The sequence below is a fragment of the Gastrolobium bilobum genome, unplaced genomic scaffold (genome assembly GCF_033153095.1).
Source record: "Gastrolobium bilobum isolate Gb01-03AN ecotype WA unplaced genomic scaffold, APGP_CSIRO_Gbil_v1 utg14949, whole genome shotgun sequence".
NCBI classification, from domain to species: domain Eukaryota; kingdom Viridiplantae; phylum Streptophyta; class Magnoliopsida; order Fabales; family Fabaceae; genus Gastrolobium; species Gastrolobium bilobum.
In genome coordinates, this window is record NW_026899793.1 from 12,568 (window position 1) to 84,656 (window position 72,089).

The window sequence follows — 72,089 nt, forward strand, 5'->3', positions numbered from 1 at the left end:
TGTTCTATGTATGTTATGATGATGATGAGCCAATGGTAAGAATATGAAAGGATGATATGATATATGCATGCATTTTACATCATAATACATTTTTCTGTTGGGTGCGATTGCATAACATGGCATGTATACTTGATTCATGACATCTTGAATATATATATATTTGTATTGAGGACATGTGACTGAGCATGCATCATATAGGCATGCCTGGTACCAGGAGAGGGGACACTTGGCTTCAGTCCGCATAGGTTCCACAGTGGGATTCACCTTCATGGGAGCCATTAGGAATACCCACTGTGATGCTACGCGCACGACGGTGCTATGAGCGTAAAGGAAAAATGGCGTTATATACGCGTTATGATATATGATGAAAAGGATTAAATGTTTAAAGTGACTATTTATGATTTTGTGCCTAGTTAATATTGTTGCATTATGGTTTTGTTGCCACACTACTGGGATTTTCTCTCACCCCTTTGGGGCTGCTATTTTTACAATATGGCAGGAGGACGTAAAAGCTTTTGAGGTCTTGGATATTTGTTGTTGGCTTCTACTGTTTGGGCATGCTACTATTGATGTGATATTTTATGGATGACTGTATGAAATTGAGAAGCTTGTATTACTGTGAACTATGATTTTATTATTGCATTACGATTTTATGACCAGCAAGTATTTTGGAAACAGATGTTGAAACATTTGCGAAAAGGATTGACATGTTATCTAAATGCTGAGTTTTGAAAAGTCTTTGCGAGCACTTTGTAAGTTGTCGTACTGGGGCTACAGACCTCCGATTTTCTTATAATTTATATGCACGCGTAGCCCCAGGTGTCTAGTTTCATTATATATAAACCTTGCAAAGAAATTCTGAAAGATCGATTTATTATGAATTTTACCAGCCAGAACATTTGGGATATTTCCACTATTTTCTCTCTTATTTTGCGAGTTATGTTTCGAGGGGAAAACGAACTCCAAAGCACTATTATTTTATATGAACATGAAGCCCCAGATGTATAGTTTCCATATTACAAAGAATATATTTTTGAATCATTGAAATGGATTTTATACGAATTTTTAAAGACAGCAAGGTCTATCAGGAAATTTATATTTTTAATAAGTTTAAGAAATTTTGTGTACTCTGATTTTTTGTAATTAACCAGATCCCCTCTTTAGTTTTAATTGGCAATGTAAAAGCGAAATTTTTTTCAGCCTCTAAAATACTATTAAAGAACTCTAATTCCGCTTAGCAAACAACTCTCTTGGAGGCCTACAAGAGAGGGTGTTACATCTAGTGTACCACTAACATACATAATAAATGCATGATCATGTTATTCTACACTACTCATATACATTTCCTACCATCACCTCAACGGGTATGGTGGAACACACAAGGGGAACAAGCCCCAGCACCAAGAGGTTACCTTTATAAGTTCCTCCACTTAGCTCCACAACAGTATACTCTTCGAGCTCGTTACTCAACAGAATACCTACACAGAGGACATTCCCAATTACTCAAAACTCATACGAATACATGCAATTACCAATTATACAGCATGATTCCAATCACTTACCTCAATCCCACTTGGTCGAGGACCAAGGGCAATCCACCGACTCACGGTTCGGGGTTCAAATCGACGTACAGCAACCTACAACAACCATGTACGACTCATCAGTACACGGCAATTCTATCAAAACGCGAAAAACGTCAAAAACCTCCCCTACACCCTTGTAGGTTCAACCAAACATGTGTAATTTTGAGATTTATTTTTCTAAATTTTCTTCTCATTTTCCTAGGCATCCTTAGGTTGCTACAAGGCTATACCAAGTGTCGTTTTTCCATTTTACGTCTTTTAAACGTCGTTTTGCTTAATATTTCACTCTAGGATCCTTTATGACTCTCAACACCATTTATTATTTTTCATTGATTCTTCCACTTTCCAACCACCACACAACCCATCTAAATACCATTTAATACATGATACATCATCCAAGCCATGCCAACAACATCAAATCCCTAAAATTCCCTACATGGCCAAATTGTCATCTTGGTAATTCCAAAGGATTTTCACTCAATTTTAATCACTCCACACCTCATACAATCTCATTTTGTCAACATCCAATCATGCTACAACTCACCAATCCAATCCTAACACATTTCCAAAATCCAAAGTCATGACAACCTAAAATTTCTCTAAGTTAAAAATCTATATTTTTCCTCAATAATTTTTATTGCATTTATAGCTAATACACATTCATGTACAAACATTTTCCTATTGAGATCTCTAAACACATCAATCACAAAATCCCCATTTAGGGTTCATGAAATCAATCGCAACATTAAACCATTGGAATACAAGGAAACTTACTCAAAAGCTTGGTACAAGACTCCTCCAAGCTATCCTAAACCATTGGAGCTCCAAACAACTCCATGAACATCAAAATCCCCACCAAATTCGTGACTGAAAATGGCCTATAACTCACCAATGAGAGGGTTTCAAGGTTAATGGATACCACCAATGTGTTTGGAAGATTGTTTCCAACAAATTTCAACACAAAAATCACTTGATTTGGTTAAGAAATGATGGATTTAGCAAGGAAGAAAATTTGAACCTAAGATGTCTAAGAGAGGGGGAAGCTCACGGTTTCTAGGATAGAGAAAGGGAGATGAGAGTGATAATGAATAGTGGAATGCTTAGGTGTTTAAGTGACTTTGAGTGGGGTGGGTCCCACCGCCACCTCACGCGATTTAAAACTTATTCGAATTTCCCTCCGATTCCACTAAACGTCCATCAATTCACAACCTATTTAGAAACTCTAATTTTTAACCTTAACCATTATCCTTTAATTATACTTGATCAGATGAATCCTGAGTTTTCCGATTATTCGGAACTACTGCAATTTTAAGCTGTTGCGGCGTCGTTGGCACGTTTCCCCAAACTAACTTACTTCCATCAAATTTTATCAGAAATCATATTTCCTAGTTCTATAGACCATTTATAACTTATATTCAATACCTAGAGCTTAAAACTCAATCGGCACGCTTTATGGTGCAACTGTACCGCAGTACTTTTACCCGGTAAAAACACTATTCACTGATTTTTCTGAAACTTTCCTATCCACTCAATTTTTCGTTCTGAATCCATTTCCAGGATTATTTTTATCACCTGAGACCTTCTACTCAATTTTTATCTTCCTAGGGTTGCGTGTTGGCTAATTACCGTTTTGCCCTTTCTTTGTATTTTGGACTTACTTTCAGGATTTTCACTATTCCTTCTCTTTAATTCTCATTTAATATTTTAATATTTAAACTTAGAAATGCGAGGTGTTATATTCACCCCACTTTTAGAATTTTGTCCGCAAAATTATATCATACCTGTCTGCTAACTCAGGATACAGCCGGAGAATCTCATCCTCCTGTTAGTATATGGATGTCCTAGAGACAATCTTTTGATTAGATTAGGACATGAGTGGACTTTGTATTGTCGCAAATAAATAAAAGAATTCTTTATCCTGTTTCATTTTTTGTCTCAATATTACTGTTATTATTATATATGAGTAACTGGATAAACCCCTTGGAATAAAATAGGTATCTCTTGAGTATCTGTGATGAGATCACGATCATGAGGATTCAAGGATACTGGATGTTTATTCCTAATTTTATGTTCCTAGTCTAGAGACACTGAGAATGGGGATCAGTGATCTTGGGTAAGACTAGCACGACTTATCTACTTGTATTAGGATGCAAGGTAAAGACCTCATGAGCTACAGATATGGAGATGTCTTAGCTAAAGTCGTGGGTGGACCTATAAGGGTATAGCTCGCACTGAACAGACCCACAAAAGAGACTCTATGAGGAAATCTCACAGAGAGTATCATTAGAGTAGTCTCTTTATATTTGGGTATGTCTTTCCTTAGACCAGAAGTCATTGCCTAGACTGTGTTCTAGAAGGCATGCTTTGACTGTATACCTCGTCTGCCTGAAACATGGAGACTCATAGGTATATTGTTGGGCTTGTCCTGAAAGAGCACAGGGTTAGGGTGATAAGCTGAAGGAATTCGTCAAATCTCTGTGAGAGATTAGGTTATCTGTAAACCGGAGAAATCGGGATGACATTTACAGGGACTCGGGAATCTATGCATAGTAAAAGAGATCATGAGATGATCTGTCTTTAGAGTCAGTAAATTGAAGATTCCCTATTTCGAATAAAGCTTACCCTAAACCGCAAGGGTTGATACGTTTCCTTACCCTAGGTTTTATGGGAAGGTAACCGAGACGAAAGGAAATACATACGGCAACCAAATATGTGTAATAGGATGATCAAGTCATTAATCGAACTAGTTCTGGGGCAACAAAGCATTGCTAGTGCTCTGTGTTGTCATTAGATGGGTTGTGGGCTTATTGAGCCCAAAACCATTTATGTCAGTGGCTATGTTGGACCTAATGGGTCACACGCTAACACCTAATTGTCTAGATGAACTAGCATTAAAGGTATTGGGCCTAATAATGGTCATTAGTCCAAGAAGTAGTTTGGAAGTGCACCTTGAGTGTGGAGGGCGCATGGATCACAGTAATGGGCTTGGATAGTCCAAGACACTACTAATTAATTTAATTAGTTAAATTAATTATCAAACATTTAAATTTTGAATTTTGAATTTTGAATTTTGGAATTTGAATTTTGAATTTTGAAATTTGAATTTGAATTTTGAAATTCGAATTTTGAATTTTGAATTCGAATTTTGAAATTTGAATTTTGAAATTTGAATTTTGAATTTGAATGTTTGAAATTTTGAATTTGAATGTTTGAATATTCGAATTTAAATATTTGAATTCAAATTTGAATTGGCTATGAAAAGTTGTTTCATAACAAAAGGATAAGATAAGATCTTGTTGGAACAAATCACTAGTATCAAGAGGAGATCTTTTGGACATGATCCAAGAAGATTGGGGTGCTGATTTTGGCTGTTGGTGAGTGTCATTTAGTCATCAAAATCAGCTCCAAAAGATACGGTCTGTTGGGAGAATATTTGAGTGAGTTGATTCAAGTTTGAATGCAACTACTCAAACGTATCTGGACTCCTTTTGGGACTGAATGGGGCGCACAGTATGAGTGGTCATGTGATGACCATCAGGTCAGAATCTTGATTAGATAAAGACCTTATCTCATAAGGATTCAATGGAGAGGTTGTTGGGATTTTTGAATTGCAACAACTCATTTATCTCCTCATTTGTTGTGCGCCACTTTCATGGGATTTTGAAGTGAAAAATCTGATTTCACTTATTTATTCCCTCACTCTCTTGTGCAATATATGAGAGTGTTCCTCCTTAGGGTTTTTTTTGGAGAAAAAGACCTAGCCATTCTCTCCTCCTTCCATGCGCCACCTTGTGAGGTTTTCTCTCTGAAAACATCACTCTTCTAAACACATTTGCCTAGCCTCATCTTTCATACATTGAGCGCATAGCAAGCCTCATTGTGGTGATCAATTGGTGGTTCTACAAGAAGGAGTTCTTGCATCTAGACGCGGGTGGTGTGGATCAACGTTAGAGGGTTTGAACCCTTCAAACCTGACCTTGATCATCCTGAAGTTTCACGAACAAAGGTATAATATACGTCTTAAAGCACATATCTTGATGTGCATGTATGTTCCGCTAGCGAAAAAATTTTGTTTTTCCTTATCACATGCCTCGACCTTCAAGGTCATTTTACTTTCACCTCCCTTTCCCAAGTAGCCTCCTCAGGTGTACGTCTTTCCCACTGAACCTTTAGCATTGGAATAACTTTGCTTGTAAGCCTCTTTTCACTGCGGACGACGACCTCAATAGGACCTACAGGTGTCTTTAAATTTTCTCTAATCTCAATATCATCCGGAATCACCACATGTGATTCATCCGGAATATAGCGCCGCAGCTGCGATACATGAAAAACATCATGCAGATTTGACAATTGTGGGGGCAAGGCAAGCTGATAGGCCACTAACCCTACTCTTTTCATTATCTGATACGGCCCAATAAACCGAGGACTCAGCTTCCTCACGCCCAATGCACGTCCAACACCCGTAGCTGGAGATAACCGCACAAATACATGATCGCCTTCTTCAAATTCAAGCGGTCTGTGTCTATTATCATAATAACTTTTCTGCCGATTCTGTGCCTGTTTTAGTTTCTCTCTGATCATTTCAATCTGTGCTGTAGTTTCTTGCACAAAATCCGGCCAAATCTCTCTTTATCACCTACCTCAGTCCAACAAGTAGGAGTACGACATCTCCGTCCACACAATGCCTCATACGGTGCCATGCCCAGACTGGAGTGAAAACTATTATTATACGAGAATTCCACCAGTGATAAATACTTGTCCCAAGCAGTGCCCTGCTCCAATGTGCAAGCTCTCAGCATATCCTCGAGTGTCTGTATGGTCCTCTCAGTCTGACCATCAGTCTGCGGGTGATACGCAGTGCTCAGCCTGAGCTGAGTGCCAAAAGCCTGCTGCAAGGCTCTCCAAAAACGAGAAGCGAATTTTGGGTCCCGATCACTAACAATGTTAATCGGTATCCCGTGGAGCCTTACAATCTCCTTTACATATAACTTTGCTAATTTCTCCGTAGAGAAGTCCACTCGCACTGGCAGAAAATGTGCAGACTTCGTAAGCCTGTCCACTATAACCCAAATCGAATCGTGGCCAGCTTGAGTCTGAGGCAAACCAGCAACAAAATCCATAGAGATGCTCTCCCATTTCCACTCTGGTATATCCAACGGCTGAAGTAAACCAGCAGGTTTCTGATGTTCTATCTTGACTTTCTAACAAATTAAGCACCTCGACACATACTCAGCAACATCCTTCTTCATCCCAGGCCACCAGAACTTAGTTTTCAGATCTTGATACATTTTTGTGGCACCTGGGTGTACAGCATACTGACCCTTATGGGCCTCAGTCATTACCTCCTCTGCTAACTCCTTGGTCACAACAATCCTGCCCTGATACAATAATAACCCCTGTTCATTCAAAGATATTCCACTATGCCCTTTCAAATACTTAACACTGTCATTCCGTACCTGTGTTTCTTTAATTTTCTCATGTAATTCATTTTCCACCCGTAGACACTCAAACTCATCCATCCTGCCTACAAAGACATTCGTCAATTTCAAATCACGGAATTATTCAATCACTTCATTATCCCACAACATCAGTTGGGACACACTAACAGACTTCCTACTCAAGGCATCAGCCACCACATTAGCCTTACCCGGATGGTATTTCAATTAATAATCATAATCCTTCAAGAATTCCACTCATCTCCGTTGTCTCATGTTCAGCTTTTCTGATCAAACAAGTATTTCAAGCTCTTGTGATCACTGAGTACAGCAAATTTCATCCCATACAGAAAATGCCTCCAGATTTTTAAGGCAAATACTATAGCAGCAAGTTCCAAATCGAGCGTCGAATAATTCTCTTTATGAGGCTTCAATTGTCTAGAAGCGTAAGCAACCACTCTCCTCTCTTGCATCAACACACACCCCAAACCTTTCTTGGAAGCATCACAGTATAATTCAAACTCACCTTCCAGATCAGGGAGGGTTAACACAGGAGCAGTAGTCAATTTCTCTTTAAGGTCTAGAAAACACCTCTCGCATTCATGGGTCCACACAAAAGGAGTATCATTTCGTGTCAATCGGGTCAATGGCAGTACCATTGTAGAAAACCCCTCAATAAATCTTCGATAATATCTAGCAAGACCTAGAAAGCTCCGGATCTCAGTAACAGTTTTCGGTCGTTCCCAGTCAGTTACCACATCAATTTTATTCGGATCCACAGCAACACCCCTAGCAGATATAACATGACCCAGAAATTGCACCTCAGATAACCAGAATTCACATTTAGACGGTTTCGCATACAACTTCTTATCCTTTAATATCTGCAACACAGTCCTCAGATGCTCTGTATGCTCCTCATCACTTTTGAATAGATCAAAATGTCATCAATGAACACAATTACAAACTGGTCCAAATACGGTTTAAAGATGCGATTCATATAATCTATGAACACCGCCGGGGCGTTTGTAAGCCCAAAAGGAATCACCTGATACTCGTAGTGTCCGTATCTAGAATGAAATGCCGTTTTAGGCACATCCTTCGACTTAATCTGAATCTGATTGTATCCAGACCGGAGATCAATCTTAGAAAACACACAGGCACCTCAACTGATCCAACAAGTCATCAATACGCGGTAATGGGTACCTATTCTTAACTGCAACTTTATTCAATTGCCGGTAATCCGTACACAATCTCATTCTTCCATCCTTCTTTTTCACGAATATTACTGGTGCTCCCCACAGGGACACACTCGGTCTGATAAAATCCTTTGCAGACAGCTCCTCAATATGTTTCTTCAACTCAGCCAACTCCAGCGGAGACATCTAGTATGGAGCCAAAGAAATAGGCCCTACACCAGGCAACAATTCAATCGAGAACTCAATCTCTCTCTCAGGTGGAAATTCTGGTATCTCATCAGGGAATACATCCACAAACTCATTAACCACCGGAATAGTAGAAATCTCAATCTCCTTACCACCTACCAATCCACCCAAGAAAATATAACCCTGATCCCCAGCCTTCAAGGCTTTAACAGCTTGACACATAGAAAGAAAAAGAGACAGACCCACTGGGGGCCTCTCATGTGCTAGTATCAACCTCTTCCCGCAACAATCAATCATTGTGCAATTTTGAGATAGCCAATCCATACCCAAAATCAAATTGACAGAGGCCATAGGCAAGATAATCAAATCCATAGTGTAACCGCTACCTTCGTAGATAAACCCAATCTCTTTACAAATAAAGGAGGAATCACTAACCTCTCCTATAGCAGTAGTAATACGCATAGGGGGAAACATCTGTGATACTCTTAACCCCAATCCTTTTGCAACATATTCAGCCACGAACGAATGCGTCGCTCCCGAATCAAATAAAACAGACAATTTAATATTTGAGATAAAAATTGTACCTTTAACCAGATTAGGTGCCTTCTCTGTTTGCTGCACATTGGTAGTATAGACACGCCGAACCGTAGGGATAGATTGCAAGGCCTGCAGATTCGCAGCCTGCATAGTATTACTGTAACAATTATTGGCATAATGCCCAACCTTACCACATTTAAAGCAAGCATTTTGAACCGTAGTACAAGGGCCCTGATGAAACCTCTTACACTTATCACATCGAGGATTAGAATTCCTGTCATTAAATCCGCTCCTCTGACCACCACCCTTCTTGAACTGCCCCAGAGGCTGCCTTACCTGCAACCCCTACCTTTATTATTATTCTGATGGTAGCCACCTGTGGTATTATTTCCTGGACGACCAGATGTCCTCGAAGAGCTAGACTTCAGATATCTGCTATAAACACTTTCAACCCTTTTGCACTGGGTGACTAAGTCAGCAAAATTCCTCACAGCAGTATTGGACATCCTCTTAGAAATTTTCTCATTCAAACCTCTCTGAAACTTAGCAGACAGAAACTCAGGAGTCGGCAGCACACCCCCATAATTTGCAAACTTCACTAATTCATTGAATTTAGCCACATAAGCATCAACAGTCATGGTACCATGTACCAATTTCTCAAACTCACCCTGTTTAGCTTCCCGGACATCCCTGGGAAAATACTCTTCATGAAATAGTCTCTCAAATAAAGCCCAAGTAATTTCCTCCCACTGAATAGTAAAAGGGCGAGATGCATTGTACCACCACTCATGGGCATCCCCCTCAAGCATGTAGACAGAATACAATAATCTCTTGAAGATACAAGCCCTCTAATGTTGATCCACACCACCCTTTGTCAAGACAGAAGAACCCTTCTTCAAGGCCACCAACGAACACCAAGGGAGGCAAGCTAGGCGTCCCTTATGGAGAGGAAGGAGGCAAGGTTTCAAGGTGTTTAGATGAGAGAATTTTCAGCTTGTAATCTCTCCAAAAAGTCGTACATGTTGTATGAGAGAATGGCCCTTTTATTTTCCAAAAATCCTAATCAGAAAATAGCACAAAAAGGAAACATATAAGGAGATGAAAGAGGAATTAATTTGAATAAGATTTTTCACTAAAAATCTGATCATGGAGCGCCCCATTTGTGGAAGAAAGAGTGGAGTTGTTGCAAATCAAATCTTGTCAACATAACTCCTATTCTATCCTCTTAAAACTAAATCAAATTGAATCAACTAAATCAAATATTTCCACAATTAACCAAATCTGAATGGAGCTTGATTTGTTGATTAAATGACTATCATCAAGCCACCAAATCAGCGCCCCCTATCATCTTTGATTCTTTCCAAAAATATTGATTAGTTGCAATTCAAATTGAATCAACTAAATCAAATATTTCCACAATCAACCAAATCTGAATGGAGCTTGATTTGTTGATTAAATGACTATCATCAAGCCACCAAATCAGCGCCCCCTATCATCTTTGATGATGTTTAAAGATCTCCTCTTGATACTTTGGATTTGATCTTGACAAGATACTATCAAGATTTTATCCTTTCCTTTTGTTATGAAACTTCCTTTCATAGCCAATTAAAATTTTAAATTCAAAATTCAAATTCATAATTTAAATTTAAATTTAAACATTAGATAATTAATTTAACTAATTAAATTAATTAATAATGTTGACCATCCAAGCCTATTACAACATTACATGCGTCCATTTCCCTCTTAGGTGGGCATCTAAACTTCATCTTGGGCCAACAACCATTATTAGGACCAAAACCTTTTATGCTATTATGTCATGACAATAAGGTGTTAGTGTGTGACTCATTAGGCCCAACATAGCCATTGACATAAAAGGGCTTGGGCCCAAAAAGCCCACAACCCATTTAATGACAACACAGAGTACTAGCAATGCTTTGTTGCCCCAGAGCTAGTTAGGTTAATGACATGATCATCCTATTACATATATTTGCTTGTCGTATGTATTTCCTTTCGTCTCGGTTACCTTCCCAATAAACCTAGGGTAAGGAAACGTATCAACCCTTGCGGTTTAGGGTAAGCTTTATTCGAAATAAGGAATCTTCAATTTACTGACTCTAAAGGCAGATCATCTCATGATCTCTTTTACTATGCATAGATTCCCGAGTCCCTGTAAATGTCATCCTGATTTCTCCGGTTTACAGATAACCTAATCTCTCACAGAGATTTGACGAATTCCTTCAGCTTATCACCCTAGCCTTGTGCTCTTTCAGGGCAAGCCCAACAGTGTACCTATGAGTCTCCATGTTTCAGGCAGACAAGGAATACAGTCAAAGCATGCCTTCTAGAACACAGTCTAGGTAAGGAAAGACATACCCAAATATAAAGAGACTACTCTAATGATACTCTCTGTGAGATTTCCTCATAGAGTCTCTTTGTGGGTCTGTTCAGTGCGAGCTATAACCTTATAGGTCCACCCACGACTTTAGCTAAGACATCTCCATATCTGTAGCTCATGAGGTCTTTACCTTGCATCCGAATACAAGTAGATAAGTCGTGCTAGTCTTACCCGAAATTACTGATCCCCATTCTCAGTGTCTCTAGACTAGGAACATAAAATTAGAAATAAACATCCAGTATCCTTGAATCTTCATGATCGTGATCTCATCACAGATAGTCAAGAGATACCTATTTTATTCCAAGGGGTTCTTCTAGTTACTCATATAAAATATTAACTATAATATTGAGACAAAATATGAAACAAGATAAAGTGTGCTTTTAATTTATTTGCGACAATATAAAGTTTCCACATATGTCCTAATCTAATCAAAAAGATTGTCTCTAAGACATCCATATACTAACACTCAGGTGGATGGATGGCCCTAGTAGACCTACGGAGTTGTGTGTTTACTTCTCCATTGGAGAACGTCTCCTGCGGAGCAGATTCGAGTTCATCAATTTGTTCTTGTGGTCCTTGAACTTCTTCAAGATCAATCTTACTCTCATTGGCTCCTTGAAAGATCAAATCCTTCTCAAGGAACTCAGCATTCTTGGACACAAACACCTTGTGTTCATCCATGGAGTAAAAGTAGTATCCCTTAGTACCTTTGGGATACCCCACAAATAGATATTTAGTACTCTTAGCACTAAGCTTGTCTGATGCCAATGCTTTGACATATGCTGGCGATCCCCATACCCTGAGGTAACTCAGGTTGGGTCTCTTACCATTCCATATCTCATATGGTGTGGTCTGAACAGATTTTACTCGTTATGACGGATTGATTTAAATTATTTTACTCGTTTATATAAATTTCTTTATCTTACCTTGTGCGTATTTGATATTTTCTTTATTAAACCTGATCAATTTGATAGTTGAAAATAGTTTGAGGGTTAGAACCTTAAATAGGGATATTGGGGTTTCTGATCTTGAAAGGAGATAAGATAACTATTGGTATACATACTAGGGATAGATGTATATTTAATTGCAGATGTTGGAATTATTGTGTTCATTGCTTAATTCTCATGAGGGGTTACTAAGGGATTAGGATTCTAAGTGAGGTTAAAGGGTTAAGTTACCAAGGGATTGAGATTTAATTATTAATATATTGAGATCATAATTATCTGAGAAATTATATAAATAAGTATTTTGTATCAATCCAAAGTAATAAGTGGGGATCATAGGGAGAGTGTTCCCTAACTGCAATTCTTTCTCATATTTTCAAAACCAACTCCATTATTATTCTTCTTTTCATTCTTGAAAATACAAAAACTCAAAAATAAGTCTTTACTTTTATGGTTACTAAGATTCAATTTAATTTTCCCAACAAGAGATCAAGTTTTTCAACTTAAAGTGACTGATTATTTTAGTACTTGGTTTTCAATCTCTGAGGAGACGATCTTTCTTACTACTTTACTACTTATGCGAAACGGTATACTTGCCGGATAGCATCAAGTTTATTTAGAAGGTATGCCGTTGTGTCTAAGGCATATCCCCAAAAAGATTTTGGAAGTTGAGTCTCACTCATCATAGACCTGACCATGTCTAACAAGGTCCTGTTTCTCCTTTTGGAGACACCATTTTGGTGTGGTGTGTAAGGTGTAGTAAACTGCGAGAGAATTCCATTTTCTCTCAGGTAATCCTGAAACTCATGGCTCAGATATTCACCACCACGATCTGATCGCAATGTCTTAATCATCTTGCCACGCTGTTTCTCTACTTCATTCCTAAACTCTTTGAATTTTTCAAAAGCTTCGGATTTATATCTCATTAGGTACACGTACCCAAATCTCGATTTATCATCAGTAAAGGTAATGAAATAGGAGTATCCTCCTCTAGCCTCTATAGACATTGGGCCACAAATATCAGAGTGAATGAGTTCTAATAACTCACTAGCCCTATGACTCTCAAGCATTTTGGGCTTGTGACGAGTCATTTTCCTAGCTAGACAAGATTCACATTGTCCATAGGATTCCAAATCCATGGAATCTAGGTATCCATTTGCATGCATCTTAGACAATCTTGTTTCGTTTATGTGCCCTAGTGTACAGTGCCAAAGATAAGATTGATTATCTGTCTTAGGTCATTTCACATCTACATTGAGCACTTCAGTTCCCATTTCCAAAACATATAAGCCATTTATTAAAGAAGCAGTACCAAAAACAATATCATTCAAAATGATAGAAAATGTACCATCTTTAATAGTGAAAGAAAAACCATCTTGTTCTAAACAAGAAATAGAAATAATGTTTCTAGAAATGCTGGGAACATAAAGACAATTATTCAAATGCAATAAGAGGCCCGCAGGCAAAATGAGGTCGGTATCTCCAACAGTATAAGCAGCATCTCTTGCTTCATCACCAACGCGGAGGTCCACCTCGTTCTCCTCCAATCTTCTAGGGATCCTAAGCACCTGCAACACATTGCAGATTATGAGAACCACAACCGGTATCCAATACCCATGAAGTCGGATTAGCACAAGAATAATTTATCTCAATCATGTAAATACCTGAGGTAGAAGCATCATCATGCTTCTTGTCCTTCACACTCTTCAGGTAGTCTGGACAATTCCTCTTCCAATGGTCATTCTTACCACAATGGAAGCACACAACATCGCTTTTGTCCTTGGGTGCACTCTTACCTTTCTTTTTGCCTTTCTTTTTATTGGGTTTTCTTTTGGGCTTAAGGGAGTCGCCTTTCGCAGGCTCCTTGCCTTTACCCTTGACCTTGCTAGGCCCACCAATCAGAAGAGCTTGTGTCCTATCCTTCTTGATAGACACTTCAGCAGTTGTTAATATACTTAACAACTCTAGAAAGCTCACAAGCATCTCATGCATATTGTAATTCATAATGAATTCACTAAAAGAAGGAGGAAGTGATGATAGAACTAAGTTATTAATTAATTCAGCATCCATTATGAAGCCTAGACCCTCTAGCTTCTCAATGAGCGCTATCATCTTCAGGACATGGCGGTTAAAGGACATGCCTTCAGTCATCTTGCATAGGAACAATTCCCTAAAGGTCTCATACCTCTCATGCTTATCCTTTTTATCATACAAATCCTTGAGATGAAGGACAATGGAGGGGCCATCCATATGTTCGTGCTGCTTTTGCAGTTCAGGCGAAATAGATGCCAGCATGATGCAACAAGCCAACACATTATCATCCATGTGTTTCTTGTGGGCCTCGAAATCAAATTTCGCGAACCCATCTTCCCCTTCCTTAGGCATAATAGGTAAAATAGTGTCAAGGACATAAGCAACTTTTTCGCCCCGCAGAACATTTCTGACGTTCCGATACCAGTCCATAAAAATAGGACCGGTTGATTTGTTCGTATCGAGTATTGAGCGCAGTGACAGTGGATTAGTCATACTAAAAATTGAAAAATGTAAAGATAGATTAATTAATATATATTGTCGTGTAATAAGAGCAAATTATTAAAGACTTTAAATAATATGCCCCTCCCATTATTTTATCTAAGTCAACGACCCTTAAACTTTGACTTAGGGTTGTTCTACTTTTAGATTTTACCTTAGTGGGATTTTAAGAGTGCGATTATTTATTTTAACCCTCGTCTAAGACTGCAAGATTAAATTAAATAATGGGTTGATCCATATCAACAGTATCTCATACCCTCTCTTAACATTAGGTTGACAACTCCTTGTCACTTAGTGGTGCATCTCATGCAACCAACCTAGCACTATTACCCTAAGCACATGAGCCCGGCTGAGCCTGCAACTCATGTTCTTAGTTAAGCACTAACCAGCACCCTAAGTGTCTCACACTTCTAATACTACTCTTACTCAACGAAACAGTGGGTCCCAACTGAGTAGTGGAGCACCACTATTTAAAGAAGGTTTGAGTAATACTGGTGGTGGGAAGTAATCATGCGCTTAATAATTTATTCCTTTTAAGGGTTCCTTTTATTTAAGGTTTATTAAGTCTCATCAAACGCGTATGCATTATTATCATGCTAGTCGTATCCTATGTCAAACATCTATTGGATTACACTAGTCGTTATTGGACGTGCATAATAATACATACAAACACGATATGTCCAATTTCATGCATACTAGTCATTTTTAAAACATAAAAGCATACATCCGCGATACACTATCTCATGCATACTAGTCGTTTTTAAAACATACAAGCATATAAAACACTTTTATTTGAGATAGTCATGGTGCTCGCGCATTCGTCCATCTTGCTTCTCAAGCCACGGCTGCTTGTCGTCTAAACGCCACTAGCCTAATTTTCTAATTACAAATAATTAAAGAAACTCCAAATCATCTTTGGAGGGACAAATGAAAAATTAAAAAATTTAAAATTCAAATTACACCTCTAATTTAAATAGAGCAAAATTACACCTTTAATTTAAAATTTTGAAATTCTAATTTCGGGCACCATGACCATCCCCTTCCCCTTTTTCACCTGAAAGGTTAGACAACTTTGCAAGCACAAGATATCAAATATCATAAAATATGTTCATTCACACGTCTTAACATTTTAACAATTAAAATGTAATTACAAGAATCATGATTCAAATTTTTCTTAATATTTCTCTTAACGGCCGAATTATATAACAATTTTTATAATTCAAATTTTATTAACTCTTTCTCAAAGAACACACAATTAAACCATGCATGCAGCCATAAACCCTTTAATGGCCGAATCATATATGCATGTATATGATAAATTTTCTCACAAAAATTTCATGCTATGCTCATGATACAATTCATGGAGAAAAATAAGAAAACAATCAAGGTACTCTAAGTACCCTTCATGGTCGAATCATCCCTTTCAAAAAGGTGTTTCCCTTTAAAAGTTTCACAAAAAAAGAAACAAAACCATGACTACATATAGATATATGAACATAGCAATCATATTAACATGTTCATAAAAACAAAAACTTTAACAATTTAAAGCTTTGTAATTCAAAATCCATATGCAAAAATTCAAGCTTTAACCCTTTAAAGATCTTTTGACTGTGAAAAATAATTTTCATAAACAAGGTACCATCACCCGCCGATGGTAAAGCAACCAGGCTCTAATGACCTTGAAGGTCGAAGCATGTGAGAGGGAAAAACAAAAATTTTCAAGTGGAATAACACATACAATCAAGATTCATGCTTTAAGACAGCATGATGTTACCTTTGTTTGTGATTCAAACACCAAGGAGATCAGTGTCGGGTTTGAAGGATTCAAATCCTCTAATGTTGATCCACACCACCCCACGTCAAGATGCAAGAAATTTTCTTGAAAAGCCACCAATTGATCACCACAAGAGCTTGCTAGGCGTCCAATGTGTAAAGGAGGAGGTTAGGTAAAGGTGTTTAGAATAGTGAAGTCTTCAGCATGAAAACTTCACAAAAGTGGGGTATGGATGCTCTTAGAAAAGGCTAGGTTAATTCCAAAAACACTTAAGGAAAAACCTAACAAAAGTGGCGCACCAAAAGGATGAGAGGAAGCAAGGATGCAATCAGATTTTCTACACCAAATTCTGATCACAAATGGTGCACATAAAGGGAGAGAAAGGGTGGAGTTATTGCAATTCAAAATTTCCAACAACCTACCATACAATCCTCATGAGACTAGATCTTTATCTAGTCAAAATTCTAACCTAATGGCCATCATATGGCCAGCCATCTATACGCCCCATTCAGCCCCAAAAGGGGTCCAGATACGTTGGGCAATTGCATTCAAATTTGAACCAACTCACTCACTGATTCTCTCAACCAACCAAATCTGATTGGAGCTTATTTGGTTGACTAGATGACGCTTATAATCACACCAAATCAGCGCCCCAAACAGCTCTTGGTGCTATCTAAAGATCTCCTTTTGATACAAGGGATTTGTTCCAACAAGATCTCCTTTTGATACAAGGGATTAGTAATATCTTGGACCATCCAAGCCTATTGCATGATCCATGCGCCTTTTTCCCTTTTAGGTGGGCTTCCAAACTTCTTCTTGGGCTAACAACCATTATTAGGCCCAATACCTTTAATGCTAGATCATCTTGACAATAAGGTATTAGTGTGTGACCCATTAGGTCCAACATAGCCACTGACATAAATGGGCTTGGGCCCAACAAGCCCACAACCCATTTAATGATAACACAGAGCACTAGCAATGCTTTGTTGCCCCAGAACTAGTTAGATTAATGACTTGATCATCCTATTACACATATTTGGTTGCCGTATGCATTTCCTTTCGTCTCGGTTACCTTCCCATTAAACCTAGGGTGAGGTTACGTATCAACCCTTGCGGTTTAGGGTAAGCTTTAATTCGAAATAGGGAATCTTCAATTTACTGACTCTAAAGGAAGATAATCTCATGATCTCTTTTACTATGCATAGATTCCCGAGTCTTGTAAATGTCATCCTGATTTCTCCGGTTTACAGATAACCTAATCCCTTATAGAGATTTGACGAATTCCTTTAGCTTATCACCTTAGGCCTGTGCTCTTTCAGGACATGCCCAAAATTATACCTATGAGTCTCCATGTTTCAGGCAGACGAGGTATACAATCAAAACATGTCTTCTAGAACACAGTCTAGGTGGCAACTTATGGTCTAAGGAAAGACATACCCAAATATTAAGAGACTGCTCTAATGATACTTTTGTAAGATCTTCTCATAGAGTCTCTTTGTGGGTCTATTTTGTAACATCCCACGTAATTAGGGAAAACACATAAAATTCTATAAGGCATAAGAAGGCATGGGTGAAAATTCGAATCACATGTAATATTTGTTGGTCTTCGAATTATATGGTTACTAGTATGGAATTAATATTGAGTTACGAAATTATTTGAATTATGAAGATAGGTTAGAATTTATTTTAGGCATGTGAAACCTTAGAAAAAGATGTAAGAATAAATTAATAGCAACTTATAGAAAAGTTAAAAATAATAAAGAGAGTTGGGAACTTATGATTTCATGGACTAAGTACCTATGTAGTACATTTTGGGTTTGTAAATTTCCAGCCCAATCCTTGTTTGGCCGAAGCCTTAGGGCTTTAAGAGGGGTTCTTGGTCCAGCCCAATTTTGTAGTCATACTCATCCTATCCTAAATAATCACACTAGACAGCTTTTAATTGGGTGGTAATCACACATGGCAACCAATTCAGCTCCTTTACTTCCCTTGTACCATGCGCTGCTTTGGGCAGAAAAAATGTTGATGCCTTGTTACTTTAGTTAAGCTATTCCAGCCTTATTTACATGCATCCAATGATATGCTTGTGGACAGATTGCATGCCTCTTGATTGGGGCAGAAAACCATTCCCCACTCTTTCTCTTTGAGTGCTCCAAGGAGAGGAAAACTCAAGCTAATTTTCTGACTCTTGTTGTCCTTTAAATCAGTCTTCCAACTTCCCTTCCATTCCTTCATGCGCTGGTTGTAGAGTTGTAGGTGGAAGAGACTATTCTGATAATACAAAAAGAAAACCAAGTTCAGACACTTAATCTTTCCCCCCTTTTTCCAAAAACCGTGAGTGTGAGAGGAGTGGAAACATCCAAGAAATTTTATACTTCCTATTCCTTCTTCTTGCTGCAAAATCATGGAACTTTTGAGGGATAACCAAAGTCTCCAACACATTTTCTCCTCCTTCTTTATTCGGCTGCACACCATTGTTCTAAGAGGTAAAGTGTTGCCTCTATTCCTTTGTTCAACCATGACTTTGTTCGATTCTTTTACAAGGAGTCCTCCTCTCTATTGCAGCTGAAATTTTGAAGACTTGGCAAGTGGAAGTGTGAGGTCCTAGCACTGTTTTGGGTGGTTGTTTGCTCCAATCTTCTTTGAGCGAGTTGTGCGTGTGCAAAGAGGTAGGAATTTGAGTCACAAACTCTCCTTCCTTTTCTGTTTCGGCCCTAGCAAGATACCCCTTGAAAGATTATTAGTTGTTACTCTTCCTTTCCGTTTCTGTTTTGTAGAAAACACCCAACCCCTTTGATGCATGCAAGCTTAGGATCGATTTTAGAATTTGGCAGTAGCTTTCTACTTATTTTATCTCTTTTAGGTTCTGCCATTTTTTATATATCCCTGGACTCTAGATTAAAATCATGAAATATAAACTTATAAATAACCTTATAACAATTTGTGGGGCTGTTTAGTTATACCTTAGTATATCTTGAACTTGGCATAAATGAAAATATAAAGGACAGCATGCTTAGATCCTCTTGAAGCGCACCATACATGGATTAGTTGAGCTTTAGAATAAATTATCTTTGATGCTTTGATTAGATAAAACCCATTCTGTCTTGGTAATACTTGATATGAACTAGGTCCTACTTAAATAAATAAATAAATAAAAAATATACAGCATGATAAATAGGTCCTCCTTTGCGCACACCATGAGTAGAGAAGCAGGAATTTTATGAATAAAGTCTTGAATAATTTTTGTGTCAAAACCGATTCTGCCTTGTTTGGGAACCTTAATAAATCTGTGCTGTTAAACGTTGGTAAAGACGAATTTGAAGTTAGAATATTTTTGGGGAAAGAACATTGAGGGCCGAATGGGGTACAAGAACCTTAAAGTTTGGAAACTTGTTGGTAGTTAATAGGAATAGCTTGGGACGTATTCTGATTTGTTACACTTGTATATTAGGTGCGCAAAACCTTTGAGACCTTGGATTATTTCGCTGCTGCCTGGTAAATTAATTGTGGCGTGTGAGGTAAGTGTCTGGTGACATTACCTTCTGTGACTGCTAGCTAGAGCATGAGTTGCGAACGTTGCTCTCTTGTGCTTCGGTTTGGAATTTTTGTATATGATTCTGCTCATGGTTTAAAATGCTGGATATTTGTTTTGAGAATTAAGTATGATTCAGCATCTTGATATTGGACTCCATGAGATATATGTATCTTGATTATTATCTAGTCATGCATGCTCATTCATAATTTTTAACTGTATGTTGTGTGTGAACCATGACATAGCATACATACATAATTTCCATATTGATAGCTGAAAATAATTTTGAAAAGTATGCATACGTATGAGTACGCATCATGTAGGCATCCCTTGGGTACCAGGGTATGGGGCACTTGGCTTCAGTCTGCTTAGGTTGCAGATGGAACCCTCTTGAGGAGCCACTATGGGATCTCCACTATACTTTTTGGTATGGGCACGACGGTGCTGTAAACGTACACTTTTGGCGTTATATACGCATCTTGATTAAGTATTCTTGGCGTTATATACGCAATATGATAATGTTTAGTATCTGTCGGATTTAACTTGATGATGCGACTGCTTTGTAATTCTGTATCTAGTTAGTACTGTTGCATTATTGGTTTTGTTATCACACTACTGGGATTTTTCTCACCCCTTTGGGGCTGCAATTTTTATAAAATTGCAGGAGGACGCAAAAGTATTTGAAGACGTGATTATATGGATATTTGTTGTAATTGCTGCTGTTTGAACTTGCCGCTGTTGCTGTTTTATTTGCTGGATGACTGTATTAATTTGAGAAGTTTAGATTACTATTGGACTATGATTTTATTGTTGTTTTAAGACTTTTATACCAGCAAGTATTTTGGAAACAAATTCTAGAAACGTTTTGCAAAAATAATTTCTGACGTTATTAAGTGCTGATTTATAAACAGAATTGTGAGCACTTTGCGAGTCCGAGGGGCAAACGACCTCCAATTTACTATTATTTTATATGCACGCGAAGCCCCAGACGTGCTCTTTCTAAATAAAAAAGATTATTTTTTTGAATCGTTGAACTTGATTTTATACGAATTTTTCAAGACAGTAAGGTCTGCCAGGAAAATAATATTTTCAGCAAGTTAAGAAATTTTGAAAGTATACTCTGATTTTTGTAAGTGACGTGATTTCAATTATAAGTTTTAATTAGCAACATCAAAATGATTTTTCAGTATTGAAAAAAGACGAAAGAACTCTAATCCGCTTAGCGAACAACTCTCTTAGATGCATACAAGGGAGGGTGTTACATGTTCAGTGCGAGCTATACCCTTATAGGTCCACCCACGACTTTAGCTAAGACATCTCCATATATGTAGCTCATGAGGTCTTTAACTTGTATCCGAATACAAGTAGATAAGTCGTGCTAGTCTTACCCGAGATTACTGATCCCCATTCTCAGTGTCTCTAGACTAGGAACATAAAATTAGGAATAAACAACTGGTATCCTTAAATCCTCATGATCGTGATCTCATCACAGATACTCAATAGATACCTATTTTATTCCAAGGGGTTTATCCAGTTACTCATATAATATATTAACAATAATATTTAGACAAAATATGAAACAGGATAAAGAGTGCTTAGTATTTATTTGCGACAATATAAAAAGGTCCACATATGTCCTAATCTAATCAAAAGATTGTCTCTAGGACATCCATATACTAACATATATAACGCCAGAATAATGTACATTCATAGCACTCGTGTGCACGTACTACAAACTAACACAGTGGAGATTCCATTTTGGCTCCATCAGAGGGGAATTCCAACTGTGACCTATGCGGACGGAAGCCAAGTGTCCCATACCCTGGTACCTGAGGGATTCCTACATGATGCGTGCTCAAACATATGCTTACTTTATCAAATGCTTCGATTTCTAAACTTGAATGCATAATGTTGTATGCTATGATATGTTTTGCTTCGCACACACGTGATCAAATGCAATTTCATGATGTTCATGAGCATGACTAAATATCAGAATCAGAGAGTCATAGTTTACAGAATATGGCAACATAAATTCGAAGCATATGTATTTCCAAGACAGAATTTCTAACAATTCATAATCCAGATCAAGTTATTCTTTCCAAGACAGAATTTCGAACAGTTCATAATCCAATCAGTTATCATTTCCAAGACAGAATTTCCAACATGTCAAGTCCAGGGACAGATCACAATTAATATTTAACAGAATACAAATCCAAAGGCACATGTGAGAAACAGTTCAAAATTTCATATGCTAGCTAATAGTCACAATAGGTCTCACCACCAAACACTTACCTTGTGTGTTCAAGTAATAATCAAGCAGCACCAACATTCAGCCCACACAATAAGGGTTATGTGCACCTAAGCAAGCAAAGCCAAAACAGAAATTCAAACTTTGATTCCCATAATTTACAAGTGTTATCCATGCTTACAAGCCTTAGTATTTAAACAGTTTCCAAGATTCTTTTCTTAACTAGTTTTTCTGACTTCATGCTCTTTTTACTAACTATTTAACAACGAAAATCTAAGGTTTCTCAAGCATATCCAGGTTCGGTTTTTAACATACAAAGGATGTTCAGGATTTCATTTACATAACCAACTCTTCTATGCCCATGGGGTTCGCTAAGGGCATCTGTTGTACCATTAAATTCTACACATGCTACATAAGCCACCTCCACTTGTCTCAACAAAACAGAATTCCCAACAAAGAGACTATATTACAGCTCCCAAAAACAATTCTGTGTGCTCGTAAGTACAAGACCCAAGCGGTTCAAAAAGAGGCAGAAATAAGGGAATAAAATGACAAAAAGCTACCCTTAAAATACACTTGCAAGCTCGGTTTTGGCCAGAAACTAGGGGCACATAATTTACCTATGTAAAAAATATTTTCTACAAAGCTTGAGTGTGAGAAACAAGGTCTTTGGCTCGATGTCCATATAGTTTTAGATTACATGCATCAAGTCCTAGAGTTACTCGAAGGGGCAGAATTAAAGGAATGGAAATGACCAAAATAAAATGTCATCCTAACATGCATGTGAAGACCAAACCATGAAGGCAAAGAGTAGACATGACCAAAACAATAATTCCCTTAGAGTACACATGTAAACTGAAACAGTGAGATGGAGGAAAAGATTTAGGTTGGACGTTACCTCTTATCAAGTACACACAACCAACAATTCGCTCATGGAACAGTAAACTCCTTCATCTAATTCTCCAAGGACCAATTTCAGCTACATGCAATGAAAGGAAGTATCCAATCAAGGAAAACGCATACACATGCAAAAGGGAAAACCTTCAATAAGGACCGATTATGTTGAGATAGACAAGGAGAGGAAGAATCGTTCACCTCTTTAAGCTGGACCTTCGGCTGAACAAGGAAGGAAAGAGAATATGCTTATTTATTTTAGCTCCCTGCTCATGGAGCTCGCGGCTTAAGGGAAGAGAAGATGGAGTACAATTTCTTGGTGTTCTTTCCTTTGAGGTCTACGATTTCTAGGGAAAAGAGGGAATGAGAGTATTACTAAATTTTTGTTGTCTTCTCTTGTGTTTCATACTAAAGTGCTCACGGTCAAGAGGAAGGAGAAGTAGATGAATGGGTCAGATGTGTTTCTGATTCAAATTATAATGGGATAAACCTTTAACTTGTTGTCCTACACCTTCAGCGCCTAAGGGAAATAGAAGTATGAAGGCTGATTGAAATATTAACAAGGATAAAAATATAACTAGGCTCTACTCCCACCATGCGCACCATGTGAAAGAGAGGATAAGGAGAGGTGTGAAATCCAACCAATAGAATTACATGCAGGCTGACTACTATTCATTCATTGGATACATACTTAACAAGGCTGACATGAGGTTGTATAGGGTTACAAGCAATCAGAATTTTCATACCAACCTATGCGCATAACAAGGGATTACAAGAGTGGATGAGGTTTTGCCATGTGTTATTACTCAACCGATGCATGGTAACCTTGTAGATTTATTTAAGATAATGTGTAAAGGTTAGTTATAGATTATGGCTGAACTTAAGCCCTTCTCGAGGCTCTTGGGCCGTAACCCTTAAGGCTCCAAAGGTCCAAAGGATAAGCTTCCTAAAAGATCACTCACCACATGTACTAACCCCCTATTTATTGTTTCATGTGCCCTCTTATTATTAACTAAAATGTTTACACATTGTAATAAAATTAATCCTATACTTTTAACTAGTATTCCAATTCAGAAAATATACTTACTTATTCCTAACCGCATGCATGCACAAAAATACTTTCCCTACTTAATCAATTCTACTCTAATTATGTGTGTAATCCGAGTTCCAGATATGCTCTCCTATTCCTAATAGAAATTATAGAACTTCCTAAATTCGCAGGATGTTACAATTATTTTATATTATTTATATGCATCGAAGTGAGCCATTGGGCGGATTTTTCTCCAGAACCTCTAGGTTACTGAGATATATTCGTATATCTCACCCCGTCTTGAGGGCTTTATTTCAGGAGGTAGCAGTGGTACGGGAGCGGCGGGCAAGAAGCCCGTAGGATGAGTCATTGGAAGACTAGCACTTTTTGCATTTTGATGGCCATTTGGCCTAGGCTAGACTTAGGGCATGAACATTCCATATGTATGTAGGATGAGTTTCATAGTCATATTTGTTCATGTCATTTTGCCTAAGTCTAGTTAGTTGTATATGTCATTTGGAGTTTACGTTTCAAGTTGTAATTTAAAGTTTGAAGTTGTAAGTTGTAATATGTAAGTTAAATGTTGTAATTGTACAATTGATACATGATGTGCTATGATGGAAGGGCTTTAGGCCTATTTTAGGTTTATGATCCATTGTATGTTGAGAATTTGCATGTAAATGGACATTGGTGATTGAAACAAATTAAGGATATATAAAGTGAGCCATATGATATAAATTGTGTAATAACTATAAACTGAGTTGGGTTGTAAGTGCCCCAATGCATTGTTGGTCCTTGTGTGTGCCACCCATTGGTTATTAGGTACATTTGAGGTATTAGAAAGCATTTACAAATTTGGGGATTTTAGGAAAAACAAAGGAAACTTTAGCGAATTTTCTATAGAATTGGCAGAATTTAGGCAAACTTCGGGAGAGAATATCTCCCTCCACAGAGGTCTGATAGGTACGTACCATACGTCATTTTGAAGCTTGAGATGTCCCTTAAAATCTGAGAATTTTCCGGGTTGCACGCAGCTCTGTAGAAGCCTGTGAACACGGACTGTCCAGAACACACCAATGCAGGGACTGTTTCTGGCAGTTTTTGGGAATTTTCTTCCCGCTTCGTTTCTCAGTCAAATTAAGTGTATGATATGTCAAATTGAAGCTTGAGGTGTCTAGTTTATGGTATAAAAAATTGAGAGCATTTGAGTGAGTTGTTTTTCTGCAGTAATTCGTGGAGTGAAGGATGTTTGGAGCTGTTTCGGGGTTGGTTGGCAGTTTTGCTTGTCCAACTTCAAACGGTGATATTCGGAGAATACGAGGTCGAAATGAATCGTGTGATAGCTCATTGGAAAGATAATTAAGTAAGAAAAAAGATAGCTACAGATGAAGGACTGGTTTTGTGCGGTGTGTCCGCAGAAAAATAATAACCGAACCATGTTCGGAAGGGTGAAAAATGTAAAATCGAGAAATTAGCTAAGTGGGTTTATGGGGACCCCTTAGTGTCTTGTATTGAGTAAAATAAGATATAAAAATAGTTTAAACAAGTATTCCGTAAGATTTTACAGTTATGGTAACAGCTATTAATTATTACACTTTTTATTGTTTTAAATACTCGCGTAATAACTAAAAAAAATTATTCGCATTTTTATAAATGAATTGCTGTGATTGTAACTGTGCTTAATATCATAATTAATGTTAACAATACCGGTGTACAACATGCTGTTACATTGTAGTTCCATGACTTGATACGTTATTTTATGTTATGAGGTTATTCAGTTTAGTTCATTATTGCAATTTACATACATGCGTATTTTTTAAAAAGATTCACTGAGAAATATGATAAGGATCATAATTGAAATTTTTAGCTTCTGCATTTAATTAGCTGTGCTTATTACAATTTATATGTTTAATACACCAGGTGCACACGGGGTGTTACAATTCCCCTATATCTACTTGGGCCTATTCCCCAATCATAACCCAAAATATTCTAAACCCAAGACCTATTAACCCATCAGCTAAACCCAAGTGGTATTAACTCCCCTCTACCTTAATGCCTAATTGTTGCTAACAATGCTTTTATGTTTTTCATAAGGGAAAAATATTTGTCCTTTTAAAGGATGTATAATTGTGTCATTTAAAGAGAGAGAAAGACACAATCTACTATTTTTATTTAAAATTTTCTCTCCCACAATTTCCATTACTTGTGTCTTTCTCTCACTTAAAATAACATAACTTCATGTCCTTTAAAAAAAACACTAAACCCTTTTCATAATCAAATGGTTTAACTATTATTCTTTCAATTCTACATTTCTGCTGCTATATTAGTTTCTCCATGACTTTAATGCATTTTTGTTTAAGTTTTTAAGTTTTAAGAAAGAAAGAAATATAACTTCATTTTACACCAAATGTTCTTTTATTGGTACATTATAGCGAGTTTCCGTTATTATCTGTTATTGTGATTTCAACCTTTGAATAGGATACTACAAAATTATGGATTTTTTGCTACATAAATATAGCATTTGAATTGAGTTAAGGATTTGTTTTTATTTATTTTTATAAATTTCACGAGAATGATATACTACTATAAAACTTAAGTGCCAAAATCTGAAATAAAATATTGATTTAAGATCTCTCTATATTCGTCATTGAGATTAATTTTCCTTATTTTGTTATTGTCTAATTTTCCATTTTATTCAACAGGTGATAGATACTTGAAACCGAGTTTAACCAGTTTCATTTTTTGTGTACTATATTGAAAATTTGATTATCGTTTACTGATGCTTCAACATTGCACAATAATCATCATACAAACTTTACAAAGCCAATACATACAAAAGATATGTTATTTGCACAATAATCATCATACAAATTTTATGCTTATCAAAAAATCAAAAATTTATCCAATCCAAATCGAATAAAATTGGATTGGATTAGATCGGATCTGGAAAAAAATTCAAACCAAATGGATAATTAAATGATCAAACCAAAGGAATTGGATCGGATAATTTTTACTTCCAAAACAAATCCAATCCAGACCGCAAACACCCCTAATTTGAGATACCTTTTTTTTAAGAAATAACATACCTTAGCTTTAATTTATGTTTTAACGTCTCTTACAATTTCATTTTGTTTTCTTGGTGATGATTATTTATTAATTTAACAAGAATATCAAGCCATTTCCATCATGTGATAAATTCCCTGATTAAGTTTAAATTAAGGCATGCCTTAACAAGATCTTCACTTCAGTACATGTCATACACAAACTAAAACTTCCAAAATTTAGTTTACTAAAAATGTATACAAGGCCTTTGGTTAATAAATGGGCGCAAATTTTAGAATCATGATTCTTCCCCTGCCTCTTCCTTTTCTTTCGACCTCACATCCTCTGCAATATGAAATCTTGTATGAAACTTCCTCCGCAGTTATCGCTAACTTTTCAATTGATCCATTTGAGGATAGAGATTGTAATTTGTCAATGAGTCAATGGGCCCATCTGCCATAATCTGATGGTTCCATCCTCAAATCCTGAGGCATATGATTCTCCTCCTAGAGAGAAACAAACACAGTGTACAGGAACCTAATGGCCCTTATTGCACGCTGCCATCCAAATAGATCATCACAAGTTTTACAACCCAACAAAATCAAAAAAACCCAAAAACCAATATAGATCAAACGATCCAAACTGATTCAAACCACGGTGACCGAATCGAAAAGTCGATAACCGAATACCCAAAAATAAAATAAAAAAACTCGTAAATTTTAATTTGATTGGATCGATTTTTGGTTCCGTTAGTGAAGACCGATCCAATATGTTAATTTCCCTCTACCTACTTGGGCCTATTCCCCAATCATAACCCAAAATATTCTAAACTCAAGACCCATTAACCCATCAGCTAAACCCAAGTGGTATTAATTTCCCTCTACCTTAATGCCTAATTGTTGCTGACAATGCTTTTATGTTTTCATAAGAGAAAAATATTTGTCCTTTTAAAGGATGTATAGTAGTGTCATTCTAAGAGAGAGAAAGACACAATCTACTATTTTTTTATTTAAAATTTAATTTTCAAAAAAATCACTCACTTTCTCTCCCGTGATTTCCATTACTTGTGTCTTTCTTTCTCTTAAAATAGCATAACTTCATGTCCTTTAAAAGGACAAACACTAAACTCTTTTCATAATCAAATGATTTAACTGTTATTTTTTCAATTCTACTTTTCTCCTGCTATATTAGTTTTTCCAGGTCGTTAATGCATTTTTGTTTAACTTTTTAAGTTTTAAGAAAGAAAGAAATATAACTTCATTTTACACCAAATGTTCTTTTAATGGTACATTATAGCAAGTTTTCGTTATTATTTGTTATTGTGATTTCTTTCTCTTTTTTTGTAAATTGTTATTGTGATTTCAACCTTTGGATAGGATACTACAAAAGTATGAATGTTTTGCTACGTAAATATAGCATTTGAATTGAGTTAAGGATTTGTTTTTTTTTTATATAATTTTCACATGAATGTGATACTACTAAAAAAACTTAAGTGCCAAAACCTGAAATAAAAAATTGATTCAAGATCTCTCTATATTCGTAATTGAGATTAATTTTCCTTATTTTGTTATTATCTAATTTTTTCTTTTTATTCAACAGGTGATAGATACTTGAAACCGAGTTTAACCAGTTTCAATTTTTTGTTGTACTATATTGAATATTGGATTATCGTTTACTGATGCTTCTAGATTATACAATAATCAACATACAAACTTTACAAAGCCCATACATACAAAAGATATATTATTAGATGTTATAAAAAAAAAAAGATATATTATTAGAACAATAATCATCAACCAAATTTTAAGCTTATCAAAAAATCGAAAACATATCCAATCCAAACCGAATAAAATTGGATTGGATTAGATCGGATCTAAAAAAAATTCAAACCGAATGGATGATTACATTATCAAACCAAAGGAATTGGATCGGATAATTTTTACTTCCAAAACCAATCCAATCCAGACCGCGAACACCCTAATTTCAGATACTTTTTTTTTTTTGGAAACAAGATACCTTAGCTTTAATTCCTGTTTTTACGTCTCTTACAATTCCATTTTGTTTTCTTGGTGATGATTATTTATTAATTTAACAAGAATATCAAGCCATTTCCATCATACGATAAATTCCCTGATTAAGTTGAAATTAAGGAATACCTTAACAAGTTCGTCAATTCAATACATGTCCAACACAAACTAAAATTTACAAAATTTAGTTTACTAAAAATATATACAAGTCCTTTGGTTAATAAAATGGGCGCAAATTTTGTTATAAAAAAAAAAAAAATGGGCGCAAATTTTGGTATTATAATTCTTCCCCTGCTTCTTCCTTTTCTTTTGACCTCACATCCTCTGCAATATGAAATCTTGTGTGAAACTTCCTCCGCAATTACCCCTACCTTTTCAATTGATCCATTTGAGGATAGAGATTGTGATTCGTCATGAGTCAATGGGCCTATCTGCCATATTCTGATGGTTCCATCCTCAGATCTTGAGGCATATGATTCTCCTCCTGGAGAGAAACAGACACAGTGTACAGGACCCTAATGGCCCTTTTTTGCATGCTGCCATCCAAATAAATCATCCCAAGATTTACAAGCCAACAAAACCAAAATAAACTATAAACCAATATAGATCCAAACTGATTCAAACCGCGGCGATCGAACCGAAAAAACGATAATCGAATAACCGAAAACTGAAGAAAAAAAACCCGCTAATTTTAATTGGATTGGATCAGTTTTTGGTTTGATTGGTGAAAACCATTCCAATATATTAATTTCTCTCAGCCTACTAGGGCCTATTCCCCAATCATAACCCATAAAATTCTAAACCCAATACCCATTAACGCATCAGCTTAACCCAAACGGTATTAACTCCCCTCTACCTTAATGCCTAATTGTTGTCCTTTTAAATGATGTATAGTTGTGTCATTTAAAGAGAGAGAAAGACGCAATCTACTATTTTTTATTTAAAATTTAAATTTAAAAAAATCACTCACTTTCTCTCCCGTGTTTTCCATTACTTGTGTCTTTCTCTCACTTGAAATGACATAAATTCATGTCCTTTAAATGGACAAACACTAAACCCTTCTCATAAACAAATGGTTTTTCTATTATTTTTCCAATTCTACATTTCTGCTGCTATATTAGTTTCTCCATGTCATTAATGCATTTTTGTTTAACTTTTTAAGTTTTAAGAAAGAAAGAAATATAACTTCATTTTACACCAAATGTTCTTTTATTGGTACATTATAGCAAGTTTCCGTTATTATCTGTTATTGTGATTTCAACATTTGGATAAGATACTACAAAAGTATGAATTTTTTGCTACATAAATATAGAATTTGAATTGAGTTAAGGATTTGTTTTTACTTAGTTTTATAATTTTCACGTGAAAGTGATACTTCTATAAAACTTATGTGCCAAAATCTGAAATAAAAATTGATTTAAGATCTCTCTATATTCGTAATTGAGATTAATTTTCCTTATTCTGTTATTTTCTAATTTTGTTACCCAGTTTCAACGTTTTGTTGTACTATATTGAAAATTAGATTATCGTTTACTGATACTTCTAGATTGCACAATAATCATCGTACAAACTTTACAAAGCCAATACATACAAAAGATATGTTATTTGCACAATAATCATCATACAAATTTTGAGCTTATCAAAAAATGAAAACATATCCAATCCAAACCGAATTAAATTGGATTGGATTAATCTGATCTGAAAAAAATTCAAACTGAATGGATGATTACATGTTCAAACCAAAACAATTGGATCGAATAATTTTTACTTCCAAAATCAATCTAATCCAGATCGCGAACAACCCAAATTTGAGATACCTTTTTTTTTTGGAAACACGATACCATAGCTTTCATTCCTGTTTTTACGTCTCTTAAAATTCCATTTCGTTTTCTTGGTGATGATTATTTATTAATTTAACAAGAATATCAAACTATTTCAATCATGCGATAAATTCCCTGATTAAGTTGAAATTAAGCCATACCTTAACAATATCGCCAGTTTAGTACATGTCCACACAAACTAAAATTTACAAAATTTAGTTTACTAACAATGTTTACAAGGCCTTTGGTTAATAAAATGGGCGCAAATTTTAGTATCATAATTCCTCCCCTGCCTCTTCCTTTTCTTTCGACCACACATCCTCTGCAATATGAAAACCCTTAATCTTGAGTGAAACTTCCTCCGCAGTTACCCCTACATTTTCAATTGATCCATTTGAGGATAGAGCTTCTGATTCGTCATGAGTCAATGGGTCTGTCTGCCATATTCTGATGGTTCTATTCTTAGATCCTGAGGCATATGATTCTCCTGCAAGAGAGAAACGGACACAGTGTACAGGACCATGATCGCCCTTGTTGCATGCTGCCATCCAAATAGATCATCACAAGATTTACAACCCAACAAAATCAAAATAAACTAAAAACAAATATTGATCAACCGATCCAAATTGATTCAAACCGCGGTGACCGAACGAAAAATCAATAACTAAAAACCGAAAAAACCCGTAAATTTTAATTAGATTGGATTGGTTTTTAGTTTGGTTGGTGAAAATCGAACCAATATATTAATTTTCCTCTACCTACTTGGGCCTATTTCCTAATCATAACCCAAAAAATTATAAACCCAAGATCCATTAACCTATCAGCTAAACCCAAGTGGTATTAATTCCCCTCTACTTTAATGCCTAATTGTTGCTGACAATGCTTTTATGTTTTCATAAGGGAAAAATACTTGTCCTTTTAAAAGATGTATAGTGTCATTTTAAGAGTGAAAGACACAATCTAGAATTTTTATTTAAAATTTAAATTTAAATAAATCACACTTTCTCTCGCATGATTTCCATTACTTGTCTTTATCTCACTTAAAATGACATAATTTCATGTCCTTTAAAAGGACAAACACTAAACCTTTTTCATAATCAAATGGTTTAACTGTTATTTTTCCAATTCTACATTTCTCCTGCTATATTAGGTTCTCGATGTCGTTAATGCATTTTTGTTAAACTTTTTAAATTTTAAGAAAGAAAGAAATATAACTTTATTTTACACCAAATGTTCTTTTATTGGTACATTATAGAAAGTTTCCATTATTATCTGTTATTGTGATTTCAACCTTTGGATAAGATACTACAAAAGTATGAATGTTTTGCTACATAAATATAGCATTTGAATTGAGTTAAGGTTTTGTTTTTATTTAGTATTATAATTTTTACGTGAAGGTACTACTATAAAACCTATGTGCCAAAATCTGAAATAAAAAATTGATTTAAGATCTCTCTATATTCGTAATTGAGATTAATTTTCCTTATTTTGTTATTGTTTCTAATTTTCCTTTCTATTCAACAGGTGATAAATACTTGAAATCGTGTTTAACCAGTTTCAACTTTTTTGTTGTACTATGTTAAAAATTTAAAAATTTGATTATCGTTTACTGATGCTTCTAAATTGCACAATAATCATCATACAAACTCTACAAACTCAATACATACAAAAGATATGTTATTTGAACAATAATCATCATTCAAATTTTAAGCTTATCAAAAAATCAAAAATCTATCAAATGGAAACCGAATAAAACTAGATTGGATTAGATCGAATCTAAAAAATATTCAAACCGAATGGAAGATTATATGGTCAAACCAAAGAAATTGGTTAGGATAATTTTTACTTCCAAAATCAATCCATACCAAACCGCAAACACCATTAATTTGAGATACCTTATCGTTTTTGGAAGCAAGATACCTTAGCTTCAATTCCTATTTTTAGGTCTCTTACAATTCCCATTTCGTTTTCTTGGAGATGATTATTTATTAATTTAACAAGAATATCAAGGCATTTCCATCATGCGATAAATTCCCTGATTAAGTTAAAATTAAGGCACACCTTAACAATTAAGTTACAATTAAGGCACACCTTAACATGCTCGTCAGTTCAGTACATGTCCAACACAAACTAAAATTTACAAGATTTAGTTTACTAACAATGTATACAAGGCCTTTGGTTAATAAAATGGGCGCAAATTTTAGTATCATAATTCCTCCCCTGCCTCTTCCTTTTCTTTCGACCACGCATCCTCTGCGATATGAAAACCCTCAATCTTGCGTGAAACTTCCTCCACAGTTACCCCTACCTTTTCAATTGATCCATTTGAGGATAGAGCTTCCAATTCGTCATGAGTCAATGTCTGCCATATTCTGATGGTTCCATCCTCAGATCCTGAGGCATATGATTCTCCTCCTGGAGAGAAACGGACACAGTGTACAGGACCATGGTGGCCCTTGTTGCATGCTGCCATCCAAATAAATCATCACAAGATTTACAATCCAACAAAATCAAAATAAACTGAAAACCAATATAGTTATAAAAACAAAAATATGCTAAGAAACTGCAAAATAAATCTATCCCTAAATAGCTTCAGGCTGCCTCACATATGCAAGTATTTTCTTTTAGATGTAACTAATGTTCAATAACTTACCAATCTCATCCCCAGTATGGAAATCAAAAACATGAACCCACATGTCTTCTCCCCCAGCAATGAACTTGTTCCCATACTTGGGCTCCAGCGAAGCTGATTCCACAGTGCAGGGCATATCATAGCTCTTTACCAATCCATAGCTGAAAAACATGGGTAACGCTATGAACCATATAAGCAGAATCTTCAAAAACAAATCGCCCTACTAGGCTTATTACTTACTAATTTGCATCCCAAAACTTTACTGTAGAACCATCAGCAGTTGTGATATAACGACCATCCTGACTCACTTCAGCACTAGTCATAGATGACTTGGTGTCAAGTGTCTGGACTATTTTACCACTTCTTACATCCCATAACCTGTGAATTATCAACTAGGTTCAGTACAATATACATCCAAGCTTGATAATTAATTCCAAAGTTTATAAATCAAAACAAGAGAGCTTCTACACAAAAATTACAACCCCAGACAATTTCCAGCATCAAATAGCTAAATGAGGCATACCTGACACCTCCCATATCAGTACAAGAACTCAATATTGTCTGGTCACTATGAAGCCATGCAACAGTCCTAACTGAACCGGGGGATTTATCCACTTCTCTGGGTGGTGCATCTGGCCGATTCAAATCATAAATTCGGAGAATTTTCTCTGCTCCCCCAGTGAGCAAAAGGTGTGTATCCTGCACCCAGGTATACAAATAACAATGCACATGAACAAAGGGGAATTCGCAGGCAAGCCCCAGATAAAGAACCAAGTGTAAATGAAGTATCCAAAATTCAACATAATCTATAAAATATTTTATTAATTATCTTAGTGAGGTGTTTTGATTAGCTTCTTTTTGTATTTACAACAGCTTATTATTAAAAGCTTGCAGAAAGAATTTCGAGAAACAAAAAACAAGCAATATTTTCCCCCAAAAAATAAACAAAACCGAACATGGAAAGAAGATAAAAAGTAAAGGGGAAGAAATATAAAAGTGTAAAGAGAACTTCCACGAAGAGGTCACCAGACATATAAAAGTCCTTTCTCAATAAATCTACACAAAAATATTACAAAACTAAAAAGTCACAACAATGTTTTCACCCAAAAAAAAAAAAAAAAGAGCCACAATGTAACAACTATAGTATAATAGCATCTCTTTGAAATTCAGAAACATTAAACAGGAAAATCCATGTTCCAACTTTCTGGGATGAAACCATTTCAAGTATTTGTAGCATGACAACACTATTATCACTTAGTAGATTATATGCATGTGTCTACTACTTAGATAGTTCTAGTATTCTAATTCATGAATTTCACTTGTCTTTGAATGTCCACCATTTTGTGTTTTTGTAACTAGAAACATTTTTCCATCAATAGATATGAATATCAACAACAATCACAGATGTGAATGAAAAAAGCAACATCAAACAGTGCCAATTCTACCTCAGAAAAAGCACATGCTCGAACAATGTGCTTATGTTCAAAAGAGTGTAATTCATCGCCTGTTAACGCATCCCAAAATTTCCTGCACATGAAACCAAAGAATATGATGTGTCAACTTTTGATCAAAGAACTGCAAGTACTTCAATATATATATTGCTTAGTCTAAAATGTTCATCCTCCATGTAATATTAAGAAAACAGCAATGTCTAAACGAAAACATATAAGATACTGACTCTCTTATACTGTTAAAAGACTAAAACCAAAGTAGTAAATGGCGGAATGTTATGTCACACGGACAGCCCAAAACTATAATGGCATAGCGGATTGCAAAGCAGGCACTACAGAAAAAAATAGTGGCCGTAACAAAAACACATAAAAAATTAAAAACACTTAATAATCTTAACAATTTGGTTGAATCAATAAAGTATGACAATGATTTGATTTGATAGTAATCAATTACCATGTTTGGCATCCATTTTTAAAAATAGGATTTGAATTGATTTATAAATAAAGAATTTCCAAGTTCAAATCACCTTGGTAAAGAGGAAATTTTTTTATGCCAGGGAATTGCGATTACCAGGAATATGCTGGGAAATTGAATTTCTCAGGATTGTGACCAAAAAGCTAATTGATAGGCCAAAATATTACCAGGAATGTTGGCTCAAATTTCTTGATTCTATGTTTGGTTGATTGTCAAATATTATTGAAAATATAGGGTGATTTTAAAAACTGCACTAGTGGTGCCATCACCATGCTATTGGCGCCATCGCTGCGTTATTGGCGCGGGAAGTAAATATTGCTTGAAAACTTGGAGCTAGTGGCGCGGGAAGAAAATATTGCTTGGCGCTAGTGGCGCGGAGGTCAAAATATTTTCCTATCTCTCGGGAATCCAAGAATACAACCCCCATAGTGATATTCTTGGATGACATTTTGCCTTGAAAGTGTTCACAAATCAGAACCCTGGGAAAATCAAATTCTCGGGAAAATCAAATTCTCGGGAAAATTTTCACCATCCTTGTATCAAACGTGGGTAAATAAGATTCCCAATATCACTTTCCTAGGAATTTAAAAAAATCCTTGTACCAAACGCCCCCCTAAAAGAATTCATTTTGTTTTAAGAATTTTAATTTGTTACCCTTACAGACAAGGTTGTCGAAATCATGATCTAACTTGTGGATTAACACCCTTTACATGTGTATAACAACCCTCATTATCAAGTTAAATTAAACAAGGAAATTAAGCAAGATTCAAGGATTCAAGAAAATATTCAAGGAATCCATGACAAGCAAGGTCAAGTGGGGACAAGTTAATCATGGAATTAACATGATTACATGAACAAGGATACAATTCATGTCAATCAAGTCAATTAGGACCTAAATGTAATTATTTAGCAAGATTATGGGTCAAAATTTAATTATAGGATAATTTATGGATTATTTTGCAATTAAGCAAAACTTGGCCTAAACTTGAATTAAGTGTAATAATTAAATCATTTAGCAAATTTGGTAGATCAAATGTGATCTTAGTTTATTCTAATTATAATTAGATTAATCTATAAAAATGAGTCAAGGTACGTATAATTGAGAACCAATGAGAATTAAGATAACTTGTAAAAGTCAAAGAATAAAAGTTTACTAACTTAGTTAATTTCCTAACATTACAAGGTCAATTCCTCTTCATTCTTAGTCTATGTATGCAGCCGAAATTCTATGGGTATTAAAGGGAATCAACAAGAAACTTAATAACTAAGAAAGTAAAAATAAACTTGATGGCAACAAAGTCAAATTAGGTGGCTTAACACCTAAGCAAGCTTGGCTTGCTCACCAAGTTGGTTTTTGTGGCTTCTTAAGGACTCATTTTCACAGCTCTTCCTTCTCCTTTTCTTCATGCATAGCCAAGAGTCACTAGGAGAAAGAACAAGAGAGATTCATACAATTTTAGTTACTTTTTGTATAAAACCTATTTCACAAAACTTGTAGTATATGATCCTAGGTTGTCAGTAGCGGCCCGTAGCGGGTAGCGGCGGTCGGCCGCTACAAACCGCGACGCTACGCGACATTGGCCGTAGTGGAAGGTAGCAGCGTAGCGTAGCAGCAATACCTCTACCCGCTACACCACTCCCATGTTGGAATTTGATGGAGAATCCGAAGATGATGATGATTTTCTTTATTAGTTCACTTCTTGTACTTGGCTATTTGACAATTTTATTGTTCAGTTGTGTTTAATTTTGGATCCTTCCTTTATGTTCTTTGTATTTGACATTGATTGTGGAATTATGTGTTTGATTTTGTGTGACTTCTTATGTTTGAGCAATACTACTAAAAGCGGTATTGCCTTGTTTCTTGACTGTTAGTATAATATATGTGGAATTAATACTTTACCGTAGTGGTAATACCGCTACCCGCTACACCGCTATACCATTTTCGGGGTCGGCCACTACTGGCCGCTAACTGCTATTGACAACTATGATATGATCTTGTGATCATAACCCCAATCTTAGATCATGATTTGAGGCTGAAATGAGCGAGTTATTCTCTCTTTAAGCTTCGACCTTCATGCTGCCTACAAGCCAAGGATGGTGATTTTTAAGGTTCAAAGGTTCAAAAATTACTTCTAGGTCATTGAAAGCTTATTAAAGGTAAAAAACCCTAATTTTAATGGTTTGATTTCAAGTTGTGATTTAGGGTTTTTGGGATGTATATGTTTGAGTATGATGTTGTCATATCATGTTTTTGTGATGAGTCTGTGTGGATTAAGGTCCTTTGATGTTAAATGAGTTAACCTAACCATGTAGAAGCTAAACAAATCAGGAAAAATAATATGAAACTCTAACCTACCATTCGGCCATCATGCATATTACAGGTTTGGAGTTTTAATCTATGATGTTTAAGGTTGTTTGATACTTCATAGAGTATGTTAAGGTTGATTGAATCAAGTAGTTGTGATTAGAAAATAAGTTATGAATCAAGTAGATGTTTACACCCGATTCGGCCATGTATATGTTTTGGTGGTTATGAACTTAGTTTTATGTCAAGTAATAGGATTATTTAACCTTATATTTAAGGTGTTCAAGGCATTTGGTAAATGCAAATGAGCAAGAAAACTTGATAAGTGAACATGTATAGGCTTCAGCCATCACGATGTAAAATGACTTAGAATGTAGTATAATTTCAAGTGTTTGATACCAAGTATCAAGTGAACTCAAGTATGTTTCAAGTAGATTTTAAATTTAAAAACCTAGTTTGACCTAGTATCCGAGTGTAGGTCTTATTTTATAAGAAATTGTAAAAACAAGATATAAATATTTAAGACTTGTTTTAATGGCATGAATTGAAAGGATATAAGTGTAGGATAAATCATGTGAACTATCAAGTTAGTTTCAAAATTGCATGTAAAGGCTAGTAGTATTTCAAGTTGCTTTTCAAGAAAAGTTTTTGTTAGGTAACAAGTATGTGGTGGTTTATGGTATTTTATTCCTGACTCTAGTGTGCAATCAGGGATCAGGGATTTGACATTGGAAGATCAAGTTGCAAGTAAAGGCTAGTAGTATTTCAAGTTGCTTTTCAAGAAAAGCTTTTGTCAAGTAATCTTTCGGTTTATGAGCTTTCTTCTCTATGTTGTTCAACCATGGCCCATTGGATTATGGTTTTTATATATATAATTTGTGATGAATGTTAGAACTTAATATAGTTACATTTATGTAGGCCAAGTACATGTGTGATTTAAGAACTCAGGTATACAAGTACATGATGTGATGTGCTTAAATCAAGTAGACAAGTGTACAAGATGTTGTGATGTGAATTGTTTGTTTCAAGGTTTCATGGCCATAGAACAATTACAAGTTGGTTCTTTACATTAGGAACACAAGCCTCAGAAGTATCCAATTTACAAGTTTGTTTGACAAGTTACAAATTTGTCCAATTTACAAGTTTGTTTGACAAGTTACAAATTTGTGTGATGAATTATAAGATTTCAAGTTATTTGATGAATTACAAGATTTCATGTTGTTTGATGGTTGCAAGATTACATGATGTTAGCTATACTTAGTATCTGACTTTTTTACAGGAAGTGAACTCATTGGTGGAGACTTTTCCATAAACCTAGAATTTACTGAGATGGTTAATCTCACCCCATTTGGGGATATATTTCAGGTACTCCAGTAGCAAGGGAATCCTCTCAGGGAAAGAGGCCTGTGCAGGGTGGTTAGAGGATTCAGCTAGAGCATGCATTTAGTTTGGTATTTTGAGGATGACAATATATCCTGTTTTGTGAGCATGAGATGTTATGATCATGTATATTTACTGATATTATCTATTTGAGAGGCATGTGTTTGCCTATGTGTAATTGTATATTATAGAGACATGATCTATGTATTTCTGTATTGTGCATGTTAGATGTAATATGTATGGCACGGAGTCAAATTCAGTTCATGTATATTGGATGTGATTATCTGGATATCAGGTATCAGGTTTGATTGTGAGATTTTATCCCTAATTGTCCAGATTAGGGGCGTTATGATGTCCATTAAACTCTATTCAGAACGGTACGTGATATCATATTCGAAATGGTACGTGATATCATTAGTTACAATCACAAGTTATCAAGTTTTGATTCTGTACAGTTATAGAACTGTATAGTCTATATCATAAAAGAAATAAGTTTGCATGGGAAGTCTTACCTAAAGGGAAAAGTTAAGTCTCGTAGTTTCAAAGAACTACTGTGATACTTTACTTGAGTCTTCCGCTACTTTAATCTAGTATGATGCGCTTTTATTACCATTTTTTAAGTTAACAAATCGATTTTTAAATTGGGGCGTTACAGGGTGCTGGAACGATCCTAATCATGGTTGAGAATTCCTTTGGTTGGGATCATTGTGGTATTGCAATCTTGAGATAAAATAAGTAGAACATGGATCTTTAATGAAAACCTTGGTACGACATTTCCTTGCCCTAACTAACATCACCTTTTCATGCATCATTGTCCTCCCACCATGGGTAAAATGAGTGAAACCATGGTGCCTCTAACACCTTACTACGAGTAGATGCTACAACTTATTCCCTTTATTATGTAAGTGCGGCAACCTCTTTATTTACCTTTTGTAAGTGTCGTAACCTACTGCAATTGCTATGAGTGAGGTCCATGTTGCAAGTGGTTAGGAGTGGGACGGTACAGTCTTTAATTTCAGGTTGTGGGTGTGATTTGTAGTTGTGTTTGGGTGCTACATTTCTTTTTAAGATTATGAGTTTTAACGTTAACTTGAATTGTGATCTTTGTTTACGCAATTTGAATTGGAGTTTAATTAAAGAGTAAATACCATTTTGGATCCCTAACAAAAAATACGGTCCCCACTTTAGTCCTTTACAAAAAAAAAAAATTAGTCAGTTGGTCCCTATGAAATTCAAAGTGGACCCATTTTAGTCCTTTTGAGGGACTAATATGGATTGTTTTTGAATTTGTGAGGGATCATGATTTCAACTAAATGGGTCCACTTTGAATTTATTAGGGACCTCGAGACTATTTTTTTTTCTAAGGGACTAAAGTGGGTACCGTGTTTTTTGTTAGGGACCAAAAAGGGTATTTACTCTTAATTAAATGTATTACGTGAAACATTATTTTTCCTATTTTGTTATTGTATATAATTGTTTGTGTGCACAAATGTGTGTTTGAATATAAATTATTTTAGGCAGAATCTTAGGATTTGTGTAATGATCAAGCTTATCAATAGTGGTATATAACACCACCATATGGCAGTGTAGAGTGACATAGTGCAACCTTGCCAAAGTTATCAAATGCGGATTGCGGCATGTCGCGGCCAATCCCACAAAACGCTATAGCGGGATGCGGTTGCGAAAATAGCGAAATAAATATATGACAGAAACAATGACAAAAAGAAACATTTTTTAAAGGAAGAGATAGCAGAAGTGACAAAGAGATGCAGATAGACCAAAAAACCCTTAAAATTTTATGTCACACATTTAAATTTAGGACAAATTTGACATTTTGCCTTATGATAGCGATATGGATGTGATTTGGCCGCAAATGTGATCGCAATGGCCACTATTGCGTTCCGGTGCGACGCGGCGCTATTTCTTGCAGCGAGGCACCGCAACGCCCATACAGCGTGGCTCGCGGCGCAATTAACTACTATGGATGAGTTTTATTCCAGTCTTAGCTCTGCCGATTTTTCCAAACCTTTTACGGTTGTAACTGATGCTTCCTGCAAAGGTATAGGGGCAATCTTAATGCAGGAGAATCGTCCAATAGCTTATGCCAGTCAAGGTTTTTCGAGTAGAGCCTTGGCTAAACTGTCTATAAGAAGGAGTTGATGGCCATTGTTTTTGCTGTGCAAAAATGGCGTCAGTATTTGATGGGCAGGCACTTTATTGTGCGCACGGACCAAAAGAGTCTCAAGTTTTTGACTGATCAGCGAGTCTTAGGTGAGGAGCAGCAGAAATGGACTTCTAAACAGTTGGGTTACGACTTTGAAATACAATATCAGCCGGGAAGGGACAATGTTGTAGTTGATGCTCTTTCACGGCAAATGCAGTGTGCTGCCATCACTAAGTTGCAGCTGCCTGAAGGGGAGGAGTGGGAAAAAGAGGTGCAGCAAGATGACAAGCTTCGTGCTATTATTCAGGCTCTGTTACTTGATCCTGACTCACAACCTGGTTTTTCCTTGAGTGGGGTCGCTTATTTTTTGAAGGAAGATTGGTGCTCTCTAAGACCTCCAGGTTCGTTCCCATAATTCTCCATGAATTCCATGATTCTGGTTTAGGGGGCCATTCTGGTTTTTTCAGAACCTTTAAAAGAATCGCAGGTGTTGTGTTTTGGGAAGGCATGCGCAATTCAATTAAAAAATATGTGGCTAAGTGTGCTGTGTGTCAGCAGAACAAAGTGCAAAACTTGTCACCAGCTGGGTTACTCCAACCTCTGCCTATTCCCACTCAGGTTTGGAGTGCTGTTTCTATGGATTTTGTGGGTGGTCTTCCTCGGGCTGGTGGTTTGGATACTATTTTCGTAGTTGTCGACAGACTCACTAAATATGCTCACTTTATATGTCTTTAGCTCATCCTTATTCTGCTAAAGATGTGACTGAGTTGTTTATTCTCTTTGTAGTGAAGTTGCATGGTTTTCCCCTCAACATTGTATCGGATAGAGACAAGGTTTTTATAAGTCATTTCTGGTCAGAGTTATTCAAGGCTGCTGGTACCAAGTTACATTATAGTTCCGCCTACCACCCGCAATTGAACAGTCAAACGGAGGTAGTTAACCGATGCTTGGAAACGTACCTTCAATGTTTCTGCCATTTCAGGTCAAAACAGTGGCCTAAGCATTGGGCGGAGTTTTGGTATAACACAATTTACAAGTTTCCACTGGAATGTCGCCTTTCAAAGCATTGTATGGATCTGATCCCCCGCATGTTTTGAGGGTAGGTAACAGTGCTGGTTCTGTTGATACGGTGTCTCAGTTGCTAATGGAGAGAGATGCCATTTTAGATGAGCTTCAGTCTAACTTATTAAAGGCGCAAAATCGCATGAAAGCCCAAGCTAATATGCATCGCAGGGTGGTTGTTTTTGAAGTTGGTGATTTGGTTTATTTGAAGCTTCAACCATATCGTCTCAAAACTCTTGCTAAAAAAATCAATGAGAAGATGAGTCCTCGTTACTATGGACCCTTTGAGGTTTTGCAGAAAATTGGGGCTACAGCGTATCGTCTATCTCTGCAAGATGGATGTCGCGTTCACCCTGTTTTCCATGTTTCTCTTTTGAAGAAGGCTGTTAATCCTGTGCCTAATGCTCAGCCATTACCGCCTATGTTATCTACTGATTGGGAGTTGCAAGTGGAGCCTGAGGATGTTTTGCAGTGGCGACATTCTGGCGGTCTCGAGGTATAGGTGAAATGGAAGGATTTGCCTTCTTTTGAAAACTCTAGGGAAAACTTTTTGGATTTGGAGGCTTTGTTCCCTACTGCCCACCTTGAGGACAAGGTGCTTAAATTGGGGGGAAGTATTGATAGACCCTTGGAGCCTAAATCCAACTCGTTTAAGCCCATTCTGATTTATGCTCGTGGTAAAAATAGGAGGAAGATCAATTGGGCCTCAATGAATGATGACGCAGCACCTGTAGAGCGTGAAGCTGTGGAGTGTGAGCCAAACATCTTAATGGGTGAGTGAATTAGTTACGTGAGTAGGAGGTTGGAAGTTTGTTATTTAGGTGTGTTTGCATGGGTAGAGGCACCTGTTGAGGTCATGGGAATTAGGCCATATTTGGGAGATACCTAGGGCGTCTCATATGTGCTCTGATGCTATTTGGCTCTTGTACTGCTGTTCAGTTATTATCTTGCTCTGTAATAATTGAATTCTTGTAGCAGAGATTATATCTTGTTAATTCCATAGAGTTAATACAATCAATTGTGATATTTTCACTTTTAAAATTGTTTGATCCTATCAGAACCCCTCTTTGTTCCCAATCTACTTTTAACCAGATTTCAGTTCTGCTTCTATTACCAAAACCCTTTGAGACAAATCTCTCTCTACCCCCCTCCCCCCTTCTCTTGTCAGGTTACTATGCTCTTTATCTCTCTTTCTCATTTGGTTTGTCAAATCTACACCCACACACTGATCACCGGTGGTTTTGCATCCATTGCATTCCATCGGCCACTGCTCTATCTCTCTGCTATTCCATCAATTTGACACAACACCACTGCTTGCCGGCTGTTTTCCGAACAAGCCTTGCCTCTGGAGTTTGCAATCTGCACCCTATTTAGTAGTTAGGTTTTTTGTCTATCTGCCTTGATTCAGTTCAATTTTTTCTTTTTACTTTCTGAGTCATCTGGTTCTGACTTTGGCATTAACCTATGACTTGTATGTTTGGCATTGGATTAAGGCTATGACTTTTGATTTAATTATGAATGTCTTAACGGGGTACTTTATATTTTTGAGCATTTATACATGCTTTGTTTTTAAAATTGCGATTTAAATCGCAGCATCGCACGATCCTACTATTTTCCCCCTTCAAACAATTCAAATCGCACCTGGGATCATGATTTTGTAAGATCACGAGGGATTGCCTTTGAAAACTCTACGATCGATGGCATCGTGCGATCCCACCATGTTTTTCAATCCAAAAAATCCCAAGCCCACAACCTGGAAAACTCACTCAACACTACTCAAAATCCCTAAAATTGTAAATCGAAAACCCCAACCTACCTTCCCCCTTTGTTCTCTGACTTAAGATTTCTTTCAAAGCCAAAAAACACCTCAACTCAACCTTCTAGAAGTTGCGACTTACGATTGTTGCAGTGGTTGGTGGATGGGCTGCGACCCTCTTGCCTTGGTTGTGATGGTGAAGAGTTGAGGTTCCTGAGTTGAGGCATAGTAGTTAATTGCGCCGCAGTAGCGCCGCAAGCCGCGCCGTATGGGCGTTGCGGTACCTCTCCGCAAGAAACCGCGCCGCACTGGAACGCAATAGCGGCCATTGCGATCGCATTTGCGGCCATATTGCTGTCATAAGGCAAAATATCAATTTTGTCCTAAATTTAAATGTGTAACAGAAAAAATTTAAGGGTTTTTTAGTCTATCCGCGTCTCTCTCTGTCACTTCTGCTATCTCTGCCTTTAAAAATTGTTTCTTTTTGTCATTATTTTTGTCATATATGTATTCCGCTATTTCCGCAACCGCTATAACGCTATAGCGTTTTTCGGAGTTGGCCGCGACATGCCGCAATCCGCATTTGATAACTATGAGTTGAGATACAAGTAATCGAGACTAGGACCCGATTTATTGGTGCTTCTATTATTTCAATACTGTTTTGAGCTGAATTGAACATGTTGCCATGTTGGTGCTTTTATTAGTGCATATGATATAATATTATTTCAATCTTGGATATTTAAATTAAAAAATAGCCATTTGAGGCGAGGCTTTAGATAAAATAGAGCTTTAGTTAAATAATTAAGCTCATACTGCCATACCATTATATACGGATAATTTTGTATCTTACGCTAATAGGATCTTACGATATGTGTTGATCTCACAATTCATGTTCCTACCACCCCCTCCTAATCCTATGTAGGATCTCGGTCTAAATAACATTGTATATATATGTAGAATAAATTATTTAACACATTTATAGACTTCAATATAGCGACAACCCCACTATCCAGCTATGCGATTTTGGAGTCAACCACTCCACGACACTATTCGAGATTGATAAGTATGGTTATGGTTACGATCTAAAATTCTACGTGTCTACTTCCCCTTACAAATCCTAGGTAGGATCTCAAGTTTGTCAACCTTGCTTGGCAAAATTAATAAGGGAAAATTATCAATTCATTCAATTACAACTAAAATCAAATCCTACCAAATTTGAGTGAATTTCTAAATGCACATTAACTTAAATCTTAAACGATTTTAAAATCAAATCAATTCTCAAAATGTGATTCCAAACATTGTAATAACTCCATAGTTTATACCATAAACAAATAAATAGCAAACAAAGTTTCAATACTCAATATTTAAGACATTTATCATGACTCTTAGTCAAAGGATTGTTAAACACTTAAAAAGTTCCAATAATAGAAATTTAATTAGCATAAGCAAATAAAAAGAACAATTATTACCAAGAAAAACATGATTGTGGTTTCAATTACTAAAATGAAGAAGACAGTGATGTAAATTACGAATAGAAAAGGACAGTAATAACTGTTCCATTTAGTATGATTTGCCTACTTGGAAGATAGAAAGGGGAAAATAATTGCTCAGAGGGAACACGAACAGGTGCCATGCAAACAGAGGAACAAACTTCATGGGACTGTGCATTTCAATTCTGAACAAGCACAGCCGCACATGGAGTGAAGTCCAACAACGAGACTTCTACATCTGGCTAGATGGACAATGGGTTCTCAAAACTAGGTGCTGTATATATCAAAGAAGCTCCTCAACAGCCAGATGTGTGATAGGGTTCTTGTCTAGGAAGCCAAAATATTGGTCACTACTCGAACCACAAAGGACAGTGGTGCTATATCTACACCACAATAGTAAAACGCTTTGCGACAAGTGTTTGAGGGTGGAGAGACTCAGGTCCATTCTACGGCGGCACGATAGCAGCAGCTGCGGGCACTATTACCTACCTCTAACTAACATACATTGGAATAAACTTTCCCATTTGCAACAAAAGTATAAACACACGGACCAGTAAAAATCTAGTGGCCAACAATATTTAAAAAGAGATCAGAACCCATGATCAGGTTTCTAAAATAATATGATGAGGACCAACAACAGGGTTCACAAGTAGTATGCATAACCAACGAAAAAATTAAAAAAATTAATCACATACGTTGAGAAATCAGCAGAAGCAGTTGCAGCACGCAAAGCATTAGTATCCAAGCAGCAACTCCATACTGCACCTTTGTGCCCTTCAAAGGTTCCGATCCAATCTCCAGTCTCTCCATTCCTGAGCATAGGACTCGAATCTGAAAACACACACAAAAAACTCACATCATCACCATCTTCTACAAAATGCATCACGTTTCAAAATCATCGAGCCAAACCGCACATATCCCACATGCAAAATGCAATCACACCCTAAAATTGATCTTGAGTATTGACCCATCAAAGTCAGATCCATAATAAATAAACAATAAATAAAAAAAACACAATCGAAACATACTTCGTATTCCCGATTCAGACAAAATAGGAACAACGAAATAATTTAAATTCCAATTAAAACACGGAAAAAGAAAAAGCGTACCCTTGCTTGCGCTGATAAGGAAGAATCCATCGGGAGTAACAGGACTGTAAAAGAGATCAACCACTGGGCGAGAGTGACCATGGCAAACAAGAGGAACCGCCACCCTTTTCTTTTCCATTCTCAAAAGCTGGGAAATTTTATGCTATGTGGATCTTAACTTCAAATATTAATCGGAACTAAGAAATTTACGAGAAGCCCTAAATCTATGCAAAGCAACGCAGCAACAACACTAACAACAAGAGAGAGAGAGAGAGAGAGATAGTCTATGGGGAGTGATTAAAACGCTAATGGCGGTATTATGGACACAGTTGGGAAACGCTGAATTCGGTGAGGATCGAGAAACTTAAATTTGGCTGAATCCACACCTCCTAACCCTCAAGCTCTAAAAATTTTGGATACGAACAAAACAAGCAAATTTGTAAAAAGTTTGAAACCTAACAAAAATATATATAATAATGACAAAAACGGTTAAAAAAAAAAAGAAAAAAAAAAGGAGAACAGAGCTAGAAGAGAAAGGATCAGGCGCGAGAATGTTTGGCCAATGCACCTGCTCTTTTATACTGTGAGTTCTTGAGTTGCAGGACCCCTCTCCTACGTTTAAACGTCGTAGTGTCGCTACTCTGTTCGTACGATGTCGTACGATGCTTTGATGGAAGAAGGTTATGGAATGCGTTATCCGCAGACGAACAAGAACAAGATACTATTTTGTTGATGAGGCTAGGCCCAACTTCAAAGTACTTGCTCCCTCTCTCTTTTCTTTTAAAGTGATTTTTCAATTAAATGTTTGTCTGTTAATTTTTTTTAATAAATATATTATTTTAAAAAAATATATATATATTTTAAAAAATTTATGATAATAAGATAAGTATTGTTTAAAAAAAGAATTAAACTTGTTCAAATGCATCCTATATCGAGTCAAATTTGATGAGAAACGTTAATTAATCAAATATTATTGAATATTTTATGTTATCACTAAATTGATTAACTATAAATATTAGTTTTATTTGATTTAATTTTCACTAAATTGATTAACTATAAATATAAGTTTTATTTGATTTTTTTTTTTTTTGGTAATCTAGTTTTATTTGATTTAATTTAATTCAAATTTGTCTATAAAATATATATTTTATATTATTCAATTAGCAAGTTAAAAATAGAAAATGCACGCGCTTTTGATATTACGGTGCTTTACAAAAGTACCAGGAAAAAAAATTAAAATATTGTTGTTTTAATAAATAATTACGAATATATAGCTGTATTGAAATTATTTACAGATTTATAGAACTCATTAACGCCTAAATTGGGCGTGAATGATCACTTATAAGTTAGACGTGACTCACGAGACATTAATGCCTAATTTAGACGTAACTCGTCTGGTGTTGACATGTGGCACAAAAAGTTAACAGTTTAATCTAACACTTCGAAAGGTCATAACTATTGACTCGGGTATTCGAATCAGGTAAAAAAAAATTGATTTCACATAACTTTTCAGATCTACGCAATGACACTTCATTTGGTATATTTTATCTCTCACAAACATAGTTTGAATTTACAATAATGGTACCATAAGTAGCATTTAAACCCGTACGCCTCTGAGTTCTTTCCGAATCAACACTAAACACAGTCTTCTGCCTACTAGAACCTCTCTATCCCTATCCTATGGGTTGTATTCTTATCACTGTGAATTGAGACTTTATCTTTTAAGTCGTGGTCTGAAATTAAAGATGGCACCAAAGTGGATTAGTCCATCTATAAATAATGATACTTAATGTCATATTAAAATATATATTTTCTACCAAGTGTTTAAAAAAAATAGTGTATAATATTGTGAGAAAAGAAAGTGCCATAATATAAAAGTGTGAGGGAGATTGGTGAGAATATAATGTTCTTTAAGTTGCATTAAAAAATGCAAAACTTTTGATGTGTTGCATTAAAAATATGTTCTTATGCTGTGAAACATGCTTTGATAAGAGGGTTTAAGGTGAATTATAATATTATAGATGCCGAAGAATGCATTATTACAAATATATATAGCACCTCAAACCCTCTTATCAAAGCATGTTTTAGAGCATAAAATCCACTAGAAGAATCTAGGAGTCCCATGAAAAACCTGCAATTGGATGCCCCTTTTGACATATTTTATCTTTGTGAATGATGTTATTTAATTTTTACTTCCCAACATTAACAAATAATTATTTAGAAATTTTCTAGTGCGTAAACATCGAAAAGTTATGTAGAATAAAAAAATACCCGATTCGGACTTCCGAGCTAAAAAAAGTCACCTATTAATTTTTGTTTTAAAAAGTGACCACCAGAATGAGAGCACATTATATTATATTATCATTTTTTCGAAAACCTTTTTTAAAAAACTACATCTCGCTCCCGCTCTCTTCCACTTCCATTGTTATTCTCAACAATGACAAAGAACACACACACATACACACACACACACACACACTCTCTTTCACTATGTCTACGAGCTCATCTCTCTCTTAAATGGATGTGGTGGAGCTTGTAAGATAAAACCAGGTCATTCTTCACGCACTACCTATGAAACAAAGTTAGTTTTTGCTTTTTGTACTACTTTTTACAATTTCAAGATTTTTAAAAAGAATACTGTGTTTGGTGTTGGTTCAAACAGAACTCGAAGGCTTCTAGGTTCAAACGCTCTTATAATACCATTGTTGCAGATTTGAACTGTGTTTATGAGAGATAAAATATGTCAAATGAGGTGTCATTGCGTAGATCTTGAAAAGTTATGTGAAATAAAAAATTACTGATTCGGATACATGAGTCAAAAGTTATGACCTTTCAAAGTTTTATGGTTCGTAAGTTGACTTTTTTGTGCCACGTGTCAACACCAGACGAGTCACATCTAAATTAGACGTGAATGCCTTGTGAATCACGTCTATCTTAGGCGTGACCATTTATGCCCAAATTGGGCGTGAATGAGTGCTATAGATTCATAAATATTTTCAAAATAGCTATATATTTGTAGTTATTTATTAAAACATCAATATTTTAATTTTTTGGCCACCATTTGTATGTAAGACCCATTCATGCAATAACAAAGAATTGTCTATTTTTGTTTTCGCTCCTTTATTTCCTTACCTACAAGCCTGAACGTGTAGCACTTTATTGAGACTTGAACACCATTCTTCATCATGAATATGCAGGAGTTTGCTATTTTATTTTTTGTTGTTGGTAGAAGTAGGAGTTTGCTATTGATTTTGATGAACTTGGAACTTAGGTGCACCAAATAGTGCAACAAATTAGCTTTGTGCTTGCTATATATGTGTGATGCAAGTATAGTATTGTTCTGATGGAGTGACAGAAGTGTCTAGCCAAGGGCTAGTAGGTCAATCTATGATCGAATACTCTCTCTAGGTATCAATAAATTAGATACCCAAAGGTAGCAGATCATAACATCCCGCATAATTGGGAGATTACAAAATTCACTATTAGGGATGTGGAGTATGCCTGAAATTTAAATTCGATTTACGTTGAAAGGGGAATTAATTTAAATTAGGAAAAACTATTCTTATGGCAAATTATTAGTGGATATATTTAGAATTCGACATATATGTATATATATATATATATATATTCTAATTAATAATTAGTAAATGCATGAGAATAAAATTTTAGTCACCATACATGATAAAATCCTAGAAAATTCTAGTTAGAATAATCGAATTAATTTAATCATAAAAAGGGAAAATCTTAGTAATATTTAGAAGATGTGGGAACTATTGGTTTAGTGGGCTAGTTTATTAGAAGGTAGAACCTTGGACTTGAATTATAGGACTCAACCATACTCATGGTCGACGGCCCACAGGCTCTAAGGGGGACATTGGTACAGCCCCAACTTCTTATCCCATTCTCACTTTATCCTAAGAACCTTACTAGGCAGTTCATGATTGGCCAAGCCCCTTCCTTGCTACTCCACATGTGCGCATAACAGAGGATAAAAATCTAATTTTTTCTTGCATTTGTGGACATGCTAAGTCAGCCCTTGCATCCTCATACGGCCAATGGTGATAGAGCAACTCACCTGCATATTCTTTCCATTGGTCGACACTCCTCACATGATAAGCTTCTTCATCCTAATACCCTTGTTATACGCATAGTGTGATCAGAAAAGAGGTCAGCCTGCATGAAGAGTCATTGGTCGAAAAATCCCACACTTCGCATCCTTGGTCTGTGCGAATGAGTTGGAAAAAATAGGGGGCCAAGTAAAAATCTGGTCTGTACTAGCATGTCAAACAGCCCCAACTTCTAGTTTCCTTCTCAACCGGTGTTGTGTGAATAAAAGAATAACAAGTCTGATTTTTGTTTCTCTTCTTTGCTGGACTTGGGTTCAGATTGTGAGCCCATAGCATCATTTTTCGTTTCCCTATGCGCTAGTTAGAAGAACAATCAAGCTGAGTTATCCTCTCCTTCTTGCTACAAACCGTGAACCCTTAAGAAATAAACCACTCTTCAAGTCTTTTCTCTTCCCCACTGATTCGGCAAAGTGCAGCAAACATGGGGATTTCAACATAAACTCACCATCCATCTTTCCCTCTTGTTCGGCCGAAGCCTCACCTCAAGGAAAGGAGGTAATTTTCGTGGTTCTTTCTGTTCCTGCTCACTCGAATTCTTCTGATCGAATCTTCCCCCACTGCATGCACAACAGTCCGCCTTGCTTAAGTCTTTCCATCCTTTGCATGCAGCTGGATCGGATCCTTTGGAGCATGAGACGTTGAGGGTGCATTCCTATTCTTTCTCCTCTTGTGCTCGGCCAAACACCTTGAAGTATGAGGTGATGCGGTTTTTTTTTATTATTCCTCTGTTCCTATGTGTCCCATTCTGTTTTAATGGAGCCTTTGCATGCATATTTTGTTTTGTGAAATTCGGTGTAGTAAGAGTGTGAATATACAAGCACAAAACTTGTTGGCTATCTCGTTAGTGATGGCGAAATCGGTGTTTTGCAAGGAGGTAAATATACTGAACAATCAAGTTCCTATTCTCTTCTTTGGTCTCGGTCACATCATGTAGGCTAGGAAGTTTCTTGTTGTTATCTTCTTCTTTCGGTTCAGCATAAAAGACCGAACTCTTGGAGTACATGTAAGTTTAATATAACTCAATTAAGAGCTGGGAAACAGTTACTGTGACTTAGAGAGGCTGTTCTTTGAATTAGAAAATGGTAGTGGCTTTGCATGTGTTTAAAAATGTGTAGACCGTATGCTGGAAGAATTAAATAAGCCATGCTCATGTGATGCTGTTAGTATTTTGATGTTGTGAGTATTTTGTAAATGAAATTAGGAACCAGGCCTTGAATGCATTAAGAACCAGTTAGACAGCATGTTAAATCGCCCTACCAATCTCCTAAGATGGGTAGAACATGTAGGTAAATAAAAGGTTAAAACCCTTAGGTGATGACTTCACGAACTGAATTTTGTTTGCAAGAAGAACCTTAGATGCTTTCGTTTGATCACCTTTGGTAGTGCACCTTAAATCTGAAAATTTATTAAGTCTTGAGTCTTAGGATTCGATGATTAACCAAGTACTAAGGAGAGTGGGGACTCTATGTAATGTGTAGAACTAATAAGATAAATATGTTAAGTACCTAATGTTGATTTAGAACCAAAAAGGTAGGTACAGAATACTTTGGTTTGATCAATTAAGGGCCATTGATAAATTAAATCTGTGTAAAGAATAATTTGTGGCAACTAATTAAGGGTAAAGACAACCGAAGTAAATAGGGATTTACATTTGTGTCATTTGTTAATCTTTGGCAAAGTTAAAGTTAAAACGGAAAATTAAATGACATGAGATGCATGATAAATTGATTTAAATCGTAAGAGTTAAAAGCATGAAAAAAATTAGTTAAAGGTCATAAAATATATTTTTTCTTATGTAAACCATGAAAACCGAACCTGTGCATATTGTGGACCTTGGAATAATTGTGATTACTAGTAATGATGAAATGGTCTTAAGGGCAGAATATAATTGGCACTAGGAACCTTATATTTCGATGAAAGTATATAAATTAGAAGCCTAGAAATTATTGGTGACTTATAGGGATAATTGTATAAAATTCTGACTTGGTACAATGGTATATTAGGTGCGCTAAACCCTTAGACCGTGCACTGTTTTGCGGCTCATTGGTAAATTAATTGTGGCACGCGAGGTATGTGTTAGGCGGTATTACCTGATGTGACTATTGACTAGTGTATGAATTGTGAATTGTTGCTCACATGTGCCTTATGATTATTCGACCATAAATGATGAAATTATTCTGCCTATGGAAATGTTATGATTATGGAAATTCTGTTATGAAAAGAACGAATGGCTTGGCAGTATGGCATCCAATGTACATGAAGTATATGTTATGAAATGATGATATATGCATGCACCGTACATCATACCGCACTTGTCTTTCTGTTTGTGTGTGACAGCATAGCATGGCATGCATGTACCAAATTCATGTTAGTCTTGAGTCTTAGAATAGTTATCTACAGGATCATGTGATTGAGCACGCATCATATAGGCATCCCTTGATATCAGGGTACTGGGACAGTTGGCGTCAGTCCGCATAGGCCACAGTGGAATTCCCCAAATGATGGTGTTGTGCATGGAATTTCCACTGTGATGGCACGCGCACGACGATGCTATGAGCGTGATGAAGGCGTTATATACGCAATATGATATATGATGAAATGGATATATGATGAAAAGGTTATAAGATGAAAAGGATTTCATGTTTGAAGCGACTGTTTATATTTTGTGCCTAGTTTAATACTGTTGCATTATTGGTTTTGTTGCCACACTACTGGGATTTCTCTCACCCCTTTGGGGCTGCTATTTTTACAAAATGGACGTAAAAGCTTTTGAGGACTTGGATATTTGTTGTTGGCTTCTATTGTTTTGGACATGCTGCTATTGATATGATATTTTATGGATGACTGTATGAAATTGAGAAGCTTTTATTATTGTGAACTATGATTTTATTATTGCATTACGATTTTATGACCAACAAGTATTATGGAAACAGATGTTGAAACGTTTGCGAAAAGGATTTTGACATGTTATCTAAATGCTGAATTTTGAAAAGTCTTTGCGAGCACTTTGTAAGTTGTCGTACTGGGGTTACGGACCTCCGATTTTCTTATAATTTATATGCATGCGTAGCCCCAGGTGTCTAGTTTCATTATATATAAACCCTGCAAAAAATTCTGAAAGCTCGATTTATTATGAATTTTACTAGCCAGGACGTTTGTGAGATTTTCACTGTTTTATCTCTTATTTTGCGAGTTATGTTTCGAGGGGTAAACGAACTCCAAATCACTATTATTTTATATGAACGTGAAGCCCCAGATGTCTAGTTTCCAGATTACAAAGAATATATTTTTGAATCGTTGAACTGGGTTTTATACGAAATTTTAAAGACAGAAAGGTCTATTAGGAAATTTATATTTTTAGTAAGTTGAAGAAATTTTGCGTACCCTGATTTTTGTAATTAACCAGATCCCCTCTTTACTTTTAATTTTTGTAATTAACCAGATCAAACACATCTCTCTTTACTTTTAATTGTAATAATGTAAAAGCGATTCTTTATTAACTTATATATTGAGTATTCAGTTAGATGTCTATTTGCAAAATACAATGTTTTGGAAATATGTAATTTAACTTGGTAATGAACTCATAATTGAAAAGAAAAAGAAATTCCGCTTAGACAAACACATCTCTTGAGGCCTACAATAACTTAGGATGTTTTGTTGTGAGTCGTGTCTGCGCGTTCTCTCCATTGGGTTTTGTTATGGTGATGCATATGTGACCACATTGTGTGGGCTTGATCAACTCACTCTTTGTGTAACTTGTGCAGAGTCATGGTACTACCTCGGAGGAACCGAGACACTAGCGGGGATCAATCTGATCCTGTCCTGGCTGCATTGGTTGAGATACAGGCGGCGCGACTTGTCGACCAGGAGGCCATGAGAATGGCAAACCAGGCTATGTTGGACGCCGTCAAAGAGGCGAATAGGAAAGCCATTGAGGATGTATTGGAGGCGAACTGCCTGGCGAACATGTCTATGATGAGGGTCACGTTGGAGAAGATGAGGCCTGGTCCTGTTGTTGGTCAGTTCCCTCCGCCACCACCTCCACCTCCACCTAGCCTTCAGGATGAGAGCCTGAGTCACGTTGAGGGTACTACTCCTCTTACTGGGGTGATGAAACCCTACTTGGAGCATGTTGAGGATCGAGATGTGATTGACCGCCGGCTTAATGCTTTTCGCAAGCATAAGCCACCTTCCTTTGATGGGTCTTATGACCCAATTACTGCAGCGAGATGGCTTCAGGCGCTGGACAAGATTTTCTGTTTGATGCAGTGTATTGATCCGCAGAAGCTGATGTTCGCCACGTATATGCTGGAGGGCGATGCCCATGAGTGGTGGATGAACACCTCTCAGGCTTTTGAGATGCAGGGTCATGTTATGACATGGCCATTCTTCGAAGATTGCTTTCTGTGTCGGTACTTCCCTTATGAAGCGCAGGAGAGGAAGCAGGGGGAGTTCGACAAGTTGGTGCAGGGCTCGTTGTCTGTTGACGAGTACCTGGCAAAGTTTAATGAGCTGGTGAAGTTTGCACACTTTTGGATGGCTATGCCTACTCTGACCTTTTTTGCTGCTAAGTTCCGTAGGGGACTTAGCAAGGAGATAGTTGTTCCTCTTGCTGGAGTGGCTTCGAGAGATTTTGGGACACTGGTGCAGTAGTGTCGGGACATCGAGGATGTCTGTTTGACGAGCAAGGTCAAGAGAGCCAAGATTGCTGAGACGAAGGGAACGAGTAGTTCCACTTCCTGGAAAGACAGGAAGTTTGCTGGAAAGGGCAACGGGAAGCAGTTAGCTGCTAGGCAGGCGTCTACTCAGTTCAAGAGGACTTCTTCGCAGTAGGGAGGTTTTGCTAGACCTCCTTCCACTCCTAGATATGCGGGGTGCGGAAAGGAGCATACAGGACATTGTGCTACCGGTCAGTTGATCTGCTTTCACTATGGCAAGGAGGGTCACTACTCCCGAGATTGTCTGTCGTCGACCGTGAAAGCGACAACGATTCAGGCAGTTCCGTTACAGATGGTTCCTTTGACTGCTACTTCGGAACCTGCAGTGCCACCTACTACTGGACGTGTGTATACGTTGGATCGCCAGCAGTCGGACCGAGCTCCGAACCTTGTTAGAGGTACTGTTTCCATTGGTGGATTTGTTGTTGATGCTTTGTTTGATTTCGGGGCTACGCATTCCTTTATTGCTACCCCGATTGCTGTGGGGCTTGAGTTGCCCATGTCTGTGCTTTCTCCACCGTTGCGGGTGACCACCACCACCACCGGAGAGAAGTGTGATTCTACCACTGTACATCGAGATGTCGTGTTTCAGTGGGATGGCCGTGACTTCTCGGTAGATATGATTGGATTGCCGATGGCTAATCTGGAAATCATTCCGGGCAGGGATTGGTTGTCCAAAAACTGTGTGATGATTGAATGTTGTGCCTAGCGAGTGATGGTGTCTCCGTGTGATTCCACAGCCAGTTCCTCGCCTTATATTTCAGTGTTGCAGGCTAGAAGAGCCTTGTGAGGAGAGACATTGGTGATGTCTTGTTGGGAGGTTTGGTTAGTGGGACACAGGATGATATCACTGGCATTCCTGTGGTGGGGGAATTCCTCGAGGTGTTTCCTGAGGAGATTCCTGAGTTTCCGCCACAGCGGGAGATAGAGTTCTCCATTGATTTGTCGCCTGGTGTGGGGCCTATTTCATTAGCTCCATATCGGATGTCGCCACCGGAGTTGGCGGAGCTGAAGAAGCACATTGAGGATCTTTCAGCGAAAGATTTCATTCGACCGAGCGTGTCTCCCTGGGGAGCACCAGTTATTTTTGTTAAAAGGTATGATGCCTTACGCCATTACTTAATCGTGATGGTGCCTTGTTGAGAATGCGAGTTTCTCTTCAGGGAATTTAAGTGGGTAACACTTGAACTTTGTGGCAAGGCCACGCGCGATCTTGTATATGCGACTTTTGTGCATATACAAGTAGTTTGTGGGTTGAGTGGTCTCCATGACTCTAGGTTCTTATGTTGATTATTAATATGCTTCATAAGTAGTTGGCATGTTAACACCATGGATAGTGTTAAGTATGAAATAAGTGCGATAAATGATGGTAATGTAGCAATGCTATTTCACCTGTAATTGATTTTCGATTTTGCAGATGCCATGGAGGTTGAGGTATATTGTTGCATAGAGTTTTGATTCATTATGTTATTGAAATTGAAAATTTTGTAGGTGTACATGAACTAAGGTACGTTATGTAACAGCCCGTTACGTACCGGTATTGTTAACATTAATTATGATATTAAGCGCAGTTACAATCACAGCAGTTCATTTATAAAACGCGAATAAATTTTTTTTCCGATTATTACACGAGCATTTAAAACATAAAAAGGCGTAATAATTAAAAGCTGTGACTGTAACCGTAAACTCTTGCGGAAGACTTATTTAAACTATTTTTATCACTTACGTTACTTATTATAAGTTACTAAGGAGTTCCCATAAACTCACTTACCCAATTTCCAACTTTACGTTTTTTACCAATTCGAACATGTTTCACTCTAAGTTTTTCTGCGACCAAACCGATCGCAACCAACCCTTCTTCTCAGATTATATCTTTGTGTTACTTAATTCCCTTTTTAACAAGCTAACATACGCTCAATTCGGAGCTCATTTGCTCCGGTTATCGCCGTTTGAAGTTGGATAAGCAATTAGCCCAAACAACCCCAAAAACAGCTCCAAACCACTCACATTGCTCGAATTACTGCACTCAATCGACTCAACCATTTGCTCTCAAATTTTTATCCTACAAACTAGACATCTAAAACTTCATTTTGATATATCACACACTCAATTTGACTGAGAAACGAAGCGGGAATTAATTTCCCAAATCCGGTCCAGAATCTGCCTCAGGTGCAGGGGCACATGGGCAGTCCGTGTTTCTCTATTTTTTTCAGGCCGAATATCAACCCAGATTTTCCTTAAATTTTGACACAAGGTAGAGGACATCTCAACCTTCAAAATGGCGTATGGCACGTCCCTAGGGGACCTCTATGGAGGGAGATATGCTCTCCCGAAGTTTTCCTAAAATCTGTCAATTCTACAGAAAATTCGCCAGAGTTTCCTTTGTTTTTCCAATAATCCCAAATTTGTAAAAGATCATTTAAACCTCAAATGTACCTAATAAACACATGATAATACAGTAATAATCCAATGGGTGGCACACACAAGGACCAACAACGCCTTGGGGCACTTACAACCCAATCCAGTTTATAGTTATTAAACATAGAGTCCATATTAATCATTCTTAAGTAGTTGCAATCACTAACACCTTTTTCATGCATATTTCCATCATACATATTATCATAACCTAAAATAGGCCTAAGGCCCTTCCATCATAATTAGACATGCATCAATACTATTACAATATGGCTTTACAAATTACAACTTGAAACTAAAACTTCAAATTACATTCTTCTAAAATTTCAACTTAATTTAAAAGACAACATAACCAAATACATCACTACTAGACTTAGGCAAAATGGCATGAACAAGATGCTAATGAAGCTACTAATAAATACAAATGACATGTTCATGCCCTAAGTCTAGCCTAGGCCACACGGCCAACAAAATGCAAAATAAGAAACGCTCAATCGCTCACTCTGCGGGCCTCTTGCCCGAGGCTCCTGCTCCACTGCTACCTCCTGAAATAAATGCCCCGAGATGGGGTGAGATATACGAATATATCTCAGTAACCAAGAGGTTCTGGAGAAAACTCCACCCAATGGTTCACTTCGATGCATATCAATAGAATACAACAACCACTTTGAAAACGGGATATAGCAAGGGATTTAGAGAATGGGGAATATAAAGAGAACAAAATACGACGATACGGGATGGTAACCCCAATTCCACGTACGCCCTCGGCATATATAAGCCTATGGGTATCATCCAAGGTGTGTTCACAGAAACCACAACCATGATGCCCAAACCAACCAAAACGCCAAAGACATTCCTAGTGTGCTCCTACCCGGATCACACACCATGACCGCAGTCAACTGGAACTCCCTCCTGGAGACCTATCCAGCGGAAGTCCGAAAATGCCCGAAGGCTAATAAAACTGTCTACTGGCCAGAGACTCGGTACATAAGTACCCATAGCAATAATGCATGCATGCTCATGTGTTATATACTATTCATACACACTTCCTACCGTTACCATCAACTGGAAAGGTGGAACAGAAAAGGGGAACAAGCCCCAGTACCAAGAGGTTACCTTAATTCGTGTTTCCACAAGCTCCGCAGCAGCTTATCCCTCAACTCGGTACACAGCGGAATGCCTACACAGAGGACATTCCCAATCACTCTCAGTTCAACCCATACATGTTAATTTATAATTACACATGCAATGAACCAATTTCTTACCTCAATCCACTTGGTCCCGGACCAAGGGCAATTCACTGATTCAAGATTCGGGATTCAGGTCGACGTACGGCAACCTATACAATAATGTACATCCATCAGTACTCGTAAAATAGTATCAAAACGCAAAAACACAAAAATCCTTCCCATCCTCCCTTGATGGTTCGGCCATTGTAGTGTAAATGTGAGATTTATTTTTTTAAATTTTCTTTCTCATTTTATAACACTCCCTTAGGTTGTTTAGAGGCTAGTTCAATCGTCGTTTTTCCGTTTTCCGACATTTACGCATCGTTTTGCGAAATATTTCATTCTGGGCTCATTTAGGTCTCTAACACAATTCATTTTTTTCCATTGATTCAAACACTCTCCAAGCACAACACAACCCATCTAAGCACCATATAACTACACAAATCATCATCCAAATCATTTTTCAACATCAATTCCTCAATCTTTCCTCAAAGAATCGAATTTTACCCTATGGCATTCCAAGGAATTTCCATACAACTTTAATCATTCCACACCTCATACAATCCTATTATATCAACATACAATCATACAACAACTCATCAATCCAATCCTAACACATTTTCAAAACTCAAAGTCATGACAACCTCAAAATTTTCTAAGTTAAAAATTCACATTTTTCATCAATAATTTTTATTGCATTTATGGCTACTACACATCATTCTAAGACACATTCATGTACAAACATTTTCCAATTGAGCTCTCTAAACACATCAATCCAACAAGCCCTCTTTAGGGTTCATAAATTCAACCACAAAATTAAACCATTGGAACACAAGGAAACTCACCCAAAAGCTTGGCACAAGGCTCCTCCTAAACATACTCCACCATTGGAGCATCAATCAACACCATTTTCACAAATCTAAAGGAAAGGGCCGCAGCTTTGGGGAGGGTTTTTCTCAAAATCTAGTGGCTTTCAAGGCTTGGGAGTACCACCAATGGATTTAGAAGGCCATTTCCATCAAATTTCAAGACAAGAATCAATGGATTTGGTGAAGAAATGGCTAAGTTATGGTGAAATGAAATCTTGGAGGGGAAGGGCTATGGTGGCTGCGGGTTTGAGCAAGAAGAGGGAGGAAAGTGATGCATGAATAGTGCCAAGCACATGTGGCTTAAGTCACTTAAGTGGGGTGGGTCCCACCGCCACCTTACGCGATTTAAAACTAATCCGAATTTTCCTCCGATTCCACTAAACGTCCGTAAATTCACAACCTATTTAGAAACTCAAATTTTTAACATTAACTATTCCCCTTTAAATATGCTTGATCAGATGAATTAAGAGTCCTCCATTCGTTCGGAGAAAACACTGTTTTAAGCTATTATGCGCGTCATTGGCACGCTTCCCCAAACTGTCTTAATTTCATCGAATATTATAAGAAATCATATTTCCTAACTCATTAGACCATTTTTAACTCATATTTGAAACCTAGAGCTCAAAACTCAATCGGCACGTTTTACGGTGCAATCGTACCGCGGTATTTTTACCCGCGAAAAACACTATTCACTGATTTTTCTGAAACTTGCCTGTCCACTCAATTTTTCGTTCTGAACCCATTTCCAGGGTTATTTTTACCATCTGAGACCTTCTACTCAATTTTTATCTTCCTAGGGTTGCGTGTTGGCTAATTACCGTTTTGCCCTTTCTTTGTATTTTGGCCTAATCTTTTGGATTTTCACTAATCCATCACTTGATTGCTCACTTAATATTTTAGTTACTTGATTTAAAATTGTGAGGTGTTATATTCACCCCAACTTTTTAGAATTTTGTCCGCAAAATTAAATCATACTCATCCGCTAACTCAGGACACAGTCGGAGAATCTCATCCTTTCGCTCCCAAGTAGCATCCTCAAGTGTGTTCCTTTACCACATTACTTTTATCACAAGTACGATCTCCTTTTTATGATACTTATTATCCTTTGATCCTTCACAATCACTTGTCTCTCATGGTTCTGTGACATTTTAATTCACAATACTTTACACTTTCTCTGGTCTCCCGTTACCCTTTCGCTGATCTGTAGGTAATAATATAACAATATTACGGATTTGTCGGTATTAATTTACCTCATTCTCATCTTTATCCATATTTCTGACCCATGGTCGTTCTCAAAAGCATCTAATCGTTTTCATGCACATTCACTAGTTATTCCTGGAGTATTTCCAACTCACACGTTCTTTAGTACTTAACTTTTTTCGCTGTCCTCACTGTTTTGACAATACCCCAACAACCATTTCTTTCCATTACTGTTACTACTCTTATCATTTCGCTGTTTTCTTGGCTTTCACCCAAGCACATGCTTTCTAGTTTCAAAGGCACTTTGTCGTGTCCTACAATTCCGATTCACATTAAATTCTATACTCATTTACTTTATTTTTCCTTGTCACGTGCCTTCACCTCTTTTTAGGTACTCACAACTATATATTTCTCTCTGTGATACGAAACTAACAATACTCATCATAGTTTATATTTTCGATTAGCCCTATAAGGCCTTTCGACCACAAATACTCATGAAATTTTTCCACCTACAAATTCATATTCATAATTTACACTCATTGTTAAACTCTTTATTAGCCTAACCATCTCGACTTTACCAACTCAACCAGCTCAACTCCATACTTAGACCTCTCACAGTCTAAACACAACACTCATTAATGACCTCCACATGAAGGCCTCATGCTTAATATTTTCTCCCACTAACTATTTTCAACTTTTATTCCACTCCGACGTTGCAACTTAACCATATGTTCAACTTATTTATACCACTTTTTCGTAATCATCGTCATTTAATCCTGAATGTCAAACTCAATATAACATCACCTTACAGTTTTCACCAACTTTCACCAATCATCTTGGTTGTTCGAATCAATCAACCACACCAAGCCATTTCACTACTAACTGATGGACCCTTAAAATGCCATGTCTCTCACATGCAAGTCTCGTTCTATAGGAATCTTTGAAACTTAATTATCAAGTCACATAAAACTAAATCCATCCTTGCCACTACTTATACAATTTACCATCGGTTGGTATATCAGTCTCTCGGAATATTCAAAGCTACCACAGCACTCAGCTATACCTCATTAATACTTAACCAAAACAACATCAACATTGTGCATTTTCCACACACTTTCCACCATAAGTGGCATATGCGATTATATATAACACTCCTTTAACCTGAACTCTTGATCATTACCAGCCTTCCTAGAAGGACACTCACTCAATCTGTCAACATTAAATCACATTATTATCTCTTTTATCATAAAGCGAGGATTCCAACAAACTTATTACCTCACTTGGAGCCGAAATTATTTCATCGAACTTACTTTACACCCACAATAGTGCTTCACTATCACACTTCTAAATTCTTACACACTATGCCTCACCTCTTATATCCAAATCTGACGTATTTTGTTCATTTACAAACATTTGACCTCATTTTTGCGTTAATCACATGGAAGAACTCTCTCAATACAGTGGGTAACAACATTCACAGGTTTTAACCGCTCGAGCTCTTGCTGTCCTCAGGGCCCCAGATGTAATGACCCACCAATCAGAGAATCCACCCATATAATCCATGCAGTAATGATAACCTACCACCTGCTGACTGTGTTCTATTAGTATTCCCAACGTTTCTTATTTGTGCACTTGTGTAGATCAATTCAACTATAATAGCAGTCTCATCACTGCGGGATACTTCCTCATCTCATATTACTCGTATAACATAATAATAGTCTCCGGGAACATAATCCGCACGGAGATGGCTACACACTCCGGGCACATAGGCCGCACAGAGATGGTAATATCAAGTCTCATAACGTGCACCTAGTGCATAGAGGAGTTCATATTTACATCACATCTGTATACAACAGCAAACGTGTACCCAGTACACAGGGGAGTTCATACTTATAACATATCCGTATATAACGGCAAAACTGGTACTCCGTACACTCCAGATCACACATGGACCCAGTCCATTTGGTGTCTGTATCACTCTGTATATAACAGCAAAATATCTTTGGTATATTCACATGGGGCTATCCCCATAACCATAGTAATAATGGTATAATATACACCTGTTATATATATAAGTCAATTCATTTTACTCTCTCATTTCATTCTTCTCACAGATAGTTTACATGTAAGTCACTATTATAATAATTCACATTCTCTTCGTAATTTCATACACATTTCTTAACTCTCAATAGTTCCTTCTGTCATGTTATTGTTCAAATCCATAGTCCATTATCTCTTCCTTGCTTATTCTTCTCACAGATTGTTTTCTCTTTTACTTTGACTATTCACTTGGCATAGTTCATAACATAATCTCTATTCCGTGAATCAAGAATTTTCTCAAAGTTCTGTACACATCTCACATATACTTCCCATCACACAGGGATCTTCTAAACATATTCGTCCTATCACAAAAGACTAATTTCACCTCAATCCGTGCACTGGAAAATTATATCAATCCTTGCATTAACACTTATACCTCAACTCATTAACTAATCTTATCATTTTTGTTTTGACATTACACATTAGCTCTTTTGCTAAACACATAATTCCACACTTTATTGTAACTTAGTTCATACACTAATCACATGATTTCCCATCAGGTTGTACATTAGCTCATTCTCTAATCATACAATCTCTTCAGATACTTCCCATCATCGGGGATTTCATTCAGCCTCATTGTCCTTTTACAAAAAATTTAATAATTTACCTCAACACAGATAATTAGGCGCTCAGGCCGTCACAAGGTGTACATACATATATATGTATACTGGCACTTAGGCCATCACTGGATCATCATCCGTTTATTTATCAGAGTAGGTATACTGGCCATCAGGCCATTAGGTATTATTCACAATGCATTACAACATCCACTAGTAATTAGGCCATTTCAATTTACGATATTCATTCTTTGAGATCTCCATGAGACCTCCATCATGGATCAATCCTCTTATGCTTCATAACACCTGAACCTCTACAAAGTAGCCATTTCCAAGGAGAATTCCACACATTAACGCACACATATAATCACATTTGTTTCCTTTATGGCATGTCTGTCAAGCTAGACCATATTCCGTTACGGACAATCATACTCTCAATGAACCTTGTTCAATGCCATCCATGGCGATTCTCTCAACTTCTTCCTTATACATATAATACATAATTAATTCATCTCGCCTATGTTTAATCAATACTACCTCCTTATGGATTTAAATCCCATATTTCGATACATCTCAATTTAACAATTGACCAACATTATAATTTCAAGTGGTCAAATCCCATAGGATTAATCATCAATTATTCTATTTATTTCTCTGCATGAACCATCTCACTTTGTTTAAGTGTACATCATCCATCAAGGACTTATAACTTCTAGTCAACATAAAATATTCAAACTCATGCCTAAGCATATCTGTTCACCATTTTCAATAATCCAACAGGTTCTAAACCTTTCACCTTGATGAAGTCTATTCACCAAGTCCATTGTACACACTATACTACACACATACTTGGAAGCTTTACCCATACCATTTCCATACTATGGACTCATCTCAATTATATATCTTTATTATTCATGGTACTACAAGGTTCATCCATGCAATACCGTACATATCATAGATTTGTTTACAACTTTCACTTATAATCCAGCATTATAAATTTCATCTACAAGGTCAGACGAAACATTTAAGTCTGTTTCCCATAAGTCCTATAATATTCATATTTTACTTACTGCCATCTCTTGTCCATGGAGCAGTCAACACTGCATCCACAACATCAGGCTAAGGACTTACATTTGGTGTTCCAAGGTTGCCACGCAGGCTTCTTACGATGACTACGCATGTAACACAAAGGAATGGGTTGATCAGACCCACACTAAGGAATCACATATGCAGTAATCGATAAGAATCTACATACAACTATGCAACACACAACACAACTATATATTCATTATCAGAGTTCCCTAACAAAACTGCTCTGATACCATAAAATGTAACAGCCCGTTACGTACCGGTATTGTTAACATTAATTATGATATTAAGCGCAGTTACAATCACAGCAGTTCATTTATAAAACGCGAATAAATTTTTTTCCGATTATTACACGAGCATTTAAAACATAAAAAGGCGTAATAATTAAAAGCTGTGACTGTAACCGTAAACTCTTGCGGAAGACTTATTTAAACTATTTTTATCACTTACGTTACTTATTATAAGTTACTAAGGAGTTCCCATAAACTCACTTAGCCAATTTCCAACTTTACGTTTTTTACCAATTCGAACATGTTTCACTCTAAGTTTTTCTGCGACCAAACCGATCGCAACCAACCCTTCTTCTCAGATTATATCTTTGTGTTACTTAATTCCCTTTTTAACAAGCTAACATACGCTCAATTCGGAGCTCATTTGCTCCGGTTATCGCCGTTTGAAGTTGGATAAGCAATTAGCCCAAACAACCCCAAAAACAGCTCCAAACCACTCACATTGCTCGAATTACTGCACTCAATCGACTCAACCATTTGCTCTCAAATTTTTATCCTACAAACTAGACATCTAAAAATTCATTTTGATATATCACACACTCAATTTGACTGAGAAACGAAGCGGGAATTAATTTCCCAAATCCGGTCCAGAATCTGCCTCAGGTGCAGGGGCACATGGGCAGTCCGTGTTTCTCTATTTTTTTCAGGCCGAATATCAACCCAGATTTTCCTTAAATTTTGACACAAGGTAGAGGACATCTCAACCTTCAAAATGGCGTATGGCACGTCCCTAGGGGACCTCTATGGAGGGAGATATGCTCTCCCGAAGTTTTCCTAAAATCTGTCAATTCTACAGAAAATTCGCCAGAGTTTCCTTTGTTTTTCCAATAATCCCAAATTTGTAAAAGATCATTTAAACCTCAAATGTACCTAATAAACACATGATAATACAGTAATAATCCAATGGGTGGCACACACAAGGACCAACAACGCCTTGGGGCACTTACAACCCAATCCAGTTTATAGTTATTAAACATAGAGTCCATATTAATCATTCTTAAGTAGTTGCAATCACTAACACCTTTTTCATGCATATTTCCATCATACATATTATCATAACCTAAAATAGGCCTAAGGCCCTTCCATCATAATTAGACATGCATCAATACTATTACAATATGGCTTTACAAATTACAACTTGAAACTAAAACTTCAAATTACATTCTTCTAAAATTTCAACTTAATTTAAAAGACAACATAACCAAATACATCACTACTAGACTTAGGCAAAATGGCATGAACAAGATGCTAATGAAGCTACTAATAAATACAAATGACATGTTCATGCCCTAAGTCTAGCCTAGGCCACACGGCCAACAAAATGCAAAATAAGAAACGCTCAATCGCTCACTCTGCGGGCCTCTTGCCCGAGGCTCCTGCTCCACTGCTACCTCCTGAAATAAATGCCCCGAGATGGGGTGAGATATACGAATATATCTCAGTAACCAAGAGGTTCTGGAGAAAACTCCACCCAATGGTTCACTTCGATGCATATCAATAGAATACAACAACCACTTTGAAAACGGGATATAGCAAGGGATTTAGAGAATGGGGAATATAAAGAGAACAAAATACGACGATACGGGATGGTAACCCCAATTCCACGTACGCCCTCGGCATATATAAGCCTATGGGTATCATCCAAGGTGTGTTCACAGAAACCACAACCATGATGCCCAAACCAACCAAAACGCCAAAGACATTCCTAGTGTGCTCCTACCCGGATCACACACCATGACCGCAGTCAACTGGAACTCCCTCCTGGAGACCTATCCAGCGGAAGTTCGAAAATGCCCGAAGGCTAATAAAACTGTCTACTGGCCAGAGACTCGGTACATAAGTACCCATAGCAATAATGCATGCTCATGTGTTCTATACTATTCATACACACTTCCTACCGTTGCCATCAACTGGCAAGGTGGAACAGAAAAGGGGAACAAGCCCCAGTACCAAGAGGTTACCTTAATTCGTGTTTCCACAAGCTCCGCAGCAGCTTATCCCTCAACTCGGTACACAGCGGAATGCCTACACAGAGGACATTCCCAATCACTCTCAGTTCAACCCATACATGTTAATTTATAATTACACATGCAATGAACCAATTTCTTACCTCAATCCACTTGGTCCCGGACCAAGGGCAATTCACTGATTCAAGATTCGGGATTCAGGTCGACGTACGGCAACCTATACAATAACGTACATCCATCAGTACTCGTCAAATAGTATCAAAACGCAAAAACACAAAAATCCTTCCCATCCTCCCTTGATGGTTCGGCCATTGTAGTGTAAATGTGAGATTTATTTTTTTAAATTTTCTTTCTCATTTTATAACACTCCCTTAGGTTGTTTAGAGGCTAGTTCAATCGTCGTTTTTCCGTTTTTCGACATTTACGCATCGTTTTGCGAAATATTTCATTCTGGGCTCATTTAGGTCTCTAACACAATTCATTTTTTTCCATTGATTCAAACACTCTCCAAGCACAACACAACCCATCTGAGCACCATATAACTACACAAATCATCATCCAAATCATTTTTCAACATTAATTCCTCAATCTTTCCTCAAAGAATCGAATTTTACCCTATGGCATTCCAAGGAATTTCCATACAACTTTAATCATTCCACACCTCATACAATCCTATTATATCAACATACAATCATACAACAACTCATCAATCCAATCCTAACACATTTTCAAAACTCAAAGTCATGACAACCTCAAAATTTTCTAAGTTAAAAATTCACATTTTTCATCAATAATTTTTATTGCATTTATGGCTACTACACATCATTCTAAGACACATTCATGTACAAACATTTTCCAATTGAGCTCTCTAAACACATCAATCCAACAAGCCCTCTTTAGGGTTCATAAATTCAACCACAAAATTAAACCATTGGAACACAAGGAAACTCACCCAAAAGCTTGGCACAAGGCTCCTCCTAAACATACTCCACCATTGGAGCATCAATCAACACCATTTTCACAAATCTAAAGGAAAGGGCCGCAGCTTTGGGGAGGGTTTTTCTCAAAATCTAGTGGCTTTCAAGGCTTGGGAGTACCACCAATGGATTTAGAAGGCCATTTCCATCAAATTTCAATACAAGAATCAATGGATTTGGTGAAGAAATGGCTAAGTTATGGTGAAATGAAATCTTGGAGGGGAAGGGCTATGGTGGCTGCGGGTTTGAGCAAGAAGAGGGAGGAAAGTGATGCATGAATAGTGCCAAGCACATGTGGCTTAAGTCACTTAAGTGGGGTGGGTCCCACCGCCACCTTACGCGATTTAAAACTAATCCGAATTTTCCTCTGATTCCACTAAACGTCCGTAAATTCACAACCTATTTAGAAACTCAAATTTTTAACATTAACTACTCCCCTTTAAATATGCTTGATCAGATGAATTAAGAGTCCTCCATTCGTTCGGAGAAAACACTGTTTTAAGCTATTATGCGCGTCATTGGCACGCTTCCCCAAACTGTCTTAATTTCATCGAATATTATAAGAAATCATATTTCCTAACTCATTAGACCATTTTTAACTCATATTTGAAACCTAGAGCTCAAAACTCAATCGGCACGTTTTACGGTGCAATCGTACCGCGATATTTTTACCCGCGAAAAACACTATTCACTGATTTTTCTGAAACTTGCCTGTCCACTCAATTTTTCGTTCTGAACCCATTTCCAGGGTTATTTTTACCATCTGAGACCTTCTACTCAATTTTTATCTTCCTAGGGTTGCGTGTTGGCTAATTACCGTTTTGCCCTTTCTTTGTATTTTGGCCTAATCTTTTGGATTTTCACTAATCCATCACTTGATTGCTCACTTAATATTTTAATTACTTGATTTAAAATTGTGAGGTGTTATAGAAAAGCTCAAGAGAGATGCAAGGAACCAAATAAAGCTCTCTTGTCAAATCACAAATTAGGTGCTCTGAGGATCTGACTCTGATTCTGATCTCTGATCAATAGAACAGTAGTCTAGCATCTCTCCTATTCCCCAAATAAAGTAACACAAACAGCGCAATTAAACTTCAATCTTATTAAGAAATTTTTCAAATTCATTTATTTATTTATTTTCTTCTCTTTAAATTAATCACACACTAAACTTAAACAACTATTAATTAACTTCCTCTTATATACATGCATGTCTTTAAAAGCAGAGGTAAAAAGTAATAATACTGAGTGAACCGAAACAGAGCTTCTAAGATTCATTCAGTTATATATTAGAAACTTAAAACTACAAACAAAAGTAATAATACAGACAGATACAATGAATGAACCATCATAGAGCACAAACAAATATACATACATGACACGTACAGTATTAATAATGAGGATTTAAGAAAAATAAAGGTATGGCATGGTATGGAGGGGAAGTTACCTTATCCTCAGCATTCAGCAGCAAGTAAAGGAAGATTATTGAGAAGAATCTCAACTCAAGAGGCTCAATGTCGGGGGCCATCAAGAGGACTAGCTCAGAAATGCCTCTGTTCAGTGTCTTTTTTGAGCTGAGCTACAAAAAAAAAATGAAATACATGTTTTATGGTCGCTGAAACAAAAAAGAAAGAAAGAAAAAAAATGCAATAACACACTTAAAATAAATGGAAGAACCAGTGAAATGAAATGAAAGCAGAGGCGAAAGAAAGTTCCTTTCTTGTGAGTTGAGCTGCTGCTTGTAGTTGGTAGCTTATCTTGTTGAACAAGATCTTCAACAGTATTGTTATTGTGAGTTGAGTTGAGCATCGGCCAAAGGTAACCACCATTTTTGTGATTTGATTGAAAGAAAGAAAGAAAACTTGAAGAAGAACATTCATTCAAGTCAGATTCAATGAATCGTTTGTTTAGAAGGAAGAGAAGATAACGAAAAGAAAACGTAACCAACCATTTTTGTGATTTGATTGAAGGGTGAGAAGAAAAGAGAAGAGGGGGCTTAGGGGTTTTCTTTGGTGGAGAAGAGAGAGAGGGCGAAGAAAGAGAGGAATGAGTGAGTGTAATTAAATTAAATCCCGCCCAATTAAATTACATTTTTTACGTTTAAGCTAGATGCCAGTGAAAATTAAAATTAAACAATGAAAACATATATGTACGAGTAAACAAGACAATACATCGATATCAGTAGCAAGGACTCTCTTTGGGGGAAAAGATACAAGGATTATAGACTACAGAATAGGTGAATGAATGATACAGTGCTACACAGCACAGCTAGATAATTTTAATATAATAACACTATCATTTTTTGGAAACAAAAAAAGCTTCAAAATTCCCTAAGAAGCCAAGATTTTGAGAAAGGTAGGAGCTCAGGAGAGAAGCAAGGAAGCAAAAAAAAGAAGAAGTGCGCAATTAATAACCAATAAAGCTCTCTTGTCAAATCACAACATTAGGTGCTCTGAGCATCTGACTCTGATCTTCGATCAACAGAACAGTAGTCTAGCATCTCTCCTATTCCCTAAATAAAGTAACACAAACAGCGCAATTAAACTTCAATCTTATTAAGAAATTTTTCGAATCCATTTATTTATTTATTTTCTTCTCTTTAAATTAATCACACACTAAACTTAAACAACTATTAAGCTCCTCTTATATACTTTTTAAAAGCAGAGGCAAAGTAATAATACTGAGTGAACTGAAACTGAGCTTCTAAGATTCATTCAGTTATAAAAAACTTATCACTACAAACAAAAGTAACAATACAGATACAATGAATAAACCATAGACTATAGAGCACAAACAAATACATGACGTACAGTATTAATAATGAGGATTTAAGAAAAAATAAAGGTATGGTATGGTATGGAGGGGAAGTTACCTTATCCTCAGCATTCAGCAGCAAGTAAAGGAAGATTATTGAGAAGAATCTCAACTCAAGAGGCTCAATGTCGGGGGCCATCAAGAGGACTAGCTCAGAAATGCCTCTGTTCAGTGTCTTTTTTGAGCTGAGCTACAAAAAAAAAAAAATGAAATACATGTTTTATGGTCGCTGAAACAAAAAAGAAAGAAAGAAAAAAAATGCAATAACACACTTAAAATAAATGGAAGAACCAGTGAAATGAAATGAAAGCAGAGGCGAAAGAAAGTTCCTTTCCTGTGAGTTGAGCTGCTGCTTGTAGTTAGTAGCTTATCTTGTTGAACAAGATCTTCAACAGTATTGTTATTGTGAGTTGAGCTGAGCATCGGCCAAAGGTAACCACCACTTTTGTGATTTGATTGAAAGAAAGAAAGAAAACTTGAAGAAGAACATTCATTCAAGTCAGATTCAATGAATCGTTTGTTTAGAAGGAAGAGAAGATAACGAAAAGAAAAGGTAACCAACCATTTTTGTGATTTGATTGAAGGGTGAGAAGAGAAGAGAAGAGGGGGCTTAGGGGTTTTCTTTGGTGGAGAAGAGAGAGAGGGAGAAGAAAGAGAGGAATGAGTGAGTGTAATTAAATTAAATCCCGCCCAATTAAATTACATTTTTTACGTTTAAGCTAGATGCCAGTGAAAATTAAAATTAAACAATGAAAACATATA

General features: G+C 36.7%; 1 protein-coding gene and 1 long non-coding RNA gene across 6 annotated transcripts; one reads left to right on the plus strand and one right to left on the minus strand.

Moving 5' to 3' along the window:
* Positions 1 to 33,188: 33,188 nt before the first annotated feature.
* On the minus strand, positions 33,189 to 47,688 carry LOC133293526 (uncharacterized). Its single transcript, XM_061492097.1, has 7 exons — positions 47,000 to 47,688; positions 46,586 to 46,721; positions 35,253 to 35,334; positions 34,331 to 34,506; positions 34,048 to 34,185; positions 33,829 to 33,968; positions 33,189 to 33,641 (listed from the first exon to the last, which is right to left on the minus strand). The coding sequence occupies exons 1-7, from the start codon at positions 47,115 to 47,117 to the stop codon at positions 33,382 to 33,384; spliced, it is 1,050 nt and encodes a 349-aa protein (XP_061348081.1). The 5' UTR covers positions 47,118 to 47,688; the 3' UTR covers positions 33,189 to 33,381.
* A 3,288-nt stretch (positions 47,689 to 50,976) lies between these two features.
* Positions 50,977 to 54,059, plus strand: LOC133293525 (uncharacterized). Of its 5 annotated transcripts, none has more exons than XR_009749075.1 (3): positions 51,055 to 51,600; positions 51,715 to 51,979; positions 53,109 to 54,059. It is a non-coding gene; the product is annotated as an uncharacterized LOC133293525 (long non-coding RNA). The 5 variants fall into 5 exon arrangements; XR_009749074.1 differs by having other exon boundaries at positions 51,061 to 51,600; positions 51,678 to 51,803; XR_009749072.1 differs by having other exon boundaries at positions 51,073 to 51,600; positions 51,715 to 51,803; positions 53,109 to 54,023.
* Positions 54,060 to 72,089: the final 18,030 nt, after the last annotated feature.

Bases quoted from the DNA above. Each gene is read 5' to 3' on its own strand.
- LOC133293526 (XM_061492097.1), bottom strand. From the start codon at position 47,117: ATGGAAAAGAAAAGGGTGGCGGTTCCTCTTGTTTGCCATGGTCACTCT. The intron at 46,722-46,999 runs GTACGCTTTTTC...GTGTGTTTTCAG, and splicing joins CCTTATCAGCGCAAGCAAGG to ATTCGAGTCCTATGCTCAGG. The intron at 34,186-34,330 runs GTATGCCTCATT...GATAATTCACAG, and splicing joins ACTGATATGGGAGGTGTCAG to GTTATGGGATGTAAGAAGTG.